The sequence below is a fragment of the Strix uralensis genome, chromosome 3 (genome assembly GCF_047716275.1).
Source record: "Strix uralensis isolate ZFMK-TIS-50842 chromosome 3, bStrUra1, whole genome shotgun sequence".
Taxonomy (NCBI): Eukaryota; Metazoa; Chordata; class Aves; order Strigiformes; family Strigidae; genus Strix; species Strix uralensis.
Window position 1 is genome coordinate 84,355,228 of NC_133974.1, and position 72,089 is coordinate 84,427,316.

Genomic DNA, 72,089 nt, shown 5'->3' on the forward strand with positions numbered 1-72,089 from the left:
CTCCAGACCCTTCACCAGCTTCGTTGCCCTTCTTTGGACACGCTCGAGTAATTCAATGTCCTTTTTGTAGTGAGGGGCCCAAAACTGAACACAGTAATGGAGGTGTGGCCTCACCAGTGCCGAGTGCAGGGGTAAGATCACTTCCCTGTCCCTGCTGGCCACGCTATTTCTGACACAAGCCAGGATGCCATTGGCCTTCTTGGCCACCTGGGCACAGTGCTGGCTCCTGTTCAGCCGGCTGTCAATCAACACCCCCAGGTCCCTCTCTGACTGGCAGCTCTCCAGCCACTCCTCCCCAAGCCTGTAGCGCTGCTGGGGGTTGTTGTGACCCAAGTGCAGCACCTGGCATTTGGCCTTATTGAAACTCCTACAGTTGGCCTTAGCCCATCGCTCCAGCCTGTCCAGATCTCTCTGCAGAGCCTCCCTACCCTCCAGCAGATCAACACTCCCACCCAGCTTGGTGTCATCTGCAAACTTACTGAGGGTGCACTCGATCCCCTCGTCTAGATCATCAATAAAGATGCTGAAACAAGAGAGAAAGCCAGTAAAGTCACAGGAATCACACTAAGACCAGGTCAGAGGAGATAATGGGACACTGTGTGGCTCTATCTAAAGAAGTACAAGGTATTAAACCAAAACTGACCAAGGGATTCCAGTTTGTCTTCCTGCTGTGGTCCTTGCTTTTCCCAGTTGGTGCACTGCTTGCTTTCTCAGTATGCATTTATACAGCTTCATGCAAATTTATCCCCAGGGTTCCTGAATAAGAAAGGTGTAGATGACCAGGTGGTGTTCATGGCAGAATTAGATGGAAATATTTTGCTCAGCTATCTTTCATTTGTCTGCAGTAGATCTTCCCTTCTGACTAAATGCCAAAATGCTGCCTGTAAAATAACAAGTGTGATGTGCATGGGAGTTCAAAACTGCACACAGGCTAAGGAAAAAATCTGCCACTGATGGCTGCCACAGATTTTTCCAGAGAGGCTAAAGCTGTTAAAACTGCCACTCAAGCTTCTCCTGCCTTCCTCTGCACACATGCATTAAGAGGCATCAACCAGGGAAAGCCGTGGGGATTTGATGTTCCTAGCCTGACTCCAGCTGATTTAATGGGTAGGGTGGAGGCCAGTGGGAGCAGGCCCCGGAAGCAGAAGTTAATAAAGATTATTTGCCCATTCAGTGGCTTGGGGTCTTCTGTTGTCCTATCTTACTTACTGATGGCCTTTGCTGGTCTCTGAGATGGAAAGTGGTGAGACTCTATGCCTGTTTCCAGACTGAACTGGGACTTTGAGATCTCTATCCTTACTCCAGTTCAAAATGGAGAGGGGAACATGCTGCCTGCATGCTGCCCACCCCTCTGCCATTTTGTGAGATGTTTCTGCAGAGCTGGAAGGGTGGACACAGCATGCTGCTACAAACAGCAGCACACAGCCAGCTCTGTACCAGCTGGGCTGCTTAGGAGGGGCAGGGCAGTGAAGAAAATACTTTCTTCTGGTTTTTTGGTATGTTTGGTTTTATTAGCAGTCTATAGGAAAAAGCTGTATGCAAAATAGTTTTTCCCTTGCTTTCTTAAATTCCCTGGTGCCACCTGTTGATAGTGCATGGTGTACTTATGCTGGATACAAGCCCACAGTAGCCAGGGTAGTTAGTGTTTTAATATTTCTTACATGGTCTGCTTGTCAGAGTTGTTTTCTCTCTTTTCACACCAGTACACTGGGACTTTCCTTATGCGATGACTGGAATGCTCCCTCCAGACTACCCTGTGTACAGTCACTCTGCACTGCTTTCAGAGCCCAGGCAGCAGATGCAAATGATCAAGGATGCATAAATCTTCAGCAGTGAGTGAAGAAGGCAAGGCTGGTACGCAATGGAAGGATGAACCACTAGTCTCTGGATATCTTATTGTCTTGTCCTACCACTGGCTCTTTTAGCAGATTGGTCCTATTTCAGGAGCTTTTTGAGGTATACCGACTCTACAGTTCTCTGCTGGTTCCTGTTAATGAAACAGATTCTTGCCAGGGATCATTTCTGATTAAAGGATTAGGGCACAAGGATGAAATTGAAAGGGAATCGCTTTTGATTTCCTAGTCTTTAGATGCATGAAAGATGTTTTCTTAGCTCTGGAGTCAGGAAAACCATATCTGTGCTGATATGTGTTATGTTCATCCATCTGCTGAAGAAAAGAGGCTTCACTCCCTTTGAAGTTTACCCTTCTGGGCTTAGTGCTGGTACAAGCAACTGAAGTGGCAGCTTTGCCCTTTGAAGATGTCTCATTTCTGTCTCAGAGTTTCCTTCATTTTTTCCTTTGGAAGCTAGTGGAGTTAAGGGAATACAGAGCCAGCTTGAACTCAATATCAGGAAGGCTCTAACGTCCTGGTAATAAGAACACTGTAATAACCTGAGTGAAGCAGTAGCATCAGCAGCGGCAGGTTTCATTACATCCATCTCTGATGGAAAAAACTTTATTTCCCCTGGTCTCTCCATGGAGTGTTGCAGCGTGAAACAAAGGGGGACTTTCACATCACCTGCATTGAGGCACTAGTTCAGATTCCCAGGTGAGTGGGTTGGCTCCCCTCAGAGACTCCTGGATCTTCATTTATACTATTGTCTTCTGGAGGTGACTCCCTCACCATGACTACATAAGGATGAGTCTTGTAACTTAGCACTGCCATTAGGTACATAAAGCCAGATGTTGCAAACACCCTACAGCACAACATCAAATCCATTCAGACTCCACAATTCATTTAGCTCCTTTGAGATATGTATTACTGGAGCCATTACATCATATATTTTACACTTTCCAATTACTCTTTCCGTGTTCTTAATCAGCAATTAATTTTACAGCATCATTCTGACTTCCTGATTATTCAAACTTCTTTTCTTTATTTAATACACTATAGACAGATGTAAAACAAAAATAAAGTCAGCCTCTTCCAACCATTCTGAGTCATCATTAATTTCACCCAATTCTCATTTTTAATTGCCCTGTTATCTCTCTAGCTCCATACCCACTTCTTCTGGTTTCTCCTAGCATCTTTGGCTAACAGTAACTCATTCTGGGGTTTTAATTGCATTTTTAATTAAGGCTGCTACAACCCTATTGGCTCCTTTCATCATGCACAGTATTTTTTAGCATGCAATGAGGTACACGCTGGTCGGCGGGGACAGATTCTCACAGAGAGCGTAGGGACAGAGTGGAGCACATAACGCTGTCTGCTTTAAGAAGATGTTAGTTAATTTCTTAGCTGTCTCAAATGTTTGGGTTTAATTTAGTCACCTCATCACTGTCTCAGTGCTCTGTCTGTAAAACATCCTCTCTCTCTCTTATCAGCTAGTTGCATGATTTACCAAAATCCTTGTGCCTTGGTTTGATCACCCGGCCATTAATCAGCAGGTTCTTTGCCACATTCCCTCACACAGGCATCAAACAGCCCTCCCCTGCCCCAGCACTAGCACTTCTAGCATTTTCAGGATGCCAGGGGAACTTCCTTCTCTTGCATGTGTGCCACAGACCCACATCAGCTTCCTGCCCCTACCAAAAACCATCATCTACTGCACAGAGCCTGCGAATGGATGGAGTGATGTGGCTGCTGGTCTGTACCTAAACCTTCCCCTTCCTCTACACTTGTTTGCACATACTTCACGTGATCCAGGATGGGCGTACATGCTCTCTGCTGTGAACAGAGAAAAAACCCATCCTGTCCCTGCTGAGCGCTGCAGTTGTACCACCTTAAGCAGAGCAGTCATATGCCATTAAAGCCTAGCTAGTCTAGTGTTGCTGTAGAGACAGACAAAGCGACACACACACTCACATGGGTGAACAAGTGGCTAGTTTTTTTTATTACTAAAAACATGCGTTTTTATATATTTCAGGTGCCAGAGTGTCACAATATAATTGGTCAAAAAGTTGTTTTTAACATTCTCATTGGATAACCTTTATCAGCTTTCCCCTCTTCTTGCTTCATCCTGCTGTGTAGACTGCAGCTCCTTGCTTTAAGCAAAGCTTCCCTATCTCAAGGGTACACCAGAATCTTGTCAAGGTCAAACTCCTCTTCAATCAGGTTATCAGCAGACCAGCTGCCTTCCCCAACAGTCTAGAGGACACCTATTATAGGTGAGTTCAATGACTCACTACTACTTCACTGTATATGACTCATCTCTCTGACTCTGTGTTAAAGTCCAGATTTGTGTCAATAGGAGTTGTATTTAAAGAGTTGTAAGTGAACACCCTGACATGGCAGTCATTAAAGATGGCATTATTTTATTTCCAAGAGTGCAGAGATTTTAGCTTTCACATCCTAGCCAAATTCTAACTTGAGTATTTACTTTTTGCATCTCAGAATGGTTTCTGCTATTTTTACTGGCAACTACAGTTTCAATTCCTATCCTAACCCCTTCAATTCCTATCCTAACCCCTACCAGGTTTAACCCCTACCACATATACTGTATATAGTACCACATAGAATGGAGCTTTTAGTGTATTTGTATATCCGGAAAAGATTTTGAGAAGAAAAGACAGTGAGTAATGTTCAAATATAAGAATATTTCTTCTTAGTAACCTATATACTCCTCCAGCTCTTCTGAGAGATATTGGTGTTTATAAAATGCTGCTCTGAGTTTCTCTGATGAAATGCGAGCTGTAAGAACAGTCACTGCTTTTAATCACAAATGAACCTGAGGTGTCATAATTACGCTTGGCTCTAGATTCAACAGAGTTTACAATGCATTAGAAAAACATAACCAACTATATGACTACAGGGTAATTAGTTCAATAAAAGCAAGATGGACTTCTTGTAAAACAAGCTAATATAATTCATTTATTTCAGCTTCTTCAGGAAAATCTCTTCAGGAAGAAATTAATTACTTAAGTTTTTCACTGGCAGCCAGGAGCTTCTGACAACCACCAAGCCAGGAGCTGACTCAAGCACAGCATTCAGGGCACTGGTGTCAGATCAGCCCTTCCCACAGTGAATCCCCTGGCCAGGCTCTAAGGAAAAACTGGCCACAAGTTGGAGGCCACAGGTTCCCCCTGCCTGATGGGGACAATCCCAACGATGAGGAATGAGAAGCTGCACAGAATAATTCTAGGAATAATTCATAAATAACTTTAAAATATTATTAGGATTTCCAAGTTAGTTTCCAGAGAAAACCTACCCACTCTGATATGGCATCCAGCAAGGTTTATTCCTGTGAGTCTAGCTCTCAGAAGATGTTTATCCAACAAAAGTGTCAGGAATTAGACAAGTCCCAAATACTGACTTTTCAGTGGCTGTTGTTATCCCCTGGAGCCATTCATAGTCACGGGAATTCCCATGAACAAAGGGACATTTTTCTCCAAGCAAGAAATATTCACAGGCTATTGTTACATAAATAACTGTAATATCAGTTATTTCTCTTTTCCTTAAATACATACAGGATCAGATAGAAAGAGTTTCAAAGCCCAAACAGACTTTCTTCCAGGCAGCAGAATACCAGGATACAAAATGTAAGTGAGGCTTATCCTTTCATCACAGCTAGTTTTTCTCAGATTGTGTAGACAGCAGGTGTTTTATCATACCTTGTACAATCATGCTTTGTAAGAACTTACTGAAGCTACCACCAAGATCCCTAGATTCCTCACCGAGAATCACTAGTGAAGTACAACCCTTAAACTTTCCTTACTAAGCGAAAAGATAAAAAAAACTTGGGTGCTCTGGGAAAGGATGAGGCAATAATAACAATTATAAACAAGCTGCCCTCTTAACCAGAAACTAAACTTAGCTCTATGCTGGACCGTGAATAAGGCTCAGTGACTATAAAGCAAGAGATGTTCATAGTGTTTTGGCTCATCAGACTTGGTGCTGCAGAGCAGAAACAGATGAGTTGAGCTGGTTTCACAGGGAGACTTAATATCTCCTAACAGTGCACTTCCAGGTCTTACCAGCTCAGGCACAAAGCCCTCTAAAAATCACTGGACTGCTTCTACACCCAAGCTTAACACCTACATACATGCTGCTCAGCAGAAATCACAAATTAATCCTTGTGATGTTATCCAAGATGGCAAGTCCAGATGACACACGAAGAACTTTAGTTCTGCTTGTAAAGAATATTTGTGTCTTCTGAGCTGCTGGGACAGGTAGCTGACAGAAGTATTTGTAAGTAAAATTTTTGGCCTCCGTATCTTTGGGAGGTAATTGTCTCAGCCAGGTTTAGTGATATTTCTTAGAACTTCACCAAGCCACTTCTAGAAGCTTTTAATGTGTAATTAGTTGTAGATCCCTGTTAGTGATTCATTAATGCATTAATTTCTTTATCATCCTTGAGTTTCAAAATATTCACACTTACTGATACATGCCTACTAAATTTTTTCATCTCTCTCCTTTCTACTTTTTCTTGATAGTGAAAACTTTGCTTTCTAAGTGTTTTTTCTTTTTTCTTTTCATTTCTTTTTTCTTTGAAAGAGCATTTTAAAAGAACTGTTCGATACACAATATTTATTAGAAAATTATAACCCTTGAAGGCTTTTGAAGCACCCTGTGGAGTTTAAAGGAGAATTGTGTCTTCTGTAGAATGTTACAAGAAGTCTCAAGAGTATCACCAAAGGATATTCATAACAGTTCAGAGGTTTCAATAGTCATTTCTTGTAGAACCATTTGAATGTGTCTATAATTCTCTCATAACTTTAATAAGGCCTCTTGGGACAATCTTAACTCACTCTATTTGTTGACAGATTTGTTGTGCTCCATTTCCTTGAAAGTTTATGGTCTGAAGGCTAGATTGTTATATGTCCAGGATCCTTCCCTTTACATTATTTGGACAATATTAATGGACCTTAGCATGAGCATATAGGCAAAAAAGGAAATTAAGTACTATCTCTTCATGTTTGAGAATTCACAAATTATGTGTCTGACAAGACACACAGATGAGACTTTCAAAGTCAAGGGAAGGAGCCACTCCTTTGGTTTCAGTGGGTGTTGAGCCAGGCTGTTTCTGGAAGGAGAAGTTTCTTTTCAGTTTTTCTGCCTTTGTGTAGTGTCTGTAAATCTCTTGTGGCTGCTTTCTGTCCTTTGCATTTTCTTTGTTCATCTATTTTTAAATAACCAGACAGACACTCTCTTATAGTTCAACTTGTTCTTCAATATTGATTTTTTAGGCTGACATATGATTTGCTCCCATGGCTGTTTGCAGTGACAGATCTTTGGAGCCAGGAGTTCTTGATAAAAGAAATTGTGTTGTTTCACCCAGTCACATTGTCTGGAAGCCAGGAGGGCCTGAGCTGTTCATGCTGGAAATGATGGCTTTACTTACATGACGATTTAGTGAAAGTCTGCTGTATATGTCCTAATTAGATTTGAAATATCTGAACTCACCATTGTATGGTACAAAATGTGCTAAAATGAGAGATGCTGCCTTACCTACCTAATGTAAAAAATGTTCTTTTTTTCTTTTTATGCTGGAGGTTGAAGTTAACAGTTTAATTTGGTTGGAGTTTCAAGTACAGTCAGAATTCATTTGGGCTGAGGTGTGATTTTTACAGTTCATTCCTGGCTAACAAGGGGAACTATTTCTTCTGAAAATCAGAGGTCCTGAAGGGAAAATATTTCCACTGCATTATGTTTCAATTGGTTTTAACATAAATCCAGCAGTGGCTGAACACCTGAGAATGAGCAGAACATGGTGGAAGTGGGGTGCAGCTCTGCTCTTCTCTTCTCAGGGATGGAGGCACCCACATCTAAAATGCAGATGGGATGAGCCATCTACACTGGTCTTGTTTACTCTGATCAATGCTGACTAATGATCTGACCTTGTGCCCCTCTGCTCCCCATTCCTTCCACTCCCTGTCACTGCTCAGAGACCAATTTGGGGGCCATATCTGAGCTGGTCAAATGTTAGAAGTGGACTGGAATTCAAGGAGGAAAGGATCACGGAGGATTCCCAGCACTGTGGCTGCTCCTACAGGAGTGCACATCAGCAGGACACATTGCAGAGAGATGAGGTGGTCAGGGGACACAGCAGCTCCCTTGTGTCCCTCCCCTCTCCCTAGCTATCCACCCTGTTCACACACTATGTGCTGTAGGTGTACCCAGAAGGCATTAAAGCACAGCAGTGTCTTGATAACTAGATGAAATATCAGTACGATGTCAACTGCTTCTTTAGGAGTCACTTATTCTTCAGTTTCTCTTTCAAAAAACAAGCCTCAATTTGGAAATACCCATCACAAGTGGATGAGTAAAAAACCTAACTTTATAAGTGACAGCATTGTTGTGGCATTTCAGACAATGAAAAACCCAACAACATCTGGTCAGTTAGCATCTTTTCTGAAAAAGCACAGCCATATAAATATCTGTCATACTAATAACCTTTTTTGTTATTATTTATATAGTAAGACCACAGAACAAAAGAAAATACTACAATTGCTGAAATTCCACTAGTGTTTATATGGAGTAAATAGCACTACATATATACAAGCATCACTTGTAAAATATGGAATAGAGACATTTATAGTAAAATTGTGTACTATCCTTAGCTACAGATGAATCATTTTCCTCCCAAATTTACAGCACGCAACAATACATAGAGAAAAGCAAATTATAACAAATTATGCTACAGGAATGAGAGGAAGCTAGTCAACAACTGCATCAACTATTAGATTATCTTTTATAGCTAATACAAAGACATACTCTCCTGAAAGCATGCCACAGGGTTGTAATTTTCATAAGACGAAGGCTATACTCTGAAACAATAGACTTCATAAGGACTACAGTCTGCAGAAATGCTAAAATGCACTGAAAGGAGTGACATTTAAATCTAATTATAGACAGATTTTCAAACTCAGCAGACAATGTAATTTCCTCTGTAGTTTATGAAGCTATATTAAAAATAGTTTTCTTGATTATTCTACTTTCATAGCTAAACCCATTTCAATATAAAATGATGAAGTGAAAATTCAGTTTTCTGCTTTAACATCAAGCAGAAGAAATATTTCTTAGGGAGTTCATTTGGGGGGCTGGAGGGGACATCTTTTCCTGCTGCAAAGCATCGTGCCATTTGTCAACAACTTAAGATATAAAAGAAGTACCTCGGGAGACCAAAGTCACAAAAGTGTATTGCACAATTGTACATAAAATGCTGTGAGATATATATTTTTCATAAATATTGCATGCTTTAGGATAGTTACATCCAGCTTCTCTTTCAATCTGAACTTCTCAGAAGACAGTCAGGATTTATACGATTCTGTGGTAGTAGTACATTCTGTTCTCCCAAAATAATGTCTGTCTATCTATCACAGAGTATGAATGGGAACGTCTACACAGACATAAGCCTGGGGCTAAAAATTTTGGACTGCCTACCTTCAGGTTTCTGAATTGGGGTTTAGGCAACTAATCACCAACCACTTGGCTTTCCTAAACTGTTACAGGTCCTTCTGTGTAATGCTCCTTCGGGTCTGCCATCCTGTCCCCTTGGCCTGTGGAAAGTCATATATGGCCCACATATTGCCATATGGGAGGAGGCAGTGCCCTAGCATATATTGCACATTTCCACCACAGCCTGGACACCATGGTAAGTCACCAAGGCCAGCTCTGCCAGAGGTGTTATGCTGGAAGGTAAGACCTGCACACCAAATGGATTTTTCATCCATTGATATTTAAACTGAAAACAACTGCTGTTTCTTAGTGGGGGCTAATGGTGGGAGACACTGCATCATTAGTAGGGAAGACTGTCAAGTAGAAAGGGGCAATGGTGACTGGCAGCAGAGCAGCTGGGACATGGATGAGTTTTGGACATGCCTACATGCATACAAACATCCTGGAGAGACTGCAGGAAGTACTAACGGAGATAAACAACATGGCCCAGAAAGGGAGCAAGGTAAGACCCCACCATAGGACAAAATTTGCTGGCAGAGGCCAGCTTGGAAATTGGACATCCCTTCCACATGCTGTAGAAAAATACACTTTGCCTGTGCTTCATACACAGACTTATCTGCTGGCAGCAGACACCTGGCTCCATCATTGTTTTCTCCTCCAAGCAGTGACTTCAGTCACTGGGGATTAGAGGTTTAGGAGGCAGGTAAGTCCTTCATGAGATTGCAAAAAAGTACTGCTTTGACCTGCACATGTCAACTTCCTAATGATTTCAGTGGGGTTTTGCTGGGACTCTTGGCTATGTTAATAAATGCTTGTCCAATTCTCATGGCATATAATATAATATAATATAATATAATATAATATAATATAATGTAATGTAATGTAATGTAATGTAATGTAACGTAATGTAACGTAACGTAACGTAACGTAACGTAACGTAATATAATATAATATAATATAATATAATATAATATAATATAATATAATATAATATAATATAATATCTTAGATAAATTTGTTGGCCAAATAGATTTGATATAATTATACAATAGCATACTGAGAAGAAAGTTCTTTGCAACCCTGGACTAATTGCTATGGTTTTGGGTAGTAGGAGTAACCATCATCGTTTTCATCATCAACATCATGCCTCCCAATATCACCCATTCTGTGATTCTTGTCATTATTTTTAGCTGACAAGTAGTATTTCTCCTCTAGGTGCCTTAAGCAATTTAAGGCAATTCCACAAGATCCTTTCACTGGTTTTGGTTAGGGAAGACTTCTCTGTACTGGTATTCTGACAGAAGAACATTCAGCCTCTAGCTGCTGGATGTATATTCTTCTTGTCTTCTCATGCTTGTTTCCTTTGTGCGACTGGACTGAGAATCCTTTGAGGACTGAGGGGTCTATTCAGCACTAGCCTAAATGCTCAATATCTCTGAGGCTTAATGTTTAATATATATATCACCGTGCATAATTCTTACAAAAATCTTGCTGAAACTTTCTTTTATTACAGTCTGATTCTTCTCTGTTTTGGCTCCTCGGAACATATTGTGCCTTACGTTTCATTATTGTAATCAAACCTCAAAATAACTAAAGAAGAATATACAGCCCCTAAGCTACTTCTTCTATAAACAATACTTTCTCTTTCAATTCAGCAATGAATTTTGGATGTACCAAATTTCATCAGCAGATTTGATTTTGCTCATCAATGCTGGTTTGCACCGTTGCAGGTAAATTGTTCTCTGCCGATAAAGCACACAGCATATGAAAGCCTTTGTATTTTATAGTCAAACTAGACACAGTGAGAACTTAACTGTAATGAAATAGAGGACATCAGTACAATGTGAAAAGAATTTATTTGACCCTACTGATTAATAATATTACACGTTATTCTAATCCACAATACTATTAGGGGTTTTGTCTTCCTCTTTCCTTCTCTGTGCACTGCCTAGAAAAATACTTCCCTTTACTTAGTAAACACGAAATAAGAGCATTTGTCATTGTGGCAATATATCTGATTACTATTAATTATATTTTTGCTATTATTTATTAATATTTTGATTGGTTTATGTTGATGAGGGATCTGATGTTGGCCTGAAGAGAAAACAGAGATCCATCTAAAGCATAAAGCCTCTCAGGAAGATTGTTCCAAACGCTAAGTTATGTATGTACTGTCCCAAAATTAATTTCATGTCAATTCAGCTTCATTAGAAAACCTATGCTAGCAGTCAATTCTGCAGCCTGGTTTAAGATATTCTCATTAGTTATTTGCGCTGACCTAATGCTTAGAACTTCATTAATGAAAGGACACCTTGAAAAATATACATAGTGTTAATTTTATTTCATTTTCCTGTTTATGAAAATATAGTCCTAAATTCACTTTATGGGGTGTGTAGAAGAAAAGAACTTCAGCTAAGATCAAGAACAGGCAGAGGTATTATTAGTTTAAACAAAGAAAGGGGGGAGGTAGAGAAAATCATAATGCAGCATAAAATCAGAATCCATAGCTGGCAATGTTCAAAAGGGTTGCAAACATTAGTTCCCAATCTCATCTTCTCAAAGCATTTTGTAGATCTGTCTTAAAATCAGGTGTGAGAGATCAGAAGAGATTAAGGTTAAAGACTTGTTTGAAGGATAACAGGCTGGATTCTGGGAAAGAATTTTCAAGAGAAAGCAAGGAATGATCTTCTTCTAGCATATGTTGTAATTGTTTCCCATATATGTCTCATGAGCCAGACAGAATAGTATCAGGTCACTGATACTTGTTTTGCCATAAGAGCAAGAAAACCAGAATTTGGTGGTGGGGGTGTTTTTTAACTGCTTCATGCATTTCTGAAAGTACAGGGGAAAAAAACCTGTCAGGTTTTTAACTGAGGTTCTTCTGGATAGATCTACATTTTAAGCCATTTCTTTAACAGACTGTAGGCCAGACAGTTTTTATATTTCTTTCTCAGCACACATGCCCTCGTGAACATCTGGTAAATGTTACAAGTGTACAGCGGATTCCAACAGAAGTGGATAAAACAATACTACTATTGTATTATATTAAAAATTAATCAACCCAATAGCATGATATTAAAGTTGTCTTACTTCACAGAACTTTTTCTCTTGACCTGCGATGTTCTAAGTGTATCTTTTCAGGGGAAAGTGTAGAATTTGGCATTGCTGAAATTGTAATTTTCTTAAACCTTAAAATATCTCACAACTCAAGATTTGCAAAGGTATCTTGGGCTGAGTGACAAAATTGTCCTTTTGTACTTCTGATAGGTTTGTTAGGCTGATTGAGAGCCAGTGGGTGAAAATAGGACTCAAATTCAATTTTGATTGATGAGTCAGATGACATAGTTGAGAAAAAGTAGGACACTGCTGCTTGTGTTCCCTCTAAGTGGATAAAAATAAAGGACTAAATTTTCAAAAGATTCAGGTCACTGAAGTAGGCTTTGGTATTCATTATAGCAGGTACATGTGGCAATAGTACCCATAGGCTCTTCCAGACGTTGGTTCAGCAAGGCAATGAATTGCACTTATTAAAACTTAACTCTGCTGAGGCAGAAGGACTGCATGGAAAATGACCCTGTCCAAGTAGTGTGGCTAGGTGGGAGTATCACAGATTAGATGGTTTTGCTTGTGTTTCCTCATCTGTGAATAGTAACTCTTGCTTACTTCATTGTGGTAATGTGGGCCTTCAGCGATGAGGCTGAGGGTTTCTAGTACGAGGTGTTGGTTTGTGCTGCACTCACAGCAAAGAGGTATTAGGCCTCAGAGCTATCAGGACTGACCGCAGAAAGAGATGGATTTGCTCTGCAGGAATGACGAGGGAGGGATGCCTGCTTCAATGCTCACCCCCACCACGTGCTGGCTGTAAAGCGTGTGCCCAGAGAAGAGGGTTGCCTGGGTTCTCTGTCCCACTAGGACAGTTGTAGGAAAGTATTGGAGCTTGTGCCAGCCTACAGTTAAACACTAAGCTCCTTCAAACTAGAGGATCCATCCAGCACAGGAAATATCCAAGGTCAGTCACAAGTGTTGTCTTCATGTACAGCTGAGGATCTGGGTTAGAGTGTGTTTTATGTATTAGAGACTGGCAACGATCTGTAAGATGGGTCTCTCTTTAAAATTTAAATTCTCTAGGAGTCTAGAGCCCTGAAAAGCCAAGTTGCTGCACATCCTAGCTATCAGCTATAGCTACAGCAGGAAAGAGAGATCCTTTCCCAGAGCTGCAACCCTACTTCCTCCAGGGTTCTTTTACTTCTTGGACTGCATCTAGGCAGCATCTGAAGGTCATCCTAAGAACTTGCCTTGCGGCCCCTGTATGATCCACACAGAAGCAGCCACATCCAGCACCAGACTTTCCTACTTCAGCACAGTAACTTGGCCTGGAGGCAATGTGTAGTTACCACAAGGTCTTATATGGGCCAGGATGGTTGCAGACATCCAGAAATTCAATGCTACAAACGATAACGGCTTCAAAAACATCTCCAGCCACCTGAGCCCAGCTGCCCAATGCAGAGTCAAAGAGCAGTCAATGTCAGAACCAGGCTTCAGCACACCGACTTGAGTGCATGAAGAAGTCCAAGTGCACACACTGTTCAGTCTGAACTATTTACCCAGGTCAGGGAGGCCTCAGAGAGCAGTGCTGTGCTGTGTACACATGCTGGGGCCCAGGAAAACAGAGTCAAATGGACCTGAAGCTGAAAGCTATTTTGGCAAGTTAACGTGACCTTCCATGAACAGGAGAGAGGGTGTGTTAGCTGTCAATGAAAACGTCACCACTGCTGGGTCCAGGTTTACTTCTACGCATCCTGCTGTAACACAAGTCCAACTCAGCCTGTTGCATAAAATTGATTATACGAGTACACAAATTCTAAGGCAATACAGTCTGAATTAAAACAGGCAAAAGGACCTACCAATACTTCCCAATGGCAGCACTAAACTAAGAAACTGGGACTGAGCCTCAATTAAACAAAAACGGAAATAATGGATATATGCCCTAACTACTGAAAAATGTAATTACAGAGAGGCCATTCAGTGCATAACCCTGTCTGAGACTGTGTGTTTTGAAAGTGACCCAGAGAAAGCTGTTGGGCTTTGCTGGCACCATCATTTCCTGGGTGCCCAAGAACCAGCAAGACATCTCTGAGACAAAACCAACATTGGTCCCAGAGGTGGTAAGATCAGGAGGGAGGCTTGCAACAGCTGTTTGAGTCCACCTCAGCTACTGCATTATTTTATATCCCTCCATAACCATCTTTAACACCAGGCTGCCAAGAAGGGGGAAGATGTACTAAAAATTCTACAGAGCAGAAGGAAGAGATATAAAGTATTTTGTGAACCTTTATCTTCAGTACAAGGTATTAAGTATCTTAACCTGTTTTCCTCTTTTCAACATCTTGAACAAGAGGTTAAAAAGACTGATTCTGCTGGCTGACTGCACAGGACTTAGGAGGGCAAGGTCACTTTATTTAAAACACTGGATTTTATTTAATGTAATGCTCTAATACGGTCATGTTGACATCCTGAATTCTTTGAGCTACTACATTCCTTTAGCATTAACACAATCCTACAAATCACGGGCAATTACCTTTCTACCAAGATATGGCACAACTTAGAATATAACAGTGAAATGTTTGAGGAAGCACATTATATATATATAATTATATAAAAACATGCATGTATACACATGAATGCATGTATTCATGTACCTATATGCAGCCCTCATCACCACTGGACCTATACCTCTTGAAGTGAGCAAGTTCCTTTTTAGATAATGCCATTGGGTAAACCTGATGACAAGTATACATGAAATTACTTTTTCCATTACATAAAATGCTTATCTTATTAAAACAGTTATCTATCAGTTATTCCACTCGGACACTGAAATCATTGGTTAAATATGAATACTTACTACAACTCCAAGGAAAATTACATTTACGCTGAACAAGGCATGACTCACTCGAGAAAGAAATTGTGCCTGACCATGCATATAAGCTTTCTTGATTCTAAGTAACACTATGCCATGACGTAAACCTTCCCCTAAATATAGCCCCCAAATCAGGCACATTCATTCTTTTGCTATCACAGATCAGCGGTCTTAACCTTTGTGGCCAGTGTTGCACCATTAAGTTAACAGCATTAAATGATCTTTTTCAGGAAGCCACTAAATCTCAATCCTTCTCCCCTCCCTCTCAAGTAAAATGCAGCCAGGCAGGATATTGGAAATGGCATGGACACAGACTTCGCTGAGTCTTTTTCTTCCACAGCAATATTTCTACTGTCACCAGTTTGCTTGGTGATAAATTTTAAAGACCTAAATATGTCTGTACTCTCCTATCACATCTTCATCCTCCTACCACATTAAGATGGGAATGAATCTCCTCTTCAAAGATTACTTTTTTCTATAAAGTCAGGCTGTGTTGTTTCAATTTTTGTAAGATTCACATTATTTGACCTAAATCTAGATGATTCCCTTTAGCCAAAATAGAACACCTTACCCACTGGAAACAGAACACATGGCAACCCATATGACTGCTTCTCAACTTAACTATGTTTGTGTTGGTGTCTGTGAGGATGTGATTCTTCTAACTCCACATTCTGCCTGCCCACGGGGGCATGACATTCAATCAGAGCCACTAGATGACCTTATATTAACATTTGCAAAAGCCCACAAATTGAGTGTTCAAAAACAATCGTTCAGATACATTTTCTTCTACAACAAGAAATGTATTATGTTGCAACATTCATTTAACAGATACAGCAAATTAGGAAGGATTCTACTTCTCAGTTTCATTAAAAAAAATATTCATGGGAACAGTTAAATGTGGCAGGAACCTTAATGCAGGTGAATTCAGAGAATCTCACACTTATGGCTATCTATGTATGCATAATTTAGGACAGATCAGTCAGACTTCAGACTTGGTAGAACCACTGAATTTATACTCATGCCAAATTTGATGAAAAATCCTGAAAGACAAATCAGTTCCCTATTGCTACTCAATATTCAGCTGACAGGGTGACCCAGCTTTGATACTATTTCATGTTCTCTGTATGTAACTGTTTACTGGCTCCCACACTGTCCTGGTTCATCCCACTCTTCCCCACCACCACCTCCTCTGTTCACTGTACTGTGAGCTCATGCTATAGGTATGCCAGAGCAGAACAGGTTTGTCAGGACAAGTATTGCCTAGTAACTGATCTTATTTACCCTGCTTCTCAGGACTTGAGGTTCTTCAGTGCAATTTATACTTTGTTTTTGAGAGGAACGACATTTTCTTCTAAGACTGATGTCAAAATGTTTGTGATTTTGATATAAGACTACTCCAAAAAAAAAATCCTTTCAGTCAACTTGAAACTTCCTGTGTATTTGAGTCACTTTCAGTTATTTCTTTTTGGTGATGAAAATATTTTATAGTCTTGATATTAGTAACAGTGCCAAATGTGGGTGTTTCCCCAGACTCACACTCCCCTTCTAGAGGGAGGTCTAGAGCTCAGTGATTAGAGCAGCAGAGCCCCAGCGTCAAATCTCCTCTTTGCTGTACGCCATTCAGCGTATGCCAGTCTCAGGACACTGGAGCACTCTTCTGAGCTATTGCTGCTTTTCACTGAAGCTACTATTTTTGTCTAATGTCATTTACACTCACTGGACAAAAGACAAGAGTACAGTGGTCCCCCTCTCTGGTCACTGGCTGTCACCAGGCTGTCATCTTCCTCGAGCCTGCCACCATCTCCTTGTCTTCCAGTGTTTGGAGCACTTCAGCATTTCATTGGAAATGTGTCAGTGTCGTGGTTTAAGCCCAGGACAGTCAGTAATAAAAGAATTTTTTTAGTTAACCAGAAAGCTCAGAGAAAAATAGGCTGCCATTAACACAAAACCTCTTTATTTCAATTTCATGTCTTCTACCAGAAAATGTGATTTCAGAATCAGTGATTCACACAGCTCTGCGAGGGCCTTACATTTCTAATGTATGAGAGGATTTTCTCAGCCTCTGAACTACACTAGAGAAGCTGCTAGTCCAGTGATGTGACAGGGGAGTTATCCTATCTCCCCAGGCCGCAGAGTCAGAGAGACTACTAACTTTAAGTATGGTTTCTAGCACCCCAGGACACAAACGTGGTTTCTGTTTGAGTTTTATGGGTGAATCAGACCATCTGTCTTCTCTTCTACCCTTGATAGACAGGCAGCTTGTACTTGCATTTTCTGTAGCTCAGAGGGGAGTTTGGTGTGATAGAGAGCACCAGTATCTACCAATGGTGGGTTTCTTCACTATGCTAGCAGCTGGATTTCTCCAGCAGTAAGTAGCCCAGCCATCCCTGAACATAGCTAGTGGCTGGGTGATGCGATGATGTGGTATGCTTTATTAACAGGATTCATGTTTTATTAAGAGGGATGATCACAGTAGAATGAAACTTCTGCTGGAAAAATACTGTTCTGTAACAGCCTGCTCCAGAATTTCAGTCACTCCTTGCTGAAGCATTTTGTGACTTTCTGTTATACAGTATATAACACTGAATTCAGTACACTGAATCCTTCACTAGCTTGATCTTTGATTAGCAAAACAATGTGAAAACAGACATAGCATACTCTGGAATAAAACTGGAATGACATAATTGCATTCACATATAATATTGATACTATATGTGGTAAATACTGGTAAATACACTTGAAGTCAGAAATCTGAACATTATGACACCTTTCTGCACATCTATCCCAATGAAGTCTGTAATTAAATTATCATCTATGTTAAGGGCTTTGAGTTAAAACATGAACATAAACAGTGGTGGCTAGAACCCAGACCGTCCACACATTTGCTTTGGAAGCAAGCACATGAACACTTCGGTGACAGAGCTGTGCTGCTCTGCCGTTGTCTCCCATGGGCCCACGCCTCCAAAAACCTGTGGGGGAAAAATCGAGTTGTAAGAGCAGTGCAGGTTCTGTTCAGCAGAGAGTCCTCCTTTTCTCTCTCGCCCAGCAAGCCTCCAAGTGTGAGAGACTTCTAAAAATGGAGAATGAGTGATTCATAAAAATGGAAAACTGAAGTAAGACAGTAAATAAAACTGTTCAGCTTACCCAGCCACAGTTTCCTATCACCACTGAAGAGAGGTGTGTTCTTAGGCAAATATTTTTTAACCTTTAAACAAATATTTGGCTTGAAGGTTGGGAAAATCCTGTTTCATAGCAAAGACACGTCCACTGCCTATCACAAATGCCACTGTACCTACCAGATATTGCCAGAAATTGGATTGTATTATGAAATCTATTGTATCTGGCAAACTGAGTACACTTGATCAAAATGGAGCCCAGTATGTCACACATATTGTTGTAAATGGCTTTTCTATTACAGATGGAGGTACTCAGTCATTTGGAATTTGAGGGGACAAGTGATTAAGTAATTGGATGGAGTTAGCTAAGCATACCAAATTGGCCAGTGAGGTTTCTTGACCTCTTTCTCTGTAATGATGCTTAAATGCACGTGGTCTTAGTTCAATGCAATAAAACATTTGTTTGGAATACTCCCTTCAAAAACTTGTCTGCATTACATTCTTTCAGACAGTATCCATTATTAATTGTCATTGCTATTGATTTAGATCGCCTTTTTCCTACACATCACTAGTTTACAGCAAAATATACATTTTAAAGAGATGCTGACACTGATGAAAGGTGCTGAAGTGGTGGTGTAGGGATGTGACATCTGTCTTTGTCTGTCCTTTTGTCAATGAACTTCTGGATATACACCACAGATTTTTTTCATTTGCTCATTTCAAGCCCCTCCCCTAACTTAATTGTGCTGCACCTCTGCTCAGTGCTACGATTTATACATATGAAGAAGGCATTATGGAACCGTTTACCCTGTAAGAGTTCAGGAGTTCAGCGGTGGGTGAAAAGTTTATCTTCCTACCAAAACACCCAAGTGCCTATGGTGCCCCCTCCCCGATTGTATCACTGAATGCGCATGCAAATAGTGCACACGCACGCACATGACAGACACACATCAGTAGGCTAGAACATGTGTGCACTCCTGGCACGGCATCGAGAATCTGCTTGCCCGGCCTGTCTCAGGTACCTACCACATCCCCCACGTGTGCTATTCGACCAAGCATTCAAGCAGCTGCTTTTTGCATGCATGAACACATTTACATTCTGATCATGAAACAAGGGGGAGAGTGGTTAAGCCCCTGGAACAACTCAGCTGTAGCAGGCAGTGGGGAATGGGCCAGGAACTGGATGAGCTGTTCTGCCAGGCCAGATTCATCCCACAGCCTAGTGTAGCTGTTATATAAAAGGAAATGTTGACACATCGTTTTCAGTTTCTAGCATGAAAAATTGTTTTGTGCTTTTCATTTGTGTATTCTTTTCCCATTTTACTCCTTACAGCTTAGAGGGGCATCTCACGGCTTAAGATACATTGCTGGGTTTGATATACCCTGTCCGAACTCACTGGGTCAGCCCCAGTAAGTTTCTAATTTACAAACTACTACTTTGTGACTGTACAAGTTGCCACCAGTGGAGATGTGAAAGGGAAGCGGCAGAGCCCTGCAGGATGCGACCAGGGAATCTCCTGGCTCTCCTTTACCAGAAGCTGCCTTTAGTCACCTTAAGGGACACTTTGGGAAGCTACAATTTTCACTGCTCCTTTTCACGTGGTGGGGAACTTCTTTGTGGGTTAACGTATGATTGCTGTCCAGAGTTTGAGATGGAGGAAGAAAGAGGCGTTTGAAGTGAAACTTCAGGAGATCACTGGTTCGACTGGCCAGTGCATTTGTATTTGTCATGGACGCTGCTCTGAGCGCTAGCCGGGCACTTCATACTATTAAAAAGTAAGTGTCTCAGGAGCCCAAGAAGCAAAGACTCACTCAGCTTGGAGGGAGTTTCTGGAGGTTACCTGCTTCAAACCGCACCCCCAAACAGGACCCATTTTGAAGTTTCGTCCCCGTGGATCTGAGGCAGGCCATTAATGCCCACCATCGGGGTTCCTCCTTGAACGTTTCACATCCCCCAGCCGAAATTCAGCCTCCTGCTTCACACTGCTGCGCCTCTGGCGTTACCTTCTTCCGCTTTGCCTTTTGAAATGTAAAAAAAAAAAAAAACCAACAACCCAACAAACCTAAACCAGAGGAAGGAATTGCTGGTTTGGGGGCTTCTCACTGTAGGGGCGGAGGGAGCCGCGAGGCAAGGAAACCTCCAGACACTTTGGTGGGAGAAAGGGGACGGAACCCCGGCGAGGCGCCGGCCGCACGCCACCCCGCCCCGCCGCGGGGGGGTAGGGGGGGGCTCTCGGTCGCCCTCACGGGTCCGCGGCTGGGGCCCCTCGCGCTCTCACGCGTTACCCGGCGACGACGAAGGGAAAGCGCGAAGGCGCCGTTTTAACGGGCGGCAGCGGCGTGAGGCGGCGGGGCCGGGGCGGGTCGGGCCGGCCGGCAGCAGCAGCAGGCCGTCCCTCCGCCGCGGTACCTGCGCGGCGCCGCCCCGTGAGCGCCACATCAGCGCAGCTCCGCGCCTTCGGAGCCCGCGGCCGCAGAGAGGGCAGGCGGCGGCCGCCGCACCGGCCGCGCTCCCCCACGCACCCCCCCCACCCACCCCCCGCTATCAACCCCCAGCTCCCCCTCGGCGGCCCGGCCCGGCCCCGGCTGGGGAAGATGCTGCAGTCGCTGGCGGGCAGTTCCTGCGTGCGGCTGGTGGAGCAGCACCGCTCCGCTTGGTGCTTCGCCCTGTTGGTGCTGGGTTACCTGCTGTACCTGGTGTTCGGCGCCGTGGTCTTCTCCTCGGTGGAGCTGCCCTACGAGGACCTGCTGCGCCAGGAGCTGGGCAAGCTGAAGCAGCGCTTCCTGGAGGAGCACGCCTGCCTCTCGGAGCAGCAGCTGGAGCAGTTCCTGATGCGGGTGCTGGAGGCCAGCAACTACGGCGTCTCGGTGCTCAGCAACGCCTCGGGCAACTGGAACTGGGACTTCACCTCCTCCCTCTTCTTCGCCAGCACCGTCCTCTCCACCACGGGTAAGGGAAGGGAGGTCGACCCGGCGCCGGAGGCCTTCCGGGGAGGCCCGGACCCCCTCAGGGCCGAGGGGCTGCTGTGGGGCCGCCTTCTCCCGCGGCGTGGGGGCAGCCGGGCCCGTGGGTGGGGGGCCGGGGCCTGCCGCCCCCCCTCACGCCCAGGGCCGCGGGGCTGGTGCGGGGCCGGCAACCGCCGGCCCCGCACCAGCCCCGCGGCCCTGGGCGTGAGGGGGGGCGGCGGCGGTTGGGCCCCGGAGCGCTCGTTACTTCCCAAACTCTCTTGTGTGAGGGGAATACTTGATGTAAAATGCATCAGCCGTGCTTGGAAACCCACCCAGTTCAGCATTAAGAGCCAGATTGCCAGCCCCCCCCCCCCCCCCCCCCCCGCCTTGATAACTTTGCTGCTCTTGAAAATCCGGCGAGGTGCCCACCTCTCTCTCCGAACTTTTAAACGCCTTTAAGGGTGTCTCCCTAAGCTCTTGGTCTCCTTTGCATTTCTTTCAGCCGGGTTTGGGGGGGCAACTGCTAACCTGGGTATAATAATGAAGTTAAATTTCAGTTTCCCACTTTACCGTCGATTTTGGTCGAATATTTGCGTGTAAAAGACTAAAAGGTAGTGCTTACTTGCTTCCAAATTGCAATTTTCATAGATATTTTGAAAAGCTCGAGGAAACAGTCCTTTGGCCATAGTTTCTGTAAGCACTGATTTTTATAGCAGTCACGTTTCTCATAAGATTGTAGTAGACAGCCTTCTCCTAAAGGATGAGTACAGGCATTGTGCTGGGACGCTGGGCTGTGGTGATTTGAATGTGGCTCACTGAAATAAGTAACACGGGCTTCTCGAATAAGAACAGCTTTAAAAGAATCACCCTAAAATTAGTCCAGCCAGAGGCCTTTGAGTCTTGGCAGTACATTGATACTACTATAAAAGATGCAGTGCTTTTGTTCTTTTTTTTTTTTCTTGCCCCCAAGTAAGCATTCTTTCTATTATGGGCAATATAATCTGCTGATATCAATAATGACATTTAATAATTTACTTGATCTTATTTTGGTGCTTCCTGACCAGTTTCAAGCTAATGGTTGTCCTAAAAATAGTTGTCATTGAGTATACAGATCAGGTTGTCTGCTTGTTGTAAGGAGGTTGTTTTTTTAAAAAAAGTAAAATAGGGTTATGGGTGTCCCTGTAACACACCCCACACCCCCCCCCCAGTCTTAATAACTAGAGTTAAGAAGAGTGAAAGTGACATCCTTGTGGCAGTTAAATGTTTTCAGTGAATAAGTTTCTAAGCATTAATGAACGTGTAGTAATACTACTGGTGAGAAAAGCATGGAATTGCGATAATACTTCAGCATGTAAATCTTTTTTTTCTTTCATTAAAACCATAAAGCGCTTTAAACTTAAGGTGCTGAATTGACCTTATGATGCCTGTTACCATTCCTAATCAGTCACATTGTCTGGTACTATAGAATGTAAATTACTTTGTCCAAGAGCTATTTTTGTATTCAGATTATATTTTCTGTAAGATAATAACCTACATTTTCAAAAAAAGGATATTAAAAAAGCTCCTGCTTTTCTATTTGTTCTCATACAGTGTAGAGTATGTAGCTTCTCTTTTTTTTTTTTTTTTTAATCAGACAAAAATCTAATCCACAATCCCTGCAGTTTCTTATTTTTAAATCTGGCAATATTGATTTTGGAGATGAATCAATCAAAAAATATTCACCATCAGGACAGCGGGATGGGACTGGGTTGGTAACACTTCAGTACTGCCTGCTAAGACACAACTACAGGATTCGGTGGTACAGTTCAGGCAGAGTTATCTCTTTTCCACTGCACATCTGCTTAAGGGCAAGGCATAACCTGACTCTGCATGGGTAGCAGATTTGATCATAGAGGCCCTACAAGGAAAACACAAGGTACCATTGTCCAAATTGAAAACCTTTTAGAAAACTCCACTTAAATGGCGTATGCTTAGGAAACACAGAGATCCGAAATGCATGCGTTATCATTATTTCTGTGAATTTCAGAAACTGAAGTTCATCTAGTCATTGATGTAAAAGACCAGGCATGAAACGGTTGGTACTTCCTTCTATGTCCCATAGTCCTTTGCCTCAGGCCCCTTTTGACAAAATCCCTGTTTCTTGTTTTATGCAGTGGCCTTTAGCTTCACTTGTTTTGTATTTAATATAAATGAGAACTTGTACAAGTAGACAAGTATAAATCCAGACAAATATATTACGCCCAACACTTGCTCAAGTTCTTCCCAGAGTGCACAGATTTCTGGTGAGGTTCATTTTTTTTCCCCCCAATTTACTCTGCACCTGCGCAAGAAATCTTTGAAGTCTTTTGAAATGGTCATTAAAATGAAAGACAAGCAAGAAGCAGAACCTGCCTGGTCATCTCAAACAGGTGTTCAGAAGTGTTTGAACATTCAAAAAATGCTATATTATTACAAACTGTCCACCTGAAACGTGCTCTCTTTACTGAGTACAGTAAGCGCAAGAACCCTGGTACTGATGGCACCAACTGAAGGTTGCTTCTGTGTGTGACTGAAATTACAGGGAACACTGGGATATGCCTTATGTACAGCTGACTGAGTTTGTCATTCATCATGTAAATAAATGCACACCTACCCCTTGTACAGAGGACAAGGCTTATTTCATAGCCTTTTAGTTTTCTATATAAAGCATGGAGGGAAAGCGTTTAATTTTAGCATCCCCAACGCCACTTCTTGTTCCCTCCCATTCTTATTATACTCTTTGGCTTACTCACTAGACAAAATCCTTGAAGAAAATGATAAAGCCAGTTAAGAATCTGGAAAAATTCTTAAATGGAGGGAGTTTGCATAATAAACACAGTAAGGCAAATTGTTACTTGAAAGCAATTTATATTGCTGCACATGGACTGTCACAGGACTGTCACAAGCTGCCTGAAGGACGGGCAAACAAAGGGCAGTGAAATGGACTGGGGGTGAGGCTTCAGCAGATTATAGAAGTGACTGGCAGCAGGTTTCTCCTCTAACAACTTTATTCCTCTTTATGCAACTTAAGCAGTCATGCAGAATGCCATATGAGCAGTGTGCAAGAGGAAGCAATTTGGTCATTAATCATTGACAACGTAAACACTAAGAATATACAATTGTGTGCATTTAAATAGCATCTGTCTCGGAAACTCTCTGTAATTATGGCCTTATGCACATCTACGGTCATTGCTTGTCTCAGTGCTAGATGTCATGAATGATCTTGCTGAAGCAGTTGTTTCGGGTTGACTTTGTTGTGGGGCCATCTGTACGAATATGTTCTATTTCTAAAAATAAAAATGAAGTAATTTTTTATGCTCGCTCTCTCAGGTAGCGTGTTTTCACTGTTCTTGGCATGCTGTTAGTCTCTAAGACCTTATCCCATATTGGTGCAATATGGGAATACTGCACTACATGAAGCAGAGTGGAATAAAACAAGAAATTGATATTGATTGTGTTGCAAGATATGAAGAGTAAAGTGGCTTCTGTTGAAGAAAAATAGACGGGGAAGGAAAGGGGGTGCCAACTTAGGAATTTAGAGCCTGGTTTTTTTATATTTGTTTTTGGAAAGGGTCTTCTCAGTGTAAGGATACCCCACAACATTTTATGCAAAAGGACCATAAGTCTTATTGTGACTGTCCAGCTTTGAGTAATTTTGCCTCCATCACAAATGTGACTGTAGATTTCATTTAACATTTGGATACCAGAAGGATGTTGAGAAAGAGCTTCTTTGGATCCTTCTCTGTTGTGATAGTTGGCAAGGCACACATTAAAAGGAAGCTAGGATAGCCTTGTCCTGATCTAGGGATTTGCAGAGGAAGGGTGTGGAGAAGTTGCATCTTCTATGATGGCAATGCATGTTTTTCATTTTTTGGTTAAGATCAGGCTGGACTCTCATGCGAGCCACAGGAGTCAAGACGGTAAGAGAAGGGAGGAGAGGGCTATTAGTACTCAACCGCTGTATTCTGAAGCCCCTAATGTGGATGTCTGCAAGGTGGTTACTGTGTATCAGCGTCTTCTCCGGTATTTAGCCCATACCCGTTTCAATGTGGGTGCTGAGGATGGGTGTATTATGCTGCGTTGCAAGGAGTGACACCCAAGATCCATGATGTGCTGAATTCAGATTTCTGCTTGCTGTATTCTGAAGAGAGTAAGGAGCATCTATGCAGTAGTTGTAGCTAAATGCTGACAGTGACTGAAACTGTTGAAACTGCTTGGTTGAGGGACTCGTAAAGAAACAACATGGCTTTCAGGGAAAGTTTTGCATTCAAGTTAAATAGCTTATATGAGTCTTACTGGCAAGCAGTATGAGGTGTTCATGCATATATCATTTGATTCATAAGAGCATTTTCTGTTAGGTCTGATTGTCATAAGCATTGCTACTGATGACTTGCAAGAGAAACTAAACTATGCCTTTATTTATGAAAAGTAACAGGCTGGGAGATTATGCTGGAGTCAGCGGATGTTCTGCAAAAGAAGGTGCAGTCCCTATGAAGAGATGAGGGAGAAACCTGTCAGTCTCCATCACTTTCTCCATATTCTTCTGTCAATAATTGGTCTTTCTCACTTTTCTTCCCCTCAGGGGAACAGACCCCACATCCAGTGGGTGATTAGTGTGCAATACAGGTCTTAACAAATCCATGGAAGATTAGGGAATGCCATGAAAGCATCATGATGTCTTAGGCTGTTGCAGTAGAGCCCTGAGGTGGAAGAGGCTACTTGGTTCTTTCATACCTTATGGAAGAATGAGTATTTAACTTAATTGGAAAGAGGATAGCTTCCAGAGGCTTTAAGGAAAACAGAATTTTTTGTCCCATACTTGAATTTAATGTAAAATGCATATTTTATTTTGCTGGCATCAGAATATGTGGCTTGTGTCCCTGAGGATGCCTGTATTAGCTCACTAATATACACCAAATAAATACATTTCATAATTCATACTAAATGTATGTCTGGAGATTTGTCAAGATTCTCTGTTGCCTGTTGTATGAAAATGTACAAACTTGGTGATGGTTTGAACTCAGATCTGTCTCACTAGTAGTCCCCTCTGACTCCAGCAGAAAACTGAAGCTTCGTTGTACTCCTGCTCTGACTGTAACACTCACAGATCATTTAAGCACGTGTGATAAAATTGCAGCTATACACCAGGGTGGGGGTGCCAAACTTTGGGAAGGAACTTTGTTTCTCTTTTAAGAGTTGTTTGTTACTTAGCAACGACATCTACAGGAAAAGGTAATTTGCCTAGGATGGTCTGGGAGACAAAGCGAGATTGTGCAGCGCTCTGCAACAGAGTGGTTTTTATACTGGAGTGCTTCTAAGAAAAGCAAAGCAAATGAAGAAGTAGGTTGAGAAAGATGCCAGAGGAGAAGGATTACATTCAATAAGCCAACTGTTTGGGCACTGACTTAGGATGTGAGAAACCACATTCTTTTCCCTCCTTTTTCTGGAAGGACTTGAACCCGAGCTGCAGCAGAGTGGTTGAATGCTACAGGGTGTTCTGGGACAGGGTAGTCATAGCTGCTGTCACCTAGGCTGTCTCCTTCTAGATAGATCAGTAGCCTGTCCTGGAAACAGGCATCCCACCTTTTGGATTAAGTAGTATAACACAAAGTCATAGAGTCATTCTGTCTGCCTGTGTGTCTGCTTTCCTCTCAGGGAAAATTCCTGTATTTTATACAGCATAGAGCAGCTCCAGAATTGCTGCTGTCATATTCTAGTCTGGCCCCAGGGTTAAGATGCTGTCTCCTGGGATCTGGGAGGTTTCAGTTGAGTTCTGCTTAATGCCATTCTCAGGACAAGGATCCGAACTAAGGCTTTCTAGCTGTCTTTAAGAAGAGCCCAAAAGACTACCATCTAGGAGAGCTGTAAGAGGAAGAAAGATGAATATGTATAGACTAATACTGAGAAAGACTGGATGCTTCTGGTCTCCCAGCCTTACAACACAAAAACATGGGAGCATTCAAGAAAACTTTAAAAAAATAATCATCAAAATCAAAAAATAATCAAATAATCAAAGAAAAGAAGGGATTTAACAAGTTTAAAAAAACAACCAAGCAAACCCACAAAAAACCCCACAAACCAAAAATATCTTGTATGAAGAGCTCAAAAATACCTGTATTTGTCAAAATTAATGATAATAAACTTTTTCAAAAGGATATTAGTCTCTGTGCTTCAGGATGCAAGCCACTCTTTAGTTACCAGAGTTGACAGTTACAGACAACAGACCGGTCACATTCTCTCTCGTGAGTCCAGGACAAAGGGACACACAGGAGATGTTTTCTCTACTGAAGTAGGCAGTAGTGGAGAGGAAATCCGGGTCTGTCCTGTCTTGTGTTCCAGGCAGGGTAGCAGTTCCTGGTTCCTCATGTGAGTACAGCAATCAGCTGTGCCAAACTCCTGCTTGTGTTTGCTGAAAGAAAGGGTGGCAAGAGTAGCTCTAATCTGATGATGTTTATGCTTTGCAGGCCAATGAGTAGTAAAAACCATCTCCTGGCAGAAATTGGAGAAGCCGTGGATTAGCATGACCGTATTATTGTTTGGAGCAGTGCTGGCTGCTGATGGATGGAGTGTCTCTTACAAGCTCTGTCCTCGCTTCTGCATCCCGCTGCTCTACCTGCCTTGCTAAATTCCCAGTGATAAGGAGACAGCCCAGCAGCTCTCCACAGGTGAAGGACTGCAGCTGCTGTCCCTGTAGTCCTATGTCAGGTCTAGGGTCATTTTTCCTATGCTGAAATAAAAAAAAACAAAACAAAAATCCCCCCACAAAACCAGTCCTTGAACTTGGTATAATACCCAGAGTGTAGCTGGGGTCAGCACTGAGTTAATGGTGTTCTGCCCTTGGCTTATTGACTCATTTTTTTAAACATTAACTTTGCAATTTCTCTGTTTTTTTCCTGATTTAGCTAGGTTAAAATTATTTGCTGTTTGTCATAGGATTACATGGCCTCCTGTTACGTTATTATTATTTATAATTATTACTCTGGCTTTATTTTGCTCTGTGGTATTTACATCTTTATTGAAAGGAAGAGAGTAATCTCTCAAGAAATTGCTTTTCATTAAAAAGTTTCTATTTGTAATCCTTTTGCAAAGCTGGAATTCTTATTACCATTCTACTGACATCTCCAAATCAAATCCTAAGCTAAAAGTTGTGTACACTTCCAGAGCAGAACTTCTAAAACTTAACAATCAAATCCTGCAGTTCCTGACCATTGCAGACTAGGATTTTCACTTTATGTGGATGCAATTTAAAATAAGTCTTCTTTCAAATCTGTAGTTTCTCCTGTTTTCATTTATTTGTTGGCTGTTTTTTGTTCTTTCTTTGTTTCACTTTGGCCTGCTGCATCATCAGTTTAATAATCTATGGGGTTTTTGGATAGAAGAACCTCATGATCTATGGGGAAATGTCTACTTTAGCCACTGCTGCAGCATAATTATAAAGTAGACCATGAGCTGCTAAGCCATATGAAGACCAGGATGTTTCTTGGCATGTGCAGAAGTGGAATTTTAGCAATTTGAGAAAAATTAGGATACCTATGAGAGTTTTGATGCCTTCAGGATTAAAGAATAGCAATAAAAAGTGTCTCTGGAATTAGCTACCTAAATTCCTACTGTCTCTCTGGATCTGAGCTCAGCTGCTTGAAGTTTATGATATTTGTACAAAATTCAACTGAACTCCTAGAGTAGTTACTGCTGGTGACCCAGAAGACCCTGGGAAAAATGTGTCAGTTTGCTTTTTCACTTAAGAACCTAGCTGAAACCTTAAACAGATTGCGTTTCTTAGGAGGACAAAACAGTGATGTGGTCCTGGTTAAGACCAGGACTGAAAGGAATGAGTGGAGCAAAGCTTTTCAAGTGGCTGTGCTTCAGAAAAGTATCTGAGTGGCTTTTGCAAGAACATATGGATTTTCTGTCCTGTGGAAAGAAAAAAAAAAACCCACATTCATCTCTGAAAACAGAATATGAAAACTTCCTTGCAGGGAAAGCACATATGAATCAAAGTGGTACACCAGCTGTCACCAGACCCCAAACATTTACTAACTGATGCTTCCTCGGTATTACCATAGTCTGTACTCTAAATGGATTCTGTGCCAGTAGCTTCTGTGCCAGAAGCATCCTTGAGGAACTGGGGGATGCAGATGCGGAAGCAAGGAGGTCACAGGCAGTATTCCCTGGCAGCAGCTGGGGGAGGAGGTTGGGCTGGGAAACAGGTTTTGCCAGTGGAACAAGCCAACCTAATAGTCTTCCGAGTACCGCTCTGCTTGCGTGTGAGAAAGTGAGGCTGTGCCCTCTGACAAAGTTGCGTACTATTTACCAGTAGAAACTTTAATAGCAGTTTTCCATCTTTCTCCTGAAAATCATGAATCCAGACTGTTGTTAGGCTAACAGGGAGTAGAGGCTTTCTGCATCTTTTTACTGTCCACTGCTACAAAGCAAAAACTTTTGGAGTAATCAGAACTGCTATACAGAGTGTTTTTAAGCATAATTTAATACTGTTGCAAATGCAGTTTTTGAGAGAACTGGTACCATGAGAATAGAGTTTTGTCATCTCTTTGCTCCTCATGCATTTCGTGTTCCACATACTGAATGTATTTTCTGAAGATGGTAAAAATAATTCCAGAAGCTAAATTGAAAAGGTTAAAATGTACCTCTGAATTTCATGCTACATGTGCTATGTGAGTACCTGCTTCTGTGTCTTTCAATTATTTAAAGACTGTTTAAATCGAATCGGCTAAATAACCTTAAATTCTTTAACAGTAGCTACTTCACTAATGGTTTCTAAGAGTAGAAATATGAGTTGTTTTAAGGGGAGGAGGGGGACCAACCAGAGCTAGACATTGAAATGATAGAGATAAGACATACATTGTACTGTTCTTTACATATTTTTTTATAAGCAGAAGCTTAATTCTAATGATAGATTAATCTAGCTTCAGAATTCTGGTTTTTGCAATAGAAAATTCATTTCAGTCAGCACTTAGGTTTTGAGACTTAGTTTCTTTGTTGTACTGGCTGTATGATATTGTTAGTTGTATGCTGAAATGACCATAAAAGGAATCCTTTTCCCAACTTTACTGAAAATATTTTATTTAGAGGTTAAATATTCTTCATGCAGTGTTTACAGTAAAGGCACTGCATTTAGCTGATACGACTATATATCATTAAAATAGTGAATAAGTTACACATTTGCTTCTGTATGTTTCTTGCAATGTTGGTAAAAGTTGTGTACCAGTTTTTTCATGCAGTGAGACTAAAAGTATGAACACATGGTCTGCTGGGGAAAAAAAAATAGTCTGCCCTACAGAAAATTACACAACTGCAAAGCCTTCTGGGAATTCTGTCACAAGTGCACATCTGCTTTTGCATCTTCTTTTCTGTAGTAATGCGCCTAAAGGTGACGCATGAGTATCCTGAAGCTAAGCTAAACACAGAATTGCAGGGAAAAGGTCTCCTGCATCAAGGCAAAAGGAGGCAGCCAGCTCAACAAGAATTGTAAAATTTACTATTGTATCAGAAAGTTCTTCTCCCTTTTTGTTACACACACAAGGGCTAAATACATACTAAAACTATAATTATTTTAAAATGTGAGACGATTTCTCAGCATTAAGAGGCAAAAGTGTTCTTTCAGAAGACCTCAAATGATGGCAGCACTGGCTAGAATGGGGCTTACACGTTTTTATTTTAAAGCCTGTACTGAATTGTCTCTTATGTGACACTTGGTCTTTTACTTTCTTTGTTATTTTAAACCTATATGGCACACTGTGAACACATATTTTGCTCAGTCGAGCTTTTAAAATGTGATTGGCAGGCTTAGACATTGCAACATGCAGTATTCGTGCCAAAGTCCAGAGGCAAGCTGCAATAGGTATCCTCCTTTGTTTGCAATGTAGTTTGAAAGGGGGTTCATTACTTCAGAGTCAACAAATGCAAAGGCAAGGCAAAGATTCTTATTTCACCTCCTCCCCAATAGGCAGGGTCGTACTATACATGGATTTAAAGAAAGCTGTTGTGAAAAAAAGCCTTGTGTTCAGAGATCTGCTAAAAAATGAAGTAGCTTGAATGTTTAACTCTTGGGGACTTCATTGGACAATCCTATACATCTCACTTCATAAAAGGGGAAGAAGACCCCTAAAAATTGCTTGTTGTATTAAAGATTAATGTGACAAGGCCGTGAAATCTCTACTCCGTATATATTATTTAAGTAGCTATTTACCCAGCTGCGTGTTGTACAAGAACAGCATAGACCTTTCCCTTTGAAGCCTACAGCCTAAAGGAAATGGGAAAACCCTAAACCAAACCAGAGAACTTCCTTCTCTTGTAGAGTTTTGGAAGCTCTAGGCTGTATGACTTACTCATGGGCAATTACATTTTAAACATGTCACAGCATGTCTTCTTACTTATTTTCATTACTATATTTTTATTTAGTATTGGAATGCTGACTCAGTAGTATAGCAAAAATGACTAAGGCTCAAAGATGTATCATTGTGTTACTGTTTGAAAGACTGTAAACCGTAAGAGTGATGCACAGAAATGAATGCAAAATGCTGGAAATCATTTGAATGATTAATAGTTAGCAATGAAGCCCTCTTATGTGAGGGTATGAGATTGTTTAATTTACCTATATGCATCTGCACATCTGTTGAGAAATCCAGACCTCCAACCTGGCTTCTGGTCCACTGCTGCAACTCCAGTTGGGCAAGCAAAGAACCGTGAACACTACATGATGTTTCTTTGCATGAATCAACAATTCATGTTGATAAGAAAAGAGTAAATCTAAGGGCAAAATCCTGCCTTAATTCATTATTGGAGTTATTATGCATTTACATTCTGCCTATCTATAGTGCAAAGATAAATCTTTATCTTTTAGTCATATCTTTTAGTACAGCTATTTGTATTAAGTGAAGCCAGCTTAATGTTCAGGTCATGCTTTCTGGGAGTAATTGCCACCTGACAGAATTTTGTATGCTGCTTCGAGGAAGATGTCATTTACACTAGAAATTATTATTAGCCATGAATCTCAACCAAAGCAGAAGATAGAAACTCTCTCAACATCTTCAACAGAAGTTGGAGTGCCAGATTTTAGCCTTGCATTTATACCATGTCCTTAGATGCCATGAGGGAGATGGTGATAATCTTTCACATTTCTGAACCATTTTTTATCAGCAGAAGCTGAAGCATGCTCATACCAGGAACTGCTTTACTGATTAGAACACTTTTGTTATGTTCTGCATCTTGTGCGATTAGAGTGATATTTCTGTATGCACTTTGCAAAAAGGATGAACTAAGACAAAGAGGAAAAACACTGGTGAAATATTATGTAAGAGCCATTAGTATAGTTGAGAATAGGAGCCTGTGAATTTTGTCCTGCAGTTCTCTGCTCCCACTGCTAGGCTGCATTCCCATACAGTAAGCTGATTTCCCGTCCTGTGGATGTACTCCAGCATGCTTTAATTTTCTTGTATTGGATATTCTTTTTTCCTTTCCTTCACTAATAGTTTTTCGGCTCAGTAATATTAGAGGAAATTGCAGGTACTTGAATAGGGACTCACAGAAGGCATATCAAAGTGTACAATGCACATTTCTGTATCTTTCCTTCAGTGGAGACTGCAGAAATAATTGCCACTCCCTTCTAGGAAATCCTTCAGTTGTGTACTGTGTGTAGAAAACAAACTAAGCATCAGTTAGTACAGCCCACATAAGCAAATGTGTGAGTAGCCTTTGTGGGAAGAAGGCAGTGTTTGTTCTGCTTTAGCATGCTGATTGCCTCTCCTAATACCTAGTAAAATGTTTGCTCAGGGTGATGTAAAACAGAATAGACTGAGCCTACCTAACAGTGCTGCCAGCAGAAGGAAGATGTCTTGGACTCCTGATTCCCACCCTATGGTCCAACCTTATTCCCTGTGCTAGGACTGTTGCCTACTGGACCACAACAGTAAGCCAAGTCAGTTTATCAGACTGGAAGAAATGTATTCACTTCCTGCTGGATTAGTTTGCTCTGAGCAATTGCAGTCAGGTAAACTACAGCCAATGCAAGAGAGGGTAGACCCACATAGAGAAAAGGATCTTCTTTCTCAGCAGTAACTCTAGGATTAAATTAGACATTTCACGTAAGAATTTGATGAAAGCATGGAAAGAATCAGAAATGCACAGCCAAATTAACAACAGATGTAAGAAAGGAGCTGGCAACCTAAGAACATGTTCCCTGTAACGATAATGCATTTGACAATTGCTGGCTGCCCCTTGTAAAGGAGCATTATTTCAAGCAGGATTAAAATGACAGCTAGCAAAGCTGAAAGAATTTATCAGGAGTCCTCTTGTTAATACAGATGCCACCACTACAGTATTTCTCTCTGGTACACCTCAGGTACACACATCTGAAGGGGAACTTTATTTTTTCCCACTGGGTAACTAGTGTTATGTGATAAATTGCATTATCCTTGAAACTAGTAAGGAAGTAATGCAGTCATACTGTTGTGTTTAGTTACTGTAACTGGTTTACAAAATCTGATCATTGACAGTTACAAGAAACTGGATGCATTCATAGGACCAGACACTTGCAAATACTTTTCTCCCTTGAAAAGATGTGTTAACTGTCAATTTATGCATTGCTGCCCAGGCTCTTCAATGATAGGCCTTTATTTTGGAATTATCAACCAGTTTACATTCCCTCTCCCTCTATACAGATCTCTGAGATGCCACCTGCAACAACCCACTTTCCTCAGAGAGTCACAGGTTGCATCGATCCATCCTTTTTCATGTTGGCCACTGGCAGGAGGGTGCTGAACATGAGAAACCTTAGTATGATTCAGTCTTGTGTGCTACCTTCACGTAATGGAGTTTAAGGAAATGGGACTCAGACTTACTGGTCAGTGTTGACGGTTTTTGACTTGACATGGTGGGTCCGGAATTGTGATGGGGCAGTTGGAGCATTTTTGTTGAACTGTCCTACTGATTTAATGTTGCCTGCTTTCATTATATGCAGGGCTATCTTATTATGTCCCTGAGAGGCTAGAATGATGTATTTGCACTAGGAAAATCATCCTATAGTTGTAAGAATTTCTGGAAACATCAAATATCCACCAAGACACATTTCTCTAACAAACTGAAGAGAGGTTCACCATTTTAAAATAAATTGCCATTAATCTAAACAGACAATATAGTGTTTGAAAACAACACAGCATTTAAGTTGCTCTGTTTGTGTCTTCACATTGCTGACTAAATGTCTTGTATCTGTAGTTTGCCTTTCTAAACGCTACATCACTATTTCTAAATAACTTCTTCTAGATAAGCAAACCCAAATGTTTCATCATCTTATGAACATAAATAGTATGTGCAACTTTCCCTTTATTGGTAAGACACACAGTTGTGATTGTCCTGGGTATCCTGATTCCAGTGTAACTAGTCAGATTTATGGTTCCCACAATTAGTGTTTGCTGTGCAGGATGTCATAAACATGTGAATGATTCAATAGGACTAGTGTATCTGTAAAACTTGCTTATGGTACACTAAGCTAGTTCTCACAACAGTTGAAGTATTTCCCCATTGGGCCTTGCAAATTAATGTTCTGTTTTGAGCATGAAACTGAGTATATTCAGCTAGGCCACATTCAGATGGCAGAGTACCATCAAGCATCATATTTAGGACTGTGATTTAGAGTTTAGACCTAACCATCTCATCTGAAAAAGCACCTCATTTTGACCCTTCTGTAAATATTGTCTCTTAATTTCTCTTTATTATTTTTAAGTTAGAAATGAATATTCCAGATGAAATATGTCACATATAAAAGTGGAGACTGATGCGCTTGAGTTCTGTGTGGTTTTGTTAGTTCCTTTAGTGATTCTTGCTCTTTGTGTTAAATTGATGTGCTTCTGTTTTGCTTTACGTGCTGTTGAATTCTTCGTGTTTCCAAGAAATAGCTATTAAAACAAAGACAGAAATAGGATTTATTTGTATGCAAATGCATTATGATGTCTGATTGATTTATGTATGTGTCCTGATTTCGGCTGGGATAGAGTTAATTTTCCTCTTGGTAGTTGGTATAGGATGAGAATGATGTTGATAACGCACTGATGTTTTAGTTGTTGCTGGGCAGTGCTTACACTGTCAAGGACTCTTCTGCTTTTCACAACACCCTGCCAATGAGTAGACTGGGGGTGCACAAGAAGTTGGGAGGGGATGCAGCCAGGACAGCTGACTCCAACTGACCAAAGAGATATTCCATACCATATGATGTTGTGTTCAGCGTATAAAGCTGGGGGAGGAAGAAGGAAGGGGGACACATTTGGAGTGATGGCATTTGTCTTTCCAAGTAACTCTTACACATGATGGAGCCTTGCTTCCCTGGAGGTGGCTGAACACCTGCCTGCTGATGGGAAATGGTAAATGAGTTCCTTGTTTCGCTTTGCTTGTGTGCGTGGCTTTTGCTTTACCTATTAAAATGTCTTTGTCTCAACCCACGAGTCTTCTCACTTTTACTCTTCTGATTCCCTCTCCCCCATCCCACTGGGGGGGGGATGGGGGGGCGGAGAGTGAGCAAGCAGCTGTGTGGTGCTTAGTTGCCGGCTGGGGTTAAAGCACGACAATACGAAATATTGATGTATCTTACAAAGATAGGTAAGGACTATGTGTCTTTCTCTGCCAGACAAGGGAGATGATGCTAGTAATTTCCCTGAGTTCCACATATTAAATCGATAACAAGATTAGAAGTATAAATTCCTATTCCCCTGCTGTATCTAGTAGATAACACTTTCTTCCATGTGAGGTTGCATTTTAATGCAAAGATGCTGCTTACAGATCTGATTTTAACTCCACAGCATGAAATGGCCTAATTTTTTAATGTTGTGTGATAATTCCTTACTGCCCACAATACCAGTTTCATTCACTGTTTTCATGCTCTGTTCTTTCTGATGGTGCAATAAAGCAATTTTTGTTTCAGAAGTGGAGGTGGGAAGCATACTAATTTGCAGCTGGTTGTTTCTTTTTATTCCCAGATGGTAGGAAGAACAAATCTGGCTCATTTCAGTGCAAGAAATGATAACTTAGCAAGACTAGATAGGTATTCTTCACTAATTGGATATGTGATTAAAGCACTGCAGTAAGTGCCACTGAAACACATTCAAAGCTTTTGACACATCCCAAGGTGCATTTGGGATGGTAACAGGTGCAAATTATCAATTTTTAGAAACCTCTCCCAGTAAATTGCACCAGGCTTCAAGTAGAGTACCATACTGCACAGGTGCTGGGCTCAGCGACAGCAGCTGGCACATCCCTGTGGTAGACCATGCACAAACAAGGTCGTTCAAGTGGTGGAAGGCTGAAGTAATTGATAGAACTTTAAAACCTGTTACAGGAAAATTAGAGGGGGTGGGGAAAGAGAAAGTTGTAGCATGAAATGAAACCATGGTTCCAGACCTTTTCTGGAAAGAAAAAGCTCCATCTTCCACCAGTCCCTTCAGAAAGTGTGTTTCCTCTCAGCTTTGCTGCCAGGTAAATGTGTCTTAGGTGCTAAAATGAGTTTTTCCATAGGTGCAGACTGCCATATCTAAAGACAAAATCTGGAAGCATTACTATTGTGTAAAGCACATCACCTTTATGGAACAGTCAAGGTGAAAGTCTCATCATGCTTTTTAGCAAATTAACATGAGAAATTAGAAGATCACTGTCATGGACAAGCTACTGGCTAAATCTAGTCAATAATGTTTTCTCTTTCATGGTTTCTCTGCCAGAACATTGTCCATATTAAGATTTTTTTCCTACTTTGAATATTTGAGGATGTGGATTCCAGGAAGAACTGCAGAAAGGCTTGTACCACTTTCAATACCTTGAAGTTGGTGTTGAAGTTCTTAAGGCTTTTAATGAAGGCTTTTAATGTTTCTTTGATTGCATGTTAATCTCGGTGATCAGTGGCTTTAAAAAGTCCATTACTGTGGGAGTGCTGCTGCACACATTGCTGAACATAACAGTGCAAAAAACCCTTGACAAAAGACCAGCACAAAACCTCGTCTTGTTTTCTAACATTTCTGAGGACTACAAGTAAAGCTTTCGTAATAAAGCTCATTGCTATTTCTCTTTTATCAAATTTAAGTTTCTGAGACTTACAGAGTTTGTTCTATCAGAAAACATTCATAATGAAGTAGTTTGTTGGTGGGGCCCCTACTTTGATACAGATTTTTGACCATCTGTTGCCTAGCGGGCAAGTAAACCAATAAAAGAATAATTGGAATTTTCCTGACTGAATTCTCAGAGGAGCCCTCAGGAAGTCTCACCTTGCTTTTGACCTGTTGGTTGGGTTTTATTCAGCAGACTTTTGTCATTTTCTTTTTTTTTTTTCCTGCACTGAAAAATTAATCTGAGATAACAGGGAAAATAACTGTTCAAACAAGATACAGGTTTCTTTACTTATGCTAAATCTTTGCTAGAGGCAGATCTAAAAAGTGATGTTTGTGTTTTGGATTGGTATTTCTAGAAATATGCGGTTATTGAGAGGTCTGTGGAGGGAAAAATATCCCAACACCAGACAGATCCTGGTTTGATTGCAGTTTAACCCTTATAGAGTGTTAAATCCAGGATAACACTAAGAGGAACCAATTTCTAGTATAAAGACTTCAGGTTTAAAAAAAAAAAAAAAGTGCTGTTAACTTTAAAAAAACAACAGCAACAAAAAACCAAACCTAAACAGCCAACCCAGAAATGCATGCCTATCTCTTGACTATCGTCTGTGATAGAAGTCTGAATGCTTTGCCACGGAGGTTTAACAGACCTCTGTCTGCTGAAGGCACTCGCATATTTAGGCTTTGCTCCTGCCTTGAGCACTGGGTGAAGCATACAGAGGGCGTGAAGTCTTTAATGACATGTCACTTCAAAAAAACATGACCAAAGTTGTCAGGGCTCTGTGGGAGCACAGGTCCAGCCCACACAAACCTCATGTCGGGCTGAAGGTTTAGCATGTCACAACAAAAAGGAGTTTCTCAATGGACAGTTTGATAGGAGCCGTGTAGCTTACAGCTAGGGTTTGAAAAGTCTGCTCCTGCAGGGTAAGTGGGAAAGCTTTGCCAGCTGAGTGCCTGGAGAACCCACGCTCTTCCTGCAGAGAGCGTGCCCTTTTTAAAGGCATGTTCAGTAGCCCTGGAATGGAGTATGTGCCTGGCCTGGAGTCCTGCCACCCTTGTCTTGCATGTGGTAGATCCTTTTTTGGTGACGAGCAACGTGTGCTTTTGTGTAGACTGTGCTGGAAGGGTCTAACAGTTCCCTTGGGTTGATAATGTCTGCTTTACTCATACATAATTATCCAGGCAGGATTAGCAAGATCCAGTGTTGGGTGGTAGCATGAAAGAACGTTATCATTTTCCACTTAAAGTTATTAACTTTTGAGCTGTATTTCTCTCTGATACTTCTGTTGAGAAGAGACAGTATTGCACCAAACACTTGCTAATAATCATCTCAGATGTAGGAGAGACATACTAATTTTGGTACTTACTTTTTTGTTTCCATTTGGTTCCTGTGCAGTGAATTCCATCTACTGTTGTGCTGCTCTAGTACACCTCCTTCTTCTCTGCAGTATCAGTACTGAGCACTTCCTTATAACCCTCTACCCCTCCCCATATGGATCTTAACTGCTGGTGTGGGTATGACTTCATCATTAGCATCACTGCTATATGGTTGCAATGTTTTTCACTTCATTAACTAGTAACTATGGGTAAATACTAGCTAAAACAGCAGCCACTGTAAATCGTCAAATCGTTAGTGCTTGCTAGCAATTCAGTACGCCCATCAGACTGCAGTCTGTGCGTGGGGCATGCGCTGCCTTGCACGGTGGTGTGAGCGACAATGGATGAACTTTCTGATGAAAGGAACCATAGAATGTCTGGGTCCGAATTAGAAAATACTAGTTTTTGTTTGGTTTGGCCCAGCATTATATGCAGTTTTGCTTCACCTCATGGAGCATCCTTGTATGTTCACGAATGACCTGTGGTTCAGGTAGCCTCACAGACTGTTAGTACTGTTGCCGTTCCTCTTGCTGAGTCATGATGGCCATTCAGAAACTATAAGTGAAAGCCTTTCCTACAAAAAATCTGGAGCCTGTTGGAGAAGTGGAAACACTTCATGTATGCGGAACAGTACTTTTAAGGCACTCTGGCATGGCACTGCTGAGCATGAGTGCAGGAGCTGATGCTAGAGAAGTGCTGTTAACTTCGGTTTCAAGCTGAAGGCAGCTGAAGTTTGCTAGATTCTTGGCCCTGCGTAGTGTGTTGGTTCAGATCAGGAGTGCACTGCTGAAACTAATCTCCAGATTACTCCCACTTCCCTGTTTTGGTTCACACTTTCGGAGCAGTTTTGAAGTGTGCAGACTGGACTTCTCAATTGAACAACCTGAAACAGGCACTCCTGGAGAGTAGTGAAGCACACCTCAGCTGTTATTTGGCACCCAGTCTTTGTACACAGAGCTGAGCAAATCTGAAGTAAACCCTGACTTCCCTAAATATAATGACAAATTTAGGTCCATGCTACCAAGTATTCCACTCTACGATACACATTTACTGTGTTGTAATACTAATGTAAACAAGGTGACTATGCAAATTTTTTTGGTTTTTATTTTTTTGTTGCTATACTTTACATTCCAGTAGTCAAAATAATTGGTTCTGGGCAGGAATTGGCAGATACTTGATCCTTTAAGTAATTTGATCAAATGGTGCTTTTTTTTCATTACATTCAGATGAGATTTTTAGAATAAGATCTCGGCTCCTGTTGCAATCAAACTATTTTCATGTTTTAAAGGACCAGTTTTGCTGACAAGCCCGACAACACAAAAACATTTTCTTCATCATGACAACTTGTAATTTCTCCTACTACTCTGTGGGACATGAAGAATATCAAAAATTATCACATTTTAAAAATGGAAAATTGCCATCTATAAATATATACTTTTCAGGGGTTCCCCTGCACTGACTGCAGCTTTTCTCTTGCTAATTGAAATGACAACAGGGTATGTGTACTGCTTTATGTTTTGTCACTCAAATTTGATTGAAAAATGTTTTTATGCATTTTAATATTAGTGTTTGTGGATCATGAGAGCAGCTAACTCACCGGTGGAGCAAAGCAAATCTATTTTTCATCAGTCTTCAAGAACATGTTTTTTTCCCTAGTTTGAAAAGGCATGTCTATATTTTAATCTGTACATGAACATGTACAAAATATTTATAATAATTCATATGAAAGTATGTCAGAATTTGAAGAAAGAATTAAAAGGTTATTTGTGCTTTATTGTCATTTATCCTGAATATTTAAGGTGACAACAGTTCCTGCTGCCACGTAATTGGTACAGAAAAAAAATGGAATTGGAAAGACATGCCCAGGCCACAACATCAGTATTCCCATCTCCTATATCTCATGTTTATATATAAAGGTGCACAGCAACCTTAATACAATACAGGGTACAGAAGTTTCTTCTTGAACAGACAATTCTGCAGCATCAGCAGCTGGGTTGGACTAAAGGCAACAACCATCTTAATACGTTTCCGAGCTGGAAAGAAAAAGAATATTCCTTGGAGATCATAGAAATGGGTTCATGGTAAACATGAATAATGTAAGGATTTCTGTGCTGTAATTTTGGAATTATAAAATGTTTTTTGGAACTTGGGAGTTTCCAGGACTGCTAAGCCGCAGGAGGGGACAGCATGTATCACTCTGGAAAATTCTAAGTGGACTTATAATAGCAAAAATTTGGGAGTTCTTGTTATAAACAAATGGTACTATAATTTTCCTATAGTTAAGAAAATAAATAGATATACAATGTATGGTTTTATTCTGGTCCCAATTGTTTAACTCATCTGAAAATACCTAATGCACTTTCAGTTTCCTTTGCATAATTAATAGCCGAAGGAGAGCCAGCAACATGCCCCAGCAGCAAAGAGGGCTAATGGTATCCTGGGCTGCATGAGGAGTGTTGCCAGCAGGTTGAGGGAGGTGATCCTTCCCCTCTGCTCAGCACTGTGAGGCCACACCTGGAGTGCTGGGTCCAGGTCTGGGCTCCCCAGTACAAAAAATACATGGAGCTGCTGGAGAGAGTCCAGTGAGAGGCCACTAAGATGATGAAGGGACTGGAGCATCTCTCCTGTGGGGGGTGGGAGAGACTGGGACCGTTAAGCCTGGAGAAGAGAACGCTCGGTGGAAGCTCATCAATGAATATAAATACCTGAAAGGGTGGGTTAAGTAGTGATGATGCAAATGGCAATATGGGTGCTGTTGTGTCGCACAGTGCGCAGTAGCATCTCAGTCTTTTCTACCTTTCCATTTGTGTTCACTTGCTGTTTTATATTTTATACTGAAGTTGTATGGTTTGAGTGCAAGAAAATATTTTTATTCTGTTTTGGTAGCACAATAAGTATACAATAACTGAAAAGAATATAAACAATAGTGATATTTATTGTGGGATATATGAAATACTTGTATGAAATATAAGAGTTTTAGTTTAGTTTTAAATATTTGTTTATGTATTAAGTTCTAAATGCTTATTACATTTATGTAAAAATATTATATGCACAAATTATTTTTTAAATACCAACTTTTTAATATATTTTTATATGGGTAATTATTTATTTCTGCAGAAGTGATTTTCCACTAGAAGTGCCACCCTGTGCATAGGTCCAGGTCAGTAAAAGCGTTTGCTTTCTCTTCATGTGGGACTCCCAAAGAAGGCACGGAGTTGGGACTGGGCTTATTGCAGGAAAAAGGATAACTTTTGAGAGGTCTAAGAACATACTCAGTAGGAAATTGGAATCAGACTTCTGGTCTCAGCATGAGGGGTTGGGTTTGTTTATTTATTTTTGATTAACAGTTGCTGTGTTTTCTGAATGTGGATGTGCTGTTACATGTCAATCTGTAGCTGTATCCACCGCCACACTGGTTATTTAGGCTGATGCAGATCACGTTATTCAGAACAAGAATTGAACATCAGTGTTTTGCCAGCACTGGTACAAATCCTTGGGCAGCTTAAAGAATACCAACTCTAAGACCATAAAGTGAACTATTTATCTCAATGTATTCACAGAAATAGTGTGGAAATATCCCTTGCCCTCATACAAACATTCTCCCCAGTTTCATTCATCAGCGTCCCCTTTTCCCAGCATCTGTGGATGCAGTTTCTAGCTTAGTTTCTTTGTGCAGGTGAAATATTGCTTCCTGTGCAGGACTGGATGTGGCAGACTTCATATGCTTTACAAGATATAAATGTTCTGATGTACAGCTGTTCTGGTAGAAATTGGTTTTTAAACTGGCTTTGAACATAGAAGGCAATATATACATGCCATGGGCTTGTTTCTTGGGTTCAGATGCTGCTGACAGCCATCCAAATTACTCATACAACCTTACTACTCAACTGACTATGTTCAAAGCCAAAGTCCTTTGACACTAGAAATTGGCAAAACAAAACTATTCTGAGAAGTGATTAGGTGAGAAATCATTATGGAGAAGATCTAATCCTCATGGTTAGTTGTTTAAATATGGTTTTACCACTTTTGTTCTAGCGAGCTTTGAGGGATATATTATTATTGAAGGGAACTGGAATGGCACCATACTAAATCACCTCAGCTGGCAGTTTAAATCACCCTTACTGGTGTTGTGGGAGGATGAACCTAATGAATGTTTTCTTCAGTGGCAAAACTGGTTTAAGAGGTTTCTGCCACACCCTTCATCACCTCCCTAATTATGCCAATGCAACTCTTTGAGGATTGTGCTGTAAGCTTTGATTAGTGAAATGAACTAGGTTTCAAACAAATCTCCTTCTCACTTTCCCTCTTTTTTACACCCAGATAATTTCATCAATTCAGTTTACAGCACCTCTCCCCCCCCCCCCCCCCCATGCCCACAAAACCAGTTCCATTAGGTCAGCTGACGAGGTAGCAAAATGTAACATCCAAATGTATTTCTTCTGCTTAAAAATGCCTAACACAGTGGATTTTTTTCCTCCTCCTTTCTGCCGTACGGGGTAGCTTATCTCAGCCTGACTGGAAATCAAAGTTCTCAGGTTTGTTTAACAAAACTGAGTTGGTGAACTTTCAACTTTTACCCCTTTTTAACATATAATTTAGTTTTAATGTCTTGTTTTAATGGTATTGCTGTGTCTCAAACCTCTGACTAAGAGTTCTAAAAAGTTTTCTAGCAGCACAATGCTACTGTTTTGCACGTTTTTAGCTGTGGACCTGTTTTCATGTCTGTTTACAGTCCTTTACATTTTCTGTCTGTATTGCAGGGCAGAAAGGCTTGTGTGCAATGGTGTGCTAAAAGGCTGGTTAACTACCTGCCTATCAGCCATCATCAAAGCTGGTCCTTAGCAGTGCACACACTCTGTAGAAGTAGGAAAGGCAAAATACCTTTTCTGAAATAATTTGATTCTGAGCAGATGCTTTGGCATGTGTAGATATGCTGCATAATATAGCATATCTCTTTCTAATTTATTTCATTCTGTATGGTAGGTGCCCTTTGCCTGCATATTTATGGCCCAGTCAGCTGCTGTACTTTACATAAACTTCCTAATCAACTACTTCAATCATAATGTTGTTGGTTTGAACTCTGTAGAACAAGTTTCTCATCACTTTAGTTACTTCTGTGCTCTCCCTTGCAATAGAAAAAATACTTGAGACTTGTTTGTAATCTCTCTTGCCACATGGATCTACTGTCACTTGACATTTCCTTTCTATCTTAGAAGATAATAGACCAGTTATGAAGAAGGATGTATTTCACTGTTAAACGCAGTGGAAAATGTCAAAGGTTTATAAAAATAACAGTGTAGAAATTATGTAAATGTTATCATTGACCTTCACCATCATCATATTCCAGTGAGTCATGTTACGCTTGGGATGAATGAAAGATTTTTGCATAACTTTAATACACAGCACATGATTCACTTCTTCTATTGGGGCATTTTGAGATTATGAGCAGACTTAAAGGTCTGACTTCTCTTCAGGGACACTGAATCAAACCAGCAAAGGGATAAGTGTGCTTGTTGTGTTGTGTTACCCCATTGGGGTTGGGTGTTATGACTGCCATCTGAATGGGTGTGTCAGGGAGGACACTGGATGTGCTGAAGATAACCCCCTCCCTGCCCTGAGAAGCTTGGTGGTGCCACATAGGGCTGCTGGTGTTGCAACAGCTCACCTGGGGCTAGGGGGACCTGAGGGAGCAGTGGCTTGACAAAACCTGTGGTAGGAAAGAGGGAGAAGAGCACCTGGCAGAAGAAAACAGAGGACAAAACCATTGACAGTTTAAGTCAGGAAGGGAGAGGAGCAAGCTCTAAAGCTGTGGATGGTTGTGCCCATTCATGGGACCAGCCCATGACAGCAATCATGGATGGCCAATGCCCTGGGGGTGTAACAGAGGGGCAAGAGAAAGAGCCAGTGCTGCAGCCTGCATACGCACCTTCCACGCTTCATCACCATAGCCTGGGAGAGACTGTCTGGGGGAAGCTTTCCGAAGGCTGTGGCACCTGTTTGCCTGTTGCTTGCCTCACCTGATGTCAGATCCATTTACAACATTCAGACATCTGCCCTTCAGGGCAGCCTCTGGGGAATTCTCTGTGGAAGTCCAGGCTGGGTTATCACAATGCAGAATTGCAGCACCTCTGCACTCTGGCACTAAATGCTCAATTTAGGGTCCTGAAAGACCTGTAAGGCGGCCACTGTTTCTTAAGAGAGAAGACCAATTAATGAGCTACAGGAGGGACTGAACTACAAAGAGACAAAACAGTGATGACACAGAACTGCTTAGATTGGTCAAAGCAGTATCTGAGAAGGATGAAAGGGGAAAACACCAGTGCCAACAAGTGCCATGCTGACACAGAGTGGAAGAATAGTGTGAATTGCTCGTACGCAATGCTGGGTTTGACATAGGCTGTTATGAGTTGGATGGTGTTGTAAGCTACCTAGAAACTCTAGAAAACAAAGTGTGATGGTACATAAAAATAGAGGGAGAAAATATATCTCACCTGGAATAGGATGATCAATTCTGCCTATTTCTGTACAAAGTGATCTAACAGGAACAATTAAACATGGGTAAGACAAAAGGGAAAATAACTAAGAGGAACTTGCATAAGAGGGACAAACCACTGAAAAGTATAGAGAAGTCATGACCAAGCCTTTTTACAAAGATACAAGAGCAACTGACTAACTTGAAAGACAGCAAATGGAAGAGTAAATATTTTGTTGAACACATAATTGACCTGTATAACTCACAGCACCAAGATCAATGTAAAAAGATTTAAGCATTTTAAATTATTTTTAAAAATAAGCACTTTTGTAGACTATGATGACATTCAAAATTACATCAGAACAGATAAAGACATTTTGTATATTTTTGTAAACTCGTAACAGTAGAAGTCCTCCAAGTCATGAGAGTAAATTACTTTTAAGGAAAAAATCCCCATATGTGAACAAAACTGAAACCCAACTGTCTGTATCTTGTGGGTTTTGCTCTTTGTATGAATCAATCAAATGTGGTCTGTCTCAAGACACTGAGCTAGATGGAACGTTGATATTATTTAATTTGTCAAATCCTGCTAGTCTTGCACACGTTTTTTTCTGTGAGCTTTTTTGAAGGAGTGGTACCACCAAGCTATGAATAGACAATAGAAAGGATTATATGCGAGTAATATCCTTTTATCTCTGGTATCACTTATCTTCTGAATTTGGGCAGGTTATCTGAGGGTTTGGTTATTTCAAAGGTCAGTCCTTTTAAACAGGTGATTGTTATCTGATATTTGCATTATACATATGAACACACAGCATTCAGTAAATCTTGTCTGTCTTCATAATCAGTAATACAGTTATCAGATATGCTACATGGGCAATTTAATTCTAGTCATCCATAGCAAGTCTCCTTGATAGAATAAAGAAATGTCTTCATAAGTAGTCTCCTTTTTGTGAGCATCCTTTTCACATAACAAAAAGAGTATTTTAGGATTGTAATTGTAGTGCTTCTGAACATGGTAGTTTCCACTGAAAAAGGCAAATAGGCGTACATTTTATTATCTATTATTTATGTAGAACTAGCATGTGCTAGACACTTTACAGAGGGATTATAGAAGGGAATTTCACTGAAGGTTACACTACAAAGAAGCTGCAAACAGGTGCAGGAGCAGAGATGGGAGGCAATAGAGTGCAAGTGTCTGAAAGCAGACATGGAGTATCTCCTGACTCGGATCTGCGATTTCCTCTCTTTTAATGTATGGCTGTGTTGGGGTTTTTTTTTAATGACTTTTGTACAGTGATGACTAAGATTATAGGCATTGTTAGGAAAAGTCACATAAAAGCAATTTCATACTGGGAAGAATATGGATCTTTTTCCTCCCTGCTTGCCATAACCTCATAAATTGTGACTGTTTCAGCTCAAGCCTTTCAGTATAATCATTCCCAAGCAGTGACTGTATCCTGAGTAGCAAGCAAACATTGATCACTCATGTGTTGCTTTTTGAAGATGTCATTGTCTTACTGCTGCTGGTTGAGTGGAGCATATATTCTCTTCTCAGTTTGAAACTGTCAACCCTCTTTAGTATTATAGTTCCTGTAATTGTCAGCAGCTGAGGAGCAGATACACAGTCCCCTCAGCTATGCCTTAAGTGATGTGACAACCTCACCAGAACAGCAGAGCAGACCTTAGAAGGTAGCATCTGCTTCAGGCACCTCAACTAATTCTGTGAATTGGGAAAATTTCTGTAGGGGTTAACCAGGCGGGCTAGTCTGAGCACCCAGTTTAATATAACCTTGTTGCAAACTTTCCTGTAGTAAAGTCTTTTTCATTCTACATTTTCCTCTGAGTCTGGGTGCATACTGTGTAGCACCTGGAAGGATAATGTCTGTCCTTCAGAAGGAATTATGAGAGAAGTATTGGAGAGGTAACAGAACCCCTCCTCACCAATAGATGAGCTGATGGCTGCCTGGGTCAGCGCAGAGTCTGGAATTAAATCACCATCAACCTGCTCTGTGCGTAATGAATCAACAAAGGTGTCAGAGTGGTAGGGTTGTTTTTTTGTACACATGATACAGATATTTGAGTTCAAATTAATGAAAGCTTGGATTAATTGTACAGTGCAAACATATATTAAATTTAGGAACCTGGAGCTTGCAAGGGACTTTCTAGGTTGGCAAGCTCAACTTCTGCTTGCCATGTATAGCCTCACGATGTTGCACTATCCATAAAGTTATCAAGCTTCATCAAGCTCCATTTTAAACATAGCTGGGCTCTTTCCCCAGTACTGAACGTGAATGTCTGCTCTAAAACTCTTCTCTGAAGCTCAAAAACCTTTTTTAATTTCTAGACTAAGTTTATTCATGCTACATCAAAGCTATTTGTTTGTGTGGCAATATTATTCTTCATCTAAAGCATTTCTTTTCCCTTGGTAGTACTTGTATGCTGATGCATTAACAGGGAGATACTATATCACTTTTCAGCCTCCATTCAGCTGTGCCAAGAAAGCCAACCACTTTTATCTTCCTCTCATAAAGTAGTCTCTATTGCCCTGATGGTTTCAGTAACCTTCCTCTGCTCTTCTTCCAGTGCAAATTCATTCCTTAAGTGTAGATGCACATAATGAGGTAGATTAGTCCAGGTGAGGTCTGATCTGCATCTTACTCAAATAGTACACCTGTAGTTCTGCTTTACTGAACACACCTTGATGTGATTGCAGTTGCCTTTTTTATGTTTGTGGTGACACACGGCTCAGTTTTAGATACCCTGTGATCTACTCAAAACACACACCTTCTCTTCCAAACTTGGAGTTGATGGTCTGTTACAAAATGCTTTCAGGAAAACTAAGCAACTGGTGCTGGTCCTCATATGGATGTGAGACAGGGAAAGACAGAAAACAGTAGAAGAAAATGGTTAGTTCTTGAAGTAGGGGAATGTCACAAGAGTTGTTTCTTGGAGGCCTGTGGTGGGGCCTGTGCTGTTCAACATGTTCATAAATGACCTGGAGGAGGGATGTAACAAAGTTTACTAAAAGCACAAAATTAAGGCAGTAATGATGATGGAAGAACTCTGGAGGGCAACTGGGCAATAAAATGGCCCTTGAACATGAGTGCGGATAACGTGTTAAGTCATGCACACAGCAAAACCAGTCCTAGTTTCACATATGAAGTGATGGGATCTGCACTGGTGGATTCCCAGATACCTCTGAGGGGCAAGATCCTGGGCTTCTGGTAGGGCCAAGAACATGTCAGCTCAGTGGTAGTCAGAAATACCAGTCAAATGTCCAGTGTTATTAGGGATGGAGTAGAACACAAGGTGAGAAACCTTCTCTGCAACTTCATAAATCTGGTTCAGCTGTGTCTGCAGTTCTGGTTCTCTTATCTCAAAGCAGATAAAGCAAACAGAAGGTGAGCAAGAAAAAAAGCCATGAATTAATACAATTTTCTGGGGTTCAAAAGACTGAGCTTGGGTAAATTATTCATAATGTCATTAAAATTCAAATACAACTGAAGTTTCCTGTAAGGTTAGCTAACACGGAAAACTACACTTCTTGCGTTTCTTCTCTAAGACTTTGTATGTTGTAATGATAAGACATTTTGCCCACCTTTCATCGTCTGGAAGTGTCTCTATGCATTTTAAATAAAAAGAATATTTCCTTCTCTTACTCTGCTGGAAAACTTAAAAGGTGCTTCTACTATTAAATTCATTAATGTAGAGGGGAAATCTCTCATGTTCATATAAAACCTGATGGGACTTGCAGAGCAGCCAGTTTCCCAGAGGGTTTCCAGGAACACTTAGGGAATATCTGCTCGGTCCAGTGCTGCACTGGGCAGACTGGGCAAGTGTAGAGTGAGCCCAGTTCAGAGATCAGAAGCAGCATAACCCTGTACACACTGAGCCCTGCCTGGGCTCCTCAAGATAGCTAATTTCAGTAGCTCTGGAAAATGCCTCATTGTACAGCACTAATGTAACCCGAATGCACTGACAGATTTGGGGCTGCAGAATTACGAGGGCCCCTCTGCACTTGCTTGGCTTGATAACAGTGTAAAGACTGCCCAAACTAGATGTCTTCCTTGCTGCAATGAAAACAAATACTCATTTTTTGGTTGGCAAACAGAAGAAAGCATTCCTGGTTTATGCTGGATTTACTGTTCTTTCCTGTGCCTATGATTTACATTTAGAACCAGGCTGTCTGGCAGAGTGTGCTTTGGCAGCGTAGCTGCTTTGTGCTGGGTACAAGTGTAATTGCACACGTTTGTGGAATTGAGATCGCTGGCCATGATCAGCCTTACACTAGTGGGTATGTTCCTCCACTCTGAGCAAATCACTATTGATACTTCTCATGTGTAAATGACTAGGCAAAAATCCAGCCACAGTGGTTAGATCCCAGGAGTTTTCTGTGAAAATGTTCTGCTTTTAGGTATCTTTGGTGGATTATCATCTAAACACCTTGCGGAAGCATAGAGGTATATAGCATGGAATGCTGATTATAATACTTACATGTAATTTTAGTGATTTTCACAAAAGGTCTTAGAGTGTGTTACTACAAAGTAGGTGTAGGAACATTTTTCTGAAGTATGGATTAGTTTACTTAATAAGGTGAGTAAAAGAAGCTCCATCACTTTATAAAACTAAACAAAAAGGTCAGCAGGAAAATCCAGAATAAAACACAGATTTCCTGGCATAGGTTCCCACTCCTGACTAGGTACTACTTCCTTCTCCAAAATAAGCGTTTGTACAGTTATGTTCGCAATTTTAAAGTACAAAAATATTTTTTTTTATTTTTACTTGCTTATTTCTAGTACTTAGTCTGTGTTTGCCTGTTTAAAACAGACTTTTGAACAGTATTTGTCAAGAATAGCAGAATTCAGAATTGGCAATAGTGAAGCAGTTTTTTTCTCACACAGTATAGCCAATATCAAATTGGTCCGTGAGCTCCCAGCTTTAGCTCAACCTGTATCTCCTCTGCTTTGTTCCAGGTTATGGACACACAGTGCCTTTATCTGATGGAGGAAAGGCCTTCTGCATCGTCTACTCAGTCATCGGGATCCCATTTACACTGCTTTTCCTGACAGCAGTGGTACAGCGCATCATTGTATACGTTACCAGGCGGCCTGTACTGTATTTCCACATTCGCTGGGGCTTCTCCAAGCAAGTTGTTGCAATCATCCACGCTGTAGTCCTTGGGTTCATCACTGTCTCGTGCTTCTTCTTAATCCCAGCAGCAATATTTTCTGTTCTGGAAGATGACTGGAATTTTTTGGAATCTTTTTACTTTTGTTTCATTTCTCTGAGCACCATTGGCCTTGGAGATTATGTTCCAGGAGAAGGCTACAATCAAAAATTCAGAGAGCTGTATAAAATTGGAATTACATGTAAGTATCAAACTAACCAGCTAAATAAAAGTCATTTTATAAAAAAAAAAAATCAGACTTTTCCACTCCATTCTGTGGATGGTGATTGTTTTGTGAGCTGTCAGCTAGCAAACCGGGCATTGTAGGTAGCTGTGCAAAGAAGAAACCTTTAAATAAGGTCAGTTTTCTTAGTTAAGAAAGAGAAAGCTAACACCAGAATTCCACTGTGCTAAACCATAGCTACTTACTCTCTTATTAACAGTAACAAAAATGCTCGCATTACTGTTATAAAAATGGTTATGAGCATTGTGGGCTAAGATTTCAGTGCATCACAGAGCCAGGCAGATGATCCTTGTAACCTAAGGTCATCTCATAAGGTGAGAAGACGAGTGGGCAGAGATGAATCGAGTGTAGCAATGGGAAATGAGGCAGAATAGCAAAGTTTCTGACTCCATTTGTAACAGAAGGTAGCTGAAGCTGGCACTGGTGCATATCAGTCAGAGAGAGACAAATAAACTGAGATGACAGCAAAACAAGACCATGAATGTTAAATTTAAATAGTTAATTATGTTTGACACAGAAGAGAGGCACAGTGATCAGTGATTTGATCAAAGTAGAGCTAAGAAAATTACCTTTGTGTTGGTATTCTGAATGAATGTATGCTGAGGGCAATATTCCTAGTGACAGTGTTTTGAAGCACCCCCATTTCTGATACAGCTTCAGTCTGCGCAGTCCTGGGGTCACCAGGCATACTGCTTAAAAGATCTGAACGGCCTAACCTAACCTTTCGTGTCAGGTCCTTTTCTTAGGCTGGTATGCATTTGTCTGTGCAGCTGTGCACGATCCAGCAATTTTAATGTAGGCAAAGTGTCCATTAACTTGGTTTTGTAGTTTCCCTAAAGAAAGATTGGGCCTTGGAATTTTCGTGCCTTGAAGCAGGGCCTTGAACTAGCCAACAGAACACTTCATGTTATTCTCCTGCCAGGTCTGTTCTCATTGCAGGAGATTTCCCCCTCTACCCATCATGTTTATTTTACCAGCAGTAGCTTTTAATTATTACCCTGCTGATCTGTGGAGTCGATCTGGCGATGCTAACTGATGAATTGAATGGAGAAAGTCACACGTAATAAAGGCCTTGTAAAAATTTTAGCCGTTCTGAAAACTCAAAATCAGAAGAAAACATTATGGCTCAGATTATCCTTTTCCAAACTTTAAAACACTTAGGAAATAAATTGTAGGAAATGCTAAAAGGAAAAAGTAGCTTTTAGTCAAAGTTATGACCTTAGAATATTTAATTTCAACAGTTTTCAAAGTCGTAACTTCTAAATTATTGTTTTTCCTTTCATGTGAACAATTCAAGGAACCAAACAGAATATATAAAATGTTTTCTCTTGCTGAACATAAATTTTCTTCAAGAAGAGTTTTGGAGTTCTACATCAGAAAATGCATAATGAGCACTACAGGCTTTTCAAGAATTTTTAGGAGAACACAAGTCCTGTTCTACATCAAGTGGTGATCAGCTGGACTGAGTTTCAGAGATAATTATAAAATTCTCTATGCAGATTTATAGATGCCTTTTAATTGGCATAGCTTTGTCACTTCTTCCTTGTGTTAAGGCATACCTCCCATTTGATGTCATGAGATAAAGCTTAAAAACAATTCGTAAATTTTAACTGTAGTGCTGATGTAGATCAGTACCTGCTATTGCAATATTGATTTAATGGTGCTCCTGGAAGGAAAAGGAGAGTGTTATTGCCAGCGAGTAATCTGTAACTACAGGTGAAATATTTATGCCTTTAGGTAAAAGAACAGTGACCATATGTAGATTATAATAATTAATCTATGTTGATCTTTCAGCGCATTTAATGTTCAGCCTTTGGATGAACATGTTGTACTAATAATTATACACTTAGCTTCTGCTTGATTTACTCATTGAAATGATAAAATATTCAAGTAGTCATGCTCCTCATTAAATTGTAATGATCAGTAGCAGGGATCTAACGAAACATTGAGATTAAGAAATGCTCATTTTAGCACCTTCCCTCAAATTCTAGATGCATATCTTTGGAGAGGGGAAGAAAAAAAAAGAGCACAGTGGGCTATTAACCATATGAAGCTCCATTTCCAAAGTCTCAGTCTATGAGAGCTGACTATTACCTTTAAAAATCAGAGTCAGTACACCACCAAAGTCATCAGTAATATCGTTTAAGTAACACTTCCAAGTTTGGATAGCTTATGTATATTAGTAAAACATTGCAAATATCTTCAAGGTCATCAGATGTAGAGACTTCATCAGGTTTTTAAAATATCAGCAGTGATTTTTCATTTTGATTTTATTGGGTTTGTACATATTTCTGGTTGCTTTGTTTTTCCACTCAGGGTATTGGATATCTTCTTATAATTTTAAAGGAAAATAATTCAAATGTTTTCATAAAATGTAGGTGATTTGTCCTGCTAAACTGGTACAAACAGCAAATAACCATAATTAGCTGCCATTGTTTTACTTCTTTTTATAATATGTAGGAATATTAAGGGAAAAAAATCTTTTGAAGAGCACTTAATCATGAAGGTCATAAGTAAGTGGGGGAGCATGCATATGGCAAATTTTAAGATTCTGTTTCATTTAATGCCTTTACTTATTTTTCTCTTGTACAGTTGTAACAGAATTAAAGCCACTAGGGTTACTTTTTTTTGATTATGTGAGTCTTGTTGATTGTAGAATGAAAAAAGAAAAAAAGGATTTGACAGTCCAAAGTGGGTTACAGAGCTCTGGAACTGGGTCATAAAGAAAATTAAGATACTGTTCAGCAATGACAGGCATGGGAAAAGTTACAGGGTTTAAAAATGTTCCAGACCCACTTAATTTGCTAATAATTAAAACACTTTTTTTTTTTTTTTGTACCCAGGTTATCTGTTGCTGGGTCTTATTGCAATGTTGGTGGTTCTCGAGACTTTCTGTGAACTCCATGAGCTCAAAAAGTTTAGGAAGTTGTTTTATGTGAAGAAGGACAAGGAAGAGGACCAAGTGCATATAATGGAACATGACCAGCTCTCCTTCTCTTCCATCTCAGACCAAGCAGCCTCCATGAAAGACGATCAGAAGGCAAACGAGCCTTTTGTGACTTCCCAGTCCCCAACTTCCAATGACAGCTCTCTAAACAACTAATACAGGGGTATCCTGTATTACCATTGTTTTGGTGCATTTATGCTACTTACCATAAGAAATAGAATGCCTCATATTTTTTTTCTGAAAATATAAAAGCTGGAAGACTGTGCTACTTTAACAAGGATTCATCACTTCTGACATAGAAAAGACTTCTGGGAAAAATGTGGGAGCAACCCTGGGAATAGGGAAAAAACGTAGGATGTGGCTGGGAACATTAGAGCATTTTGCTTGAGGGATAAGGAGTTAGGTGTACCACTTTCAGAGGCGCCAGAGAGAAAGGCTTGCACAAGCAGCTTCATCCAACATCTGTAAGAGAGTAGGCCTTCACTGACATCCAACTCATTTAGTTGCACACCCCATCTTGCAACTGGGTGACAGCAAATTTTGGGATGTGCACTTTTGATTGTCAGAAGTATAGTCACAGATTTAGTCCAATCACACCAAATATCTTAATCTGGAAAATATTTCCAGAGCAATATCTATAGATCTGCTGGATGGGGGAGTATCTAGATCATCCCTATATTGCCCAGTAACTTGCAGGTGCAAATAATAGTTCTAGGAATGAAAAAATAAGGCTCCGGTCCCTCCTTTGCCCATGCCATTTACCTTCAGATTTCCTACTTCCTTAAAAGGTCCCCTAATCACAAGAAGAATGTTGTCCTGATGAGAGTGTGCCTTGAGTCTTCCATGCTGTTTGTCTTTATATGAAATACTTTTGTAAACTCTGAGAGATATCAAGACCAGTTCAAAGTGCTGGGTGAGGTGGGGTTGTAGGGAAGGGAGACAGCTGCATTTCAGTCCTCTGTCCTCAGAAATGGGCAGGAGTGGGTTTTTAACTATGTGGAATGAAATGGAAAAGAGTCAGCATGTGCTACAATTGGCATAGCCATGTGCTTATGGCATTCTCCTAGTAGATGGTTGAAATCAGTTGAGCAGAAGGACTCAGTGCTGTTTCTTCCACAGTCCAACCCAGTGTGTGTGCTCTCTGCTGACCTGATAGGTAAGTGGAGGAACACAAATCATGTCACCTTTGAACATAGCCCCTTTTTCTTCTTTTGCTTTTCTAAGTAGTACTCAGAGCACTTTGGAGGACGAGGGAATGTTTCAGGGCAAAACAATTTTTCAGTTTTTCATATGGCAAGAAAAAAGGAAAAATGTCACATTTGGTTCAGATGGAACCGAAATTTTTTCCCCTTGGGAAAAGTCACTAAAAAGTCAAGATCTCACTCAACTTCTGAAGCTGGAACCTCTTTGGCTGTAACAGGAGAGGTGTTTTAGTCCAGCTACCAGTCACTGTGCTGAATGCAGGGACCTTGGAGTGAATTTCAGTGAGCAGGAGATGAGACTTAAGGGGTTGTAGTACTCTCTCTTCTGGCCTTAAGAATCTACGATATGGGAATCTTGAGAATGCTTTGCAATGAACAAAAGGTCTGGAGCACAAATAGCCATATTAGAGCAGCCTCCCACATAGGAATAGTGTAGAGGAGAGCTTTTTCCCTGCAAAGCAAGCATGCCGGATTGCCTGTAATTTGGCTTTTAGTGTTTAGAGCTGAATAATATTTTACTGTAAAAGAAAAAAATGCAGTGTGTCTAGATTTAGCGCACGTGGGAAAAATACTTGAAAGTAAATAACCCAAAATATGCTGTGTTTGAGCTTAATTACAGCTAGCATCAAACAGATTTTATATCTTTACTGGAAAAACTTACTTTATGGTTAAATCAGCTGAAAGTCTTCAATTAAAATTTATATTTATAGAAAACCAGAGCTAAAAGTTTTGAATGTTTTGGGTTTTATAGATTAGGTGAGAGCATACTGTGTTTGCATGTTCCCAGGAAAGTGGCTATTTTTATACTGCTTAAGTTAACACAGTTCTATTTATAATGAATGTTAACCAGTATATATGTACATATATACATAAATATATTTATATACTGTACATATATCATAAATCACCAGAGTTTAACAGACTTAGGAATGGCATTTTAGAGGTTTTTTTTTTTCCCTAGGCTTCTCTTTATACAGTCAGTAATTGAAAACTATGGCATTAAAATGACATTGACAAAATTGAGTACTGTACTATAAGAAACATTTATACTGTTTTTTTCAGTGGAATTCTATTGATTGTTTTCAGTACCTTAAAATTCAAGATTTCATTTCAGTGTAACATTAAGCTCTAAAGGATATGCACAGATGCTAAACAATATACAAAGTTAACTTTGCAGCGTGTACAAATGTAGACACATGAAATGAAAGCACAGAATTCAAAGCAGAAGCGATAAACTAAGCAGTATACTGTGATGTAGGTGAGTATTTGTTATTTTAAACTTAAATAAAAAGTCTGGCTTTTGCCTGCCTGCACTATGAAGTGGGGAGTATTTTCTTTAGTGGGTTGTGTGTGTGTCTGCGTTTGTCAAGATTGTGCATCCTTTAGTTAGCCTTTCTCAGCTCAAGGAGGCACCATTAATGCCAGAGTGTGTTACCTAACCTTGATATTAATTGTAGCTTAGTATTGTGTTGATTATTCCTATAGAAAAAAGCATTCCAAAGTGTGTTTGTTTTTGTTTCAGATGCTGACTCATTATAGCAAATAAAAAATAGTGGCATAACATTTACCTTGTCTTTATAACCTAACTACTCCAATATTTGAGGAAATCTGAAAAACTGTCATTGCAGGATATCAGTACCACTGATTAAAATGGCTTTCATTTCCTACAGCTTTTATGTGATGTGAAGCCAACACACAAGATCAGAATAGTTAAAACTGGAATCAAGATTAGAATGAGAAAGATTATCATGCAAGAACCTTAGTATAAAGTGTGTATCTTTCCTAGAGGCAAACTGTGAAGTGGTTGTGTGTAAACCCAAATGGAAAGCATGGGTCGTGAAACAACGGTGCCGAAACAAAAGTTGCAAGAGGGAGTAAGAAATGTGAGCAAATTACTTATATGCAGAAGAGGATTGCCTGGACCCTATCCTCACTCTCCTGTCTTCAGTTGATCAAGGCATCCCATTAATAGCTTTATTCCCATGCTACAGCTGACATTTGTCATCTTCTCTTTGTCTTTCAGACATTAAATGTGTTTTATTATTATTTCAAGGGAAAGAACTGGCAGGCCATTCAGTTGTGTTGGGGGAAAGAAAATAGAAGAACCTGCTTGAGTTTTGATCTTGGAGCCGTGTGACAGCCATGTTTGTCCCTTTGAGAACATGTCCTCTTCCTTAAGAGTTTCTTCCCCAAGGTTCACCAATGGCACCTAGTGCGGGTGAACACAATAATTGCTGAAGGTTGAAATGAGTAATTTTCTAATTAGGTAAATTCAGAGACTTAAGTGGTTTGTGACTTTAATGCCAGAACTACAAAAGTTACCTAGTGGGTGTTTATGTCAGAGTAATTGCATAAGAGCAGCAGTTCGGGATTACATTAACTGTTTTTCTAGCACAGTATTTTGTCTCTGGCAATGGTCAAGAGCAGACATGTGTGAACTTGTGTAAGGAGAGGACAAGTGTGTAGCAACAGTTCCCCAGAATATTATTCTAGCTCCCAGCAATGTGCAGCTCTGGATCTATGATAGTGTCTAGGAGGTGTGGAAAGTCAACGTAGGTGTGATACGTAGAAGATGTGCTACACTGACGTGCATGCTCTCTGTTTTTGTCAGCAAGAGACTATCCCACGCAGATTCAAATGAAGATTACCTATTACTTTCCCAAAAAGGAGTCTCAAGTTAAGTAAACGCTTTGCAGTAACCAGGTAGGGTAGCACTAACAGTGTGACTGCATGGGATGGTCTCTTGAAAAAGGGAAGAAAGGCAGGGGAATGCCTTTTACACACTGTTACTTGGACATTGATGTCATCTGTGTAGATAGGAGCATACACAGAACCTGTTTGCTGATGCTAAATCTTGCAACTCCACATTACTACACTACCTTTGTAAATAGTAGTCAGAAATCTACTGAGTTGAACCATAGGTTGCTAAAAACATTACTGCCCTAATGTTATTCCATTATTACTGATTCTTCTAGATTCTACTGCAGCAAAATAAAGTTACTATAACTGGAATCAGTGTTACTCCAGATGTGCACCAGCACAAAAGAATGGGGTTTCTCTTTTCTGCACTAGTAACTGTCATTATTGTAGTGTATATCAAGAAGCTCCTAGATAGCCAAAAAAAGCATATATCTTCATGTTGCTCGTTTCAAACAAACAGTAGTTTTCGAAATGATGGTGACTAGCTCTGCAAATTCACATGCTTGCTAATGCATATTAGGTACTTGATGTGTGTCATTTTTAATGCCTGCAATGTTAGTCTCATCACTTCCTAAGTTATCATTCTACCTGCTTTTTTTCCTGGATTTCTTGTCCCAATTATCTTTAAAGGTCATCACATTGCCACTGATTATGAGTGCTGTGATGCAGTTATTTTGCTGGTGATGATGGGGTTTTTGTCAGAGCCGTTGCCTTAGCTGATGAGACTACTTCACATGTGGCAGCTGGGGCCAAATGATAGATTCAGGTAATGAGGAGTGGCAGTGTGGCTGGGAGCAGGTGCACGGGCTGACATCCAACGTCGGGACAAAATCATCCTGGCAGACTGCGAAGTGACTACATAGTTTTCACCAGGCTTCGTTGCCTGTCACTAAGAGTAAGAGAAAAATGCTTCCAGAGGAAGGAAGGAGGAAGGACATTGCCAAAAGACATCTGAAATGGAGTTCAATGGAACTATTTTTTTCACAATTTGTCTGTAATCTGTGTCTCACTTTTACTTCAGTTGCACTGTATATACTACGAATTAGGAAAACTGTTTGGCATTTCCCCAGAGTAGATGGTCCCTGTGCTCCCTGAAGCAAGTTATGCTTGTTATCATAATGAGTTTTCCTGTATTAAGTTCAGTGAATGTTCAGACCCATGAGCAGGAGTGTAAATCAGTGCCACTGATGAAACTTCCCAGGGGCAAATGGGGCTCAGGTCACTGCCTGGCCCTGGGGCTGCCTCCCAGGTTGTCTGGAAAGAGAAAAGTGAACCCTCTACATTAAAAAGTGGGAAACCCACTCTCCTGGGAGGCTCAAAGCTCCCCAAACCCATTTTGTGCTAATCCCAGAAGTTTTGTAGTCTTGAGCATATATGTGCAAGTATCCAGAGTAGCACATGGAATGGGAACTCGGTTTCTCTATGCCTAATTTTTTTAGACTCAACCTCCTGAATTTATCTTCCCCATTTAAAAATGTGACTTACAGTATTCACTGACCATCCCTAAGCACTCACCAGTACCTAGCTGGGCCTCTGCTGCAGGCAGCAAGGTGAGATTAAGAGGGCAGAAGGACTCCTATACCATCTGCCCTAAGGAGGAGCGGTGGTGGGAATAGGTGAGGGGGCAGGTAGTCACTGGGAAAGCCCCTTCCCTGCCCATGAGTATACGTTAACTTCAGCTGCAGTGTATCAGTTTATTTCTAAAACAACTTCTAACGTCTGGCATATAACGACTGTACGATTCATCCTGCTGCACTCTGTACATCAGCCAAAGTTCATGCTGCTAGCAATGTAATGACTATAAAAACTAATAGCTCATCTAGAAGAATTAAATTAATTTATTTTTCTTTTTAAGTGCATCATTGCTGTGCTTCTGGGCATTATTTAGGCTCTGATTTTATTCTGGGCTGCAATACCATGTTATCCTACAACTGTAAAGCTTCTGTCTCTGCCACGCACGGGCAAAAATTAATTAGCATGCTTGCATAAACAGAAGACAGCAAACTGTAGTATCAGTTTAAATGGGAATTAGCAAATCCTAATTCTGTATTCCTGGGCTGGTTTCCTGATTATGGGCAAAGATCTGTTAAATTTGTTTAGCAATTGACAGCTGTGATTTGAGGCATGCTTTCTGAACAGAGATGCAAAAAGTATCGGTGTCCAGTAATAAAGTACAATATCACCTTTGAGATTAAGTCCCGCAAATGTTGAGTTAGCTGCTTTTGCAGATTAATCCTATTTGCATGGGGTAAGGCCTTGTTTGAAATTTAGTACACAAAAATGAAAATCCACACTCCATTTAACTTGAATTCCTACTGCATGTTCAGAGAAAGGAAAAAACACGAAAGAAGAAGATGACCTTACTTCATATGCCACCTCCCAGGGAGCTTGACCTGATGCTGCTGACCCATGCTCAGAACTGCTTTCCAGGCCACAGACACAGGCAGACCTTGCCCCAGGAAGGCTTACAAGCAACATCCCCAGCCTCAAGAAGATGGGGCTGCCCTGGGGGAGAGGCGAGGGGAGAGCAGCCTCTATGGGACACAAGAGGAGAGACCACAGCTGTTCTGAGGCCAAAGGGAAATAGCAACAATGGCAGGTAAGAGGGGACATGGTGGGACTTGGAGTGGGCAGGGGCAGGCAGCTGGTTCCAGCCCGTGGGGAGGGACCTGCGCCTGCTGCAGCATGAAGAAAGGAGTGAAATAATTTCATATCAGGACTATCAAAGTGGGCTGGGGGTGGGTGTTGCTTTTTGAAGTGACTTAACTTCTAATCTTCCACACCAAGTTGTGCGAGGCTTTGAAGTGTACTGTGGGAAAGAACTGCAAAGAAGCACAAAGAAGTAGGAACTAGTGAATCCGTAAAAATTAGTAGGTGTTGAGAGAAAAGATGCATTTCTGTCTTCTAAAGGCAGAAATGACCCTTGTGATGTTCTTCCCTGACCTCTTGGAGAACCCAAGACACATTGGCAGTAGCTGTATTAGAACAGATTGCGTTTCCAAGTCTGACAGAGACTCTGTCCCAGCTCTCATCCCCTGTCCCGGATGCTAATTACCTTGTCTCTTAAAATTTTCCTGTTTCCTTTGTCTGGCTGCACAAGTTCTAATAAATTGTTCCAAAAGCAGCATTTCTATAGGACTTTGTTATGTTTTTGTCTGCTAGGTGACAGACCACATTACATTAGCTATCAGCTTGCCTCGAGAAGATGAGCATCCCTCAATGTCCTCTTTAATAGGCAAAGCAGGCAGAGCTCCTGTGGGCTCTGAACTCAAACATCCCATCAAAAGCTCAGCTCATTCCTGGTTCAGTTTTTCAATATGCATTTTTCAGCACAGCACTGAAACACTCCTGCCAGTACCCAGGGTGGTACCTCTGCAGAGGGGCTGGGCTGTGGCCATGGACCAGAAAGGGGAGATGGCATTAGCCACCATGCCCCCACCACTGTGCTTTCAGTCTCCCTGGGGACCCCTAGATTTATTCATCCCTCTCCTCACCCAGCCTGTGGAGGACAGCTGGTGCCACAGCTGGGGCTGCAGCACAGGAGGTACTTGTCCCCTACCCCTGCTAACCCTGGGGGAGGTGCATGGGGACAGGGCAGAGGCTGCGACAGCACCAAGTCCTCTCTGCTCCAGATGGCCCTAAGTGTCTGAAACAGAGACACTGATTTTAAACACAATCTGCTGTACCTTACGAGAGCCAGGAGCTTTGTGACCCCCTTCCAGCCCATCTGCCCAGCCTGCTGGGCCGGAGCTGTTTGCGTCTTGTGTTGACCCTCAGGATGCAAGAAGTTGTCAAGCTTGGAGAAATATGGGCTGATCCGCCAGAAGGGACAATTACACATTTACTTCAGGCAATCTCAGAGCACTAATTTTAGGCAACAGGGGTAATTCATCATTCCTTCTGCCCTCCTGGCAGCACCTTGGGCATCAACAAGGTGCTGAGCACACATCTGAGAGTATACATGCACCCTTGGTCAGGAGTGAAGCACCGTACAGGGAGGGCATTGCAGAGAGAGGGAAGATGTATTTTTATTAACTTCAGGGTACAGCTCCAAAAAAGAAAAATCTGTTGCATTCATTGGAGCTGCTCTAGGGCTGTACCGTGCCCCTGTGATAGACAGTGCCCCTGCGATGTGCACTGGGGACACTTGTACTGTGATCCCCTTAGTGAAGTCTGGCTTTAATTAAAATGCAGCTGAGGCTGCAATTTCCTTTTAGAGAATGGGCAAGAGACCTAATTCCAGGATACTTGGGTGGGTAAGGCAATGTCAGGCACCAAGGACCCACCTCTAAACAATCCAAAAACCTGTGAGTATCTGTCAAGTTACTGATAACTTTGATGCTGCAAATATTGCTATCTCATCTTTTCACAAAGGAGACTAATAAGGTTTATAGTTTTTTCTTTGCATGTTATGCATTGAAACAAAAACTAATCTCAAAATGTCAATAGTTTTTCCAAAGGTTTTAGTCCTGAATGCCCTTAAATGTGAGTTTGGTGACTAAACAGAATAATGTATTGATCTGTACGCACACAGGAGACTGACACTGAATGCTTGAACGAAAATAGATCCACTGGACAAATAGTTACCCAGGACTTTCTTCCTCAGCTGCAAAATGTAAGCCTGGGTGAAACTCTCAGAGATGATAACCGGAGCAGAGAAGCAGGAATAAATGGAAAGCACACAACCCCAGTTCGGTAAGACCCCAGGAAGGCTGCGTCCCAAGAAACGAGAGGATGCATATGCACTAAACTGACCAAGCGGGGTAGCTAACACAACCATTTGCTTCTGCTACTTTTCTACCTTTTTATCACTGTTGCACTTCACAGTCATCCTGTAATCCAGGGGGTACCACCCTTCTTGAATGTAATCCAAGTTTATTTCAAAATTATTTTTAGAGGTGTTGCATCAGCAATATGATGGTGTCCTAACACCATCATGTTGGCAGCTCCATGAGGCATTCCCTGAGGCCATGTGGTCAATCTGGCATTTTAATAACCCCTCACATCTCATGAGGTGTGAGATATAAAATCAGTAGAAAACCCATGTGTTGAATAATACAAGGAATTACCGCTCCAATTTCAGCCAGTGGTTTTGCACCTGTCTCAAGAGTAACCAAGTTTATCTTATTTATTGACTTTATAAATCCTGCTGCTGATAGATCATGGGTCTATCACACTCTAGAAATGCAGCCAGTTTCTGTCCCCTTTATATTTGTGCTACTATTTTACCAGAGATGGAAGTATTGACACATGCAGTTTATCCGAGAATCAGAAGCGTGTACAAGACCTGGGACTTCTCCAATCCCAAGAGCCCAAATTCAGCTCTTGAATGACAAACTGGTCTCTGGAGGTCTATGAGGAAGCAAGAACAGGCAGTGAGGTGGGATGTGAATTTCTGTTCTTTTGCTTAGATTCAATTCATATTCTTTCCCCCATGCAGCAGTCACGGTACGTGCTCCCATGGGAGCTTAGCAATTTTAATGTAAATTTGGCTTATTTCGCATCCAAGCTTTAATGCTGCGTACAAGCCATACCACTGACAGCTCTTCTTCTATATGATACTGTTTAACCTCAAGTCCAGCTAAATGGATTACAGGAAAATATTTGTGACAGGCTGGGAGGTACTGGATAAATATTTATCATCTAGAGGGACAAACTCAAAACAAATAGAGACTTAGGCTTCATATCGGCTGTAGGTATGTATTAAAGCCAAGGCAGAGCTGTATATGTTTTTGACAGGCTTAAGTCTTACTCAGTTATTGGTCCTCTGAGAGATGCTGCTGTCAAATGGTTTAGTCTAAACACATCCAGTGTGTTTAATGGCTGGTTCTGAAGGAGGTTTTGGGTAAACAGTGCTCCTGCTGAGGGAAAAAGACTTCATGCCCATTTACACTGCAGATTAGTGGCTGGGAACTATTCCTGGCTGAAAAACACTCTCTTTAAATAACAGCTCCTTTGGTTATGTTTAAATGGGTTGTTACCTCTTGGGGTATTTATATGCAGTGTTTTCTATTTGTTGTCACTTAATAGGATTTGGTTCTCCTGTTCTAATAAAGTCTGGATGAGCATTCAACTTGGGAAGGGTACAGGCTGAAAGCCCCACTTTACAAATATTTGTGGTTTCTGTAGGTAAATTTCCCCCAAGATCAGAGGGTCTCTCCCAAGACAAATGTACTGATGTGTGGAAATGTTTGCACGGCTGGACTCAGTCCAGATCAGAGGAAAAAGTCCATCAGTTGCAAGGACTTCTCAATTCCAGATGGCAATGCCTTTCTTCATCATATTCTTTCTTTCAGTTTCATGCTCTGTCAGCTGCCAAACATGAGAGTCTTCCCCCATTGTTAAAATTTCATGGAAAAGAGCAAGAAAAATTGTCACAGCTGACCTGGATGACTCTGGGGTCAGAGGGGACACAAACTGGTGGGGTGCCTAAAAGTGGTCTCTATGACACTGAGACATCCATGCACCTGAACCAACCCTGTTGCTGCCTGCAACAGCTATAGTGCCCTAAAGAAGAGTAAAAATCAAAATCAAAATGAACAGCATCAAGCAAGAAAGAGAAAATCTGTCCTGGAGCCTGGGGATAATCAGGAAATGGGCCTAGCATGGGACTGAACAGCTAAATCTAGTGTCACAAACACACGTGACTAAGTCTTCTTTCAACTGGAACTCTGAATAGTACTAAAGGAATTGAAACCCCATATCTTACACCATCATTTCCAAAATGGAGAACCATCCCTGTGTTCACACAATCTCTTCTGTAACCTAATCTGACATTATCTTGTAACAGTCAGATACCTTCTCCCAGCATCCCTGTTCAAAGGCTGCTCCAGCACTTTATTTCTTAAAGTTAAATATCTTCTTCTTTCCAACCCAAATTCTTTCAGGGTCAGTGTACACCTCTTTAGCAGCTTTTATCTGAACAGAAATAATTCCTCTCCTTCTCTGCATTTATTGCTCAAACGTAATCCAACCCTCTCTCAGTCTTCTGTTAACACAGCTGCACAAGACAGGCTAGTTAACCTGCCCTTAAGAAACAGAGAGAACCATCTCTTGTTTCTGAGTAGCCCTTTTCCCATTTGTCTGTTTAAAGTCATGTTTTTGAAAGGCAGGTGATGAGAAGTGCACACTGGCAGCTCAATGAGGCTGTTGCGGCACCTCCGCCAGTGCCAGGTCCTTCCCTGACACTGTGGAAAACATCTCACCTGACACCTCCTGGATCTGCTGCCACGTCTTCCCCGGCTCTTGAGTGCAGGAGGCTAAGCAGCAGCATATCGTTTTGCAGTGCACCCAGATCACCCTCCTCCCCAGCATCCCTGGATAACATCTCAGCACACAGCAACAGACTTTCTTCTTTGAATTCAGCTGAATTATGTCAAGGCTTTTTTCCATCACATTTCATAATTTTACTAGCCTCAGGGCTACGTAATTCTTCCTATGAAATAATCCAGTCATCCATTATAAACACAGGCCTTGTCTTGAGCTGTAGGCATGACGAGAAATGGACTAATTTGTGATTTGAGATAGCTCTATGTGCTGGTAACACCCTTACCGATTAATCTTCTTATACTGTCCTCTTCACCCAAGTCCTTACACTGCTAATAATTCCTGCAGTATATCCCAGCTTTACAAACAAATCCTTGTGAGTCACTGCACTAAATTCTTCTGTAGAGATGAGGCCAACTAATCTATGCTATTGACTGGAATAACCTTTTTTGCAGCACTCTCCATCTGCATGCATCTGTACATAATAACTAGCTATTTCTATGATTACATTTTCTAATTCTTTTCAGTCAACATGATGGGTTTTGTATCTGCCTAACTTTACCCATGCTCATTGATAAAATGTAACAAAGGAGTTGAAAAATACTTGCCATGCATGCTTGAAAGGAAAAGGCAATGGCTTGATGGATACAGAGACACTGGTTTTATGTATCATGAAATACAAGATCTGATATGGTTTAACCTATTGGGTGTTTCTTCTTGTTATCCTCCCCTTTCTCCTGGTAAGAGGTGGCCACACAGAGCCTGGACATGCTGCTGCCCAGGCAAAGAGTGCTTTTTGTTCACACAACAACTTCCAGCAGGTCCCCAAATCCAAATGCCAGTGCTCAAGAGATAAATGAGACCCCCTGCATAAGAGAAGTGTGTATGAACAGGTCTCACCTTCCCTTGCCCATGAGAGAGGACACTGCCTGGGGCCAGGGCTGGCTGGTGGCCGCCTGTCTTACCATCGCTTGGCAGGCAGGATCGCAGATGGTCCGGAAATCAAGCCTCTTTCCATGCCGGCTCATCTCCCTGCCATGGTCATTAATAGAAGCACTTATGCCAGTTTTCTCAGAAAGGTCAAACATATGCTGGCTATCGGCTAACACCAACTCATTTTCCTCCAGTAATTTCAAGTTGCCATTTGCTGGCTTTCCCGATCTGCCAGCTCACCGCAGAATTTGCTTCCCACAGAACGCGGCCGCAGCTCCCTGTTCATGCCACTTTAATCATTTCCTCCTTGGGGTGGGGGGTTGTTTGTTTGTTTGTTTATTTGTTTAATCATCTCCTTCTCTGTTGTGCTGAGCTCTTTCTCAGTGCCTCGCACTCCCCCACTCTGTTCCAGTGCCTGCTGTTATTCTTGGCATCTGAATCAATGCTAACTGGTATATAATCAGCCTGTGTTTTACCGACCAACATTTGTTCCACTGTCAGCTTTCATTTCAGCTTCTGCTCTGATGCCAGTTACTGTTCTGCTCTCTGGTGTGGAGCTCTGATTGCTTGCTGGGTGCTGTACACTACTCTTTAGGCCATTTCTAATTATTTTCATGTCTGTAAGGGTGCAGCTTGTTGCCCAGTGTTGCATCCTCGCTTCTTACTAATCCGTATATTTGGTCCACTTCTACACTGTATCTGCACTGTATCCTGACTTTTACCTACCCTCTTCATGTTCATGTGATTGCAATTCTATTCAGAATATTTCTTAATTTTAAGCCTAATATGATAAAATATTGCATAAATGGCTCCTGACAGGCACACTCACACATTATAAGATGCTGTTTTGAGTGTTTTGGCATAGAGCTACTTCATTAAAATCTGCCTGTGATAATCAAAATTCTAAAAACTTATTTCACTCAATCCCTTCTTTTCCAAATTTGTATTTTATTGATCACTAGAAGCATGTGTTGTGCTGAACAAATAGCAATGTAGCTAACAAGGCATTTATCTACATGTCGTCCATGCTATGGTGGGACTAGATTGTGTAGATCAGGCTTTGATTTTTGCAATTAAGAAGCCACAATCAAAATAATAAAGAAAAGCTGGCTTCTAGGTGTTGCAATTCCTCCGCTCCCACTCAGCACTCTGTCAGTCACTTTTTTAGACCATCTGCCTTTTCTCTAAAGAAGCACCTACACTCCAAAGTCACCTTTGAAAATGGCCCACAAACCCCACAGACCTGTTGACGAGGTGCAGCAGCTTTCTCATTTCCCAGGCCGCTATTGTGACAAGTGAGTGTCTGCTGGTACTGGCTGTCCATAACGCAGTGGCCACATGGGCTCACCCTGTCACAGACAGGGATAGCAGATGAAAGCCCTGGAGATCTAAGAATATTGAGATGCCAAGGGACTAGGAAGGCTTGTATGGACGCTCACAAACATCTGAAAAAGATCCCCAGTCCTTTCATGACACTCACAGCAAGAGTTCTTAAAATTTTATCCTAAACGCCACTGCCTTTGGTGTTTGTCCCAACTCCCAAGACCATATCCGAGCCCTGTGACAGTGATGTACACTGATGGACATACTGTGTACACTGACAGCTATATTCACTCCTTCTTGCAGAGCAGGGTGCACCTGAGAAAATACTGTATTTGTTTGGTATGAAGTAAAGCCTGGAGACTGCAAACTCCATGCACAAATTTATTGTGCATAGATATATAGCAGTTATTAACAAAACCTGTGTCAAGGGCCGTGGTGTTTGGGCTGTCAGTGAGGGGCATAGTGGTCATGATGTTAGACCTGTGGTTAATGCAGCAGGAGAATGCAGACGGAGGAATGCAGATGGAGCAGGTGGGCTCATGTATCACCTATTCTAGTCTCTACAAGTCCTTCCTCTCCAAAGTCATGTCGCTGATACAATCCAGGCAAACTGGAGGACGTGGCATTTCCTCATCCAGCATATGAGAAAAGTCCGCTGGAAAGAGCTGAGCAGCTGGGAAGGGCACTCACAGCAGAGAACCAGAATAGGAAAGCTGAATATAAATTGTTGGGGGGGTTTTTTAAAGTTTCCCTAATTTAAGAAGCAATGAGCTACAACACTAATAGTCAAAGAAGAAGAATCACAATTCTTTCCTTTTAACGTTGTGAATAAGGAGGAGATACAAGAGTCAACAGAGGATAAAATATTCTAAAAGAGATAAGATGCAGGAGTTCATTTTAAAATAATTAAAGATGACAGCCTGGATCCCAAGATAAGGAAAATGAGGATACAAAAGGAATCATCAGCTCAGTAAGAATCTGGCAGCTCTTTTGTGTGGCCTGATGTGTTCAAAACTAGACAATATTGTCTGTTGGGCAAATACCAATGGAGAGTAAACATAGCTTACTTTTTTGCAATAGATAAAGTAGATATTACATTAAAGGGGGAGTTATTACTCCTCAATGGACCAAATCCTGCCCCCAAAGCACACTCAGTGCTATCTTTAAGATGTTGTCATTTTCTTTTCACTAAACGTGTTTGCTAACTTTACTGGATTAAATGTGAATGAACAGGCACAGAGTGATCTGCTGAGCTCCTTAAATCAAAAATTGTATCCCCTGGGGTTTGGCAGCTCTCCCTTTAACTGAGCCCAGGCAGCTGGGGTAGGTAATGGCAACCAGTGGTTGGGTGGGGAAAGGTCTGTGGTTTGAAGGGCAAGAGCTTCTCCTCTGCAGAGAGTCAGGCTAGCTAAAAAGGAATATCACAAAAACCTAAGCAATGTGTACAGGAAAAACACTTGGTAAAACAGATCCTGGCAGCTTTAGCTATGGAGTGAGGACTTGCAGCAGACAGTGATGGGGGCTTTTATTGGTGCAGGAGGTGTTAGCAGTCTTGCAGGCAGACTATCCAGGTCAGTGCATCCATGTATGTGCAATGGCTCTGGCCTCACCCCTGGAGAAAGGTAAGACCCAAGCATGTGTCTCCTGCTCGCTGCACTTTTCCCCAGCCCAGGGCAAGAGCCGTGGAACATCCTGGCCTGATCTGGGGGTGAAGGGGCTGGTGGGGCAATGTAACTGCTGCTTGGGGTAGGTGCAGCTGTAAAGGACTGAGGGTGATGCTGTGGAGCAAGAAGCTGAGATTAGAGAGAAATCAGAGGGCTGTGCTGGGAGCAACTCTTGTCAGGAGATCGGTTTTCTTTTTAGACTCTCACAAGTACTGTTTGGAGACCTAGAGAAAAAGGCTGAACTGCCCTGGGGCTAAAGGATGAGTTTCCTGTCTGAGGGGAAATAGCAAGGCAAGGATAAAACCCTTGTTATGAGAATAGCCAAATATATTCCTTTGATCTAGCTGGGTTTAAACCTCATCCATATGTTTATTAGCCTCCTCTTATCTGAGCCATATCCCTTCTTACAGCTGCATTTCCCTTATCACACAGCAGTGGAAAAGACTCAAAATGTCTGAAAAGTGTGTCACTCTTTCATATGTTTCATAAAATCCCATCACCCATATCATTGTCTTAAGTCCATAACTGCTATAAGTCCTCCTTACTTTCCAGTTGATTGTCCACTCCTTTCTCTTCCCAGTCTTTCCTTTACCCTTGTCCTCCATCTCCTCTGATCACCTCCTGTTGCACCATCCCCTTCTAGGGACCCCTGGGCTCTTGTTCCCTCTTTTCCTGCTCAGTTCACCAAGTGAATGGCTGCTTTAAAACCCATTGGTATGCAAAAGTGTCTTCATGGTGAGTCTCTGGCACCTTTAGAAACCCCGCTGCTCGGGACACTTCTCAGGGGAAGGAATCACCCTATTGTGATGCCAAGTGAATGCCAAACAGCTGACTGCTGTGGGGTGTCAGAGGTGTGGGATGAATGCTGATGAAGTTCCAAAAATGGAAGCAAACTTCAGTAAAATGTAGGCTGTCAGGGACTGGAAGACTGATACCACCCTTCTACACTTATTTGGAAGAGGTTTTTGCATGGGGACATCCCCTCGAGCCTGTGGGGAGGTAGAGGTATATGCTGATGCCCTAAAACACACCTGTAGTGATATGACCTCTGTTTGATCTCCTCATAAGGCCAGTGCTTGTCTCGGTTTAGTTCGAGTGAAATCTCATGGAGCAAATGTATTTCCTGCATACAACAGTTCAAATGTATTTCCTGCTTGGTGCTAACCCCTAAAAGTAGGACATGAGAAACCATGATATGTATGCAGAGCCTGTGAAAAGAAGGTGATCATCTAGGGCTGAGACATAGGAGTGTATAAAAGAGCAGACACCCAGGCCAGGTTGAGTCTGAGCTGTTATGAAAACCTCACCAACGCAGTGGCCTGTGGAGCGTGGGAATGTGTGCTGAGGCTCTTCTTGACCCCACAGCTAGACAGGAGCTATAGCTATGGAGGGGGTCACAGGACACCAGATAAGCATGAGCTGTGGACAGGACCTTCTCTTGTTTCCTGGAGAAGCTGTATGTCTCTTGGCCCAAGGTGCTTGGTCTGTCACAACATCCTGGCTGAGGGTGTCCTCTCAAGGGAAAGTGCCAAGCTGAGGCTCTGGTGATGCTCCTGGGGGCCCAACACAGGGCAGGATGGAGAAGTCCACTTGGAATGTGGGTTTGAGACTTTTTGGAGGTACCCTGTGTGGAAGTAGGGCTTGGGACCTGTAGTTACAATTACAGGCCTTCACCTGCCTGTAGCAGTTCTCTTTGGTATGTTTTCCTTAAGGGGGGCTCATGCCATGCCTACATCTCACACAGCCTCAGCTGAGGGCAACTACAGCTTGAAGGAAGCCATGATATTGGCAAGGCTCTCCTCTCTGCCCACAAAGCCAGGATGCCCCAGGTGGCACCTCACACCAAGCATGCCTGACAGAGGAGTCAGGGGGTTATTTTCTTTTTTTACTATCGCACCAAACTCACCGAGGGAATTGCCTGAGACGTGCAGAACTGCAGCTTTTGTGTGTCTGATTTGTCAAACCACCCTTCGCATGACTGAATTGGGAAAGGATCGCACTGTGTGGCTGTAGCCTGCTGGAGCTTTAGCTTCTGAGTTTATCCTTAGCTTGCTGTCAGCTACAAATGCATCAATATTTTATTTTTTTTCCATCTAACAGATATTCTCTCTCCCAAACCTTCTTCATGGGTGAATTAACAGAGTGATCCACTTGCTCAAGTAGAGACTGATCATTGCCTGCACCCCCAGGAGTTCTCTGTATTGCTGAAGTCTCATTTCTGGTCTGCTAACCAGGGAAAATATTTGATGGGGAATAACATGGAGAGGAGGACATGAATGTGGAAAGAGGACAAGGGCACAGACACAAGACAAACTGACACAAGCTCCTGGGTACCACTTTACTGAGGGAAACAGCTCCAGCAAGTGCCTAGTTTTGGCAAGTCCCTCAACCTTCCCTGGGTGGTAAATTAATGAAGGAAAACAAATCACAGAAACACAGAATCATTCAGGTTGGAAAAGACCCTTGGGATCATTGAGTCCAACCATCAGCCCTACTCTACAAGTTCTCCCCTACACCATATCCCCCAACATCTCATCCAAATGACACTTAAACACATCCAGGGATGGTGACTCCACCACCTCCCTGGGCAGCCTATTCCACTGTCTGACCACTCTTTCTGTGAAAATTTTTTTCCTAATGTCCAGTCTGAACCTCCCCTGTTGCAGTTTATAACCATTCCCTCTTGTTCTGTCACTAATCACCTGTGAGAAGAGACCAGCACCAACCTCTCTACAATGTCCTTTCAGGTAGGTGTAGAGAATGATGAGGTCTCCCCTCAGCCTTCTCCTCCTCAAGCTAAACAGTCCCAGCTCCTTCAATCACTCCTCATAGGATTTGTTCTCCAGGACCTTCACCAGCTTTGTTGCCCTCAGCTGCACTCGCTCCAGCACCTCGATATCTCTCTCATATTGAGGTGTTCAAAACTGGACACACTACTCAAGGTGTGGCCTCACCAGTGCAGAGTACAGGGGGACTATCACCTCCCTACTTCTGCTGGTCACACTATTTCTGATACAAGCCAGGATGCTGTTGGCTTTCTTGGCCACTTGGGCACACTGCTGGCTCATGTTCAGCTGCTTAATGAGTCAGGGAACAGCCAGAACACCAAGGTGTTGCTGGAGCACAGACATCACCCTCATGGCTATGCTCAGCAAAGAGCTGCTGCAAAGGGCAATGCATCAGAAGAGTGTAAACAGGCTTAGATCAATAATCTGCAATAACATGAACTACTTCTAAACACTTTTTCTTGCACTAAATCTTCATTAAAATGAAAATAATAAACAAAATAAAGTTGGGTGTATGTTAGGAAGATTGATTAGGACCACTGATGTTAAAGCAGAGTTCAGTCC

The 72,089-nt window shown here is 41.5% G+C and overlaps 1 protein-coding gene and 1 long non-coding RNA gene across 3 annotated transcripts; one reads left to right on the top strand and one right to left on the bottom strand.

The window, feature by feature from the left end:
* Window positions 1–17,192: 17,192 nt before the first annotated feature.
* Window positions 17,193–21,195, bottom strand: LOC141941073 (uncharacterized). Of its 2 annotated transcripts, none has more exons than XR_012628203.1 (3): window positions 21,066–21,195; window positions 20,213–20,390; window positions 17,193–18,224 (listed from the first exon to the last, which is right to left on the bottom strand). It is a non-coding gene; the product is annotated as an uncharacterized LOC141941073 (long non-coding RNA). The 2 variants fall into 2 exon arrangements; XR_012628202.1 differs by having other exon boundaries at window positions 21,057–21,192.
* On the top strand, window positions 20,409–56,166 carry KCNK1 (potassium two pore domain channel subfamily K member 1). The gene is made up of 3 exons (XM_074863150.1): window positions 20,409–21,321; window positions 50,267–50,662; window positions 53,548–56,166. Exons 1-3 carry the CDS (start codon window positions 20,967–20,969, stop codon window positions 53,805–53,807), a joined length of 1,011 nt encoding a protein of 336 aa, XP_074719251.1. The 5' UTR covers window positions 20,409–20,966; the 3' UTR covers window positions 53,808–56,166.
* Window positions 56,167–72,089: the final 15,923 nt, after the last annotated feature.

Excerpts from the sequence above, each read along its gene's own strand:
- KCNK1 (XM_074863150.1), top strand. The coding sequence starts at position 20,967 with ATGCTGCAGTCGCTGGCGGGCAGTTCCTGCGTGCGGCTGGTGGAGCAG. Across the intron at positions 21,322-50,266 it reads CACCGTCCTCTCCACCACGG|GTTATGGACACACAGTGCCT; the intron begins GTAAGGGAAGGG and ends GCTTTGTTCCAG. Across the intron at positions 50,663-53,547 it reads GTATAAAATTGGAATTACAT|GTTATCTGTTGCTGGGTCTT; the intron begins GTAAGTATCAAA and ends TTTTGTACCCAG.